Source organism: Ranitomeya variabilis, chromosome 4, assembly GCF_051348905.1.
Source record: "Ranitomeya variabilis isolate aRanVar5 chromosome 4, aRanVar5.hap1, whole genome shotgun sequence".
Lineage (NCBI taxonomy): Eukaryota > Metazoa > Chordata > Amphibia > Anura > Dendrobatidae > Ranitomeya > Ranitomeya variabilis.
This window is the reverse complement of record NC_135235.1, coordinates 412,508,185-412,580,273: the sequence shown is the minus strand read 5'-3', so window position 1 is coordinate 412,580,273 and position 72,089 is coordinate 412,508,185. Positions and strand designations below refer to the sequence as shown.

Sequence of the window (72,089 nt, the reverse complement as noted above, 5' to 3'; positions counted from 1 at the left end):
CATCACGGGTGCGCCGATGGCCGGAAGTAAAGACAGGCACTCGTCGGTGCAAGTTAAATGCCGCTGTCAGATAACAGCGGCATTTAACAGGTTAAGAAATGTGGGCGGAGCTCTGCTCCACCCGTTATGGTTAGCAGCAGGTCCTGGCTGTAATACTCAATCATCGCCTGCCTAGTGTGGGGTGGGCTCACTGCGTGAACCCACTCCATACACCCGCTTCCGACTTGCTTTGTGTATATATATGTGTGTATATATATATATATATATATCATATGTCATGAAAGGGTTAAGTGCAATTATCAAGTGCAGTTATGTGCATGGAATGTGTGGAGACAGATTAATAAGAGGGAGCAGATTCTGAATAATATTTAGGAGGGAGTAGGGAAGAGTTATGTTAGTGAGTTGAGGTGATAGGCTTGTTTAAAGAAATATGTTTTTAAAGAAATGTGTTATTAAAGCACACTTAAAAACTGGGAGGCTAGGTATCGGTCGGATTTCCTCCAGTAGTGCATTCCAGAGAACTGGCGCATCACAGGAGAAGTTAGTCTTGGAGACAGAGGTGCGAGGTTCGGTTTTAGAGGATGTTAGTCTTAGGTCAGTTTCAGAATGAAGGGAACGTGTAGGGCGATACACAGATCAGGGAGGAGATATAGGGTGCTGCAAAACTGTGGAGGGCTTTATGGGTGAGACATATGAGTTTATATTGTATTCTGTAGCGAATAGGCAACCAGTGTAATGACTGGCATAAAGTGGAGGTATCTGTGAAGCAGCTGGACAGAAATAAGACCCCGGCTGCTGCATTCAGAATGGATTGGAGAGGAGAAGGTTTAGTTAGAAGGAGACCGATCAGGTGAGAGTTGCAGTAGTCCAGACGAAAATGAATAAGACCGACAGTAAGAGTTGCTTAGACTTGGTAATTTTGGGAGTTACCGTACAATTCGAAAACCTGCAGTTAGTTTCTATTGAAAAACAAAATATTCTTCATGTGCTTATTATAGAGCACATATTGAAATTAAATGGTTATTCACCAAAAAGACAAGTTATCCTTTATCCATAGGGTAAAGGATAACTTACTGATTTCTGGAGGTCCATCCACTGGGACCCCCTGCCATCTCAAGATTGGGGACCCTGCAGACCTGTTTTGAATGGAGCAGTGGTGCCTCCAGTACATTTATTGTCTATGGAACTGCTGAGTGAAGGCCTCACCTGTTGCCATAGCTGTCAAACATCCAGCAATCAACAAGTTATCACCTATACTGTAGATAGGGAATTAATTTACTTTTTTGGGGGGAATGGAATCACATGGATGACATGTATGAAATTAGTCCTCTGGAGTGAACAAGCTACTGAGTGTGAAAATCTTTCCTTGTGACAATACTGAGCCTTGATACAAAAACAAAAAGTAGTATGCTAAAGGGATCACCTATAAATAATTTTATTAAAAATTTAAGTTAAAATTGTGAAAACAAATAAAAAGCCCCAAGGCTTTAACAATCAATGTATTGCACATAAGACAAAGACATACCCAAATATATCAAAGAAATAAAATGGCATATGATAAGGAACAGCTCCACATGACAATTCTGTACAGCCATATATAAATAGTTCCCAAACGTAATCTATTGTAGGCATATGTCGCATTTATGAGACCTGTGATCGAGTAACTCAAAATCAGACTGTTAGCAATACAAAGTGGTTTAATTTTTTTCCAATACTAAATGTGTTAGAAAATAAAAGGAAGACTTTGTGATTGGTTGCTAAAAGGTCAATTTACTCCTACAATTATTTATTAGTCTGCCTAAATACAAGAAGAGGAAATGTTACAGGCAAAAGAATTGTTCATATAGTCACCAGAAGCATGAAACTTATCACATTTTTAAAAGTTATTGAGGAAGTTAATCTTTTGGTATTTCTCCTTTAGTATATAGACTTATCATTGGTTAACACTGACTACAAGTAGAAGTGTTCCAATAAGGCTAGGTTCCCATTAATACAGCGCTCTCAGCTGAGCACAATGTTAAGGCCTTTTTGATCCACCTAAAAACTGTATTCTGATGGGAAACTAGAATGAGTATGGCAAAACACATTTCCAGAATGTCTCCCCTGAAAGGACGCTGCACACGAGAGGTTAAAATGTCCTTTTCACTTCCACCCTCCGGTGTTTTTCCTGTCCCTACTGAGGAGAGTCACATGAGAGGTTCTCTTAGTTTTAGAAAACTTCCCCTTTCCTAATGGACTCAGGTGGTCGAGTGTTTTCTTTCCCTTCCTCCTTGAAATAGTCCAAGAGAGATATCAAGAGGTCGAGGTCCCTCAGCCACAACAACCAGTGGAGGCCAGAATCAAATTTTTCTCCCAGGGTATCCACTTCCACCTGAGAGGGGCTCTCGACTCCTTACTCACTAGATCTGCTCCAGACTGCCTTCCCTGTGGGAGTGTGCCATGTTTCCTGTCTGGATTGGGTTCCAGAACGGGGCACACCCCCATTTCCAGTTCTGAGGAAGAGAATCCTCTAGTGCCAAGGAGTGAACACTAATTGGTCTGTAAAGCGGTATTAAGGTTGTATGTGAACCTTAGCAGGACTCCACAAGGTGGATTTATGGATGGCACAGGAAGTAGGTGCGTTAGGGAAGTATTGGCATTAACAATTGGACATAGTCTAATTTAGGAATACCTATTCCATTTTCCCATTTGCTGTTCCATTGCTTGTTAAGTTCGGTGGTGAACCATTTTGGATGGCAAAAATCTAGGCTGCTCAGAGCTTCCCATGGAGGTTATCTCAGGTCAAGTGAGTGTTCTGCAGGGGTTTTCTAATCACGTTCAACTGCTATAGTTGTCTATTTCTTTTAAGGAAATAAAGATTCTGCCCAGATGATGTCTTCCACTATTAAAGAGAAAGTTAATAAATGTGCCATCTGTAATAGTAAGCTCTCAGTCTTACAAGAAGCTGCTATGTTCATACTGTAGTACCTGGCTAATTAAAAAACAGTTTTTATCACGGCAGAAATGAGGACAATCATTAGAGAAATTAGAGAAATACACTGGTGCTAATCTTATTCCTCCACAAACTTTGTCTTCTACTTCCCATCACTAGAAGGGAGTTAGACTCCAGTTGAGCGGGAAAAAAAATCTTATACTACGCTGATGAAGACTTGGAGGGAGAAGAAATAGTAACACCCTCAGTTGCAAAAGAAATGTTTTTTTTTTATCATAGAGAATAGAGATGAGCTTTTGCAGGCTGTAAGAAGTACCTTGATTATTGAAGAAATTCGGGAACTTTGCTCCGTTGAGGATGAAATGTTTGCTGGTCTGAGAAGTAAAAAATAATCTTTCCAATAAACAAGAATATTAAAGAGATGATCCTGGAGGAGTGGGAGGATGCAGAGAATAATAGTTGCAATAAATTTCAAGAATCACCAGCCATTTGACCAGTAGAAAGTCAAGATTTGGGAAGATGTTCCCAACATGGATGTCCTGGTCGTCAAATTAGCCTAAAATATTTCCATCCCCTTCAAGGAGTCTATAAACCTCAAAGATCAGATGGACAGTAAAGCAGATGGATTATGTAAATGGGTTGTGCACTACTAGGATAACCCTTTAAACAAAATGTTCGACTTCAATAAAATAAAGCTTATTCTCAGCTCCCGTTCCGGCTGCCTTCCAGCGGTGTCGGCACTCACACTGGGCCTGTGATGTTGTGGAATGACACGTAACTGTCTACACCTTCGGACAAACTGAACATGAATAGGAAGTCTGGGATGAGCTGTAGCCCTGGCGTTACATGTCACAACACTGCATAACAGCCCGGGGAGAGCGAGTGCAGACACCGTGGGAACAGCGCCGGCACGGGAGGTGAGTATAGGCTTTATTATTTTATCGGGGCCGAACGTTTAGTTTAAGAAGGGGTTGTTCTAGTAGTGGACAACTCCTATAGGAAAACTTGGATGACCCTCAGATGTTATCAAGGTCTATGCATCTTTGGATCGATCAATTAGAAAATCATCTAAAAATGAAGACATCCTGAGAAGAAAGATTGGAATTTCTGCCTTTATTTAAACTGGCATTACTGACTTCATGTCAGATGCATTTTCTCAGTATTTTTTCTTGCAGCTAGAAATGGAACCTTTCATAGAGCAATATGACAGACAATTGGGTTAATCCCTGGTCTGGGGACACCCATTCATAAAACAAGATTTTTTCCATTCCCTTTTCAGGTCTTCAGGTATTCGAGGCAGTGTAAAATGACAAACTGGAAGAAGTTTGACAAAAAGAAGGGAATTCCTGAAGGTAAAATTTAAATATCCTCCTTTTGTAGATCTCATTCTCAACTCCGGAAGAAGTATAAGGGGAAAGGAAAGACTGGAAGATGGAACTATCACAAGGAATGGATGACGCCAGAAGAGTAAGTGATAGACATCTTTTTAGCACGTGTGGGAAGAGGTAACGCAATTTGTGGGTTTATCAGACTATGAAAGACAACAAAATATAATTTTCCTATAATATTCCCTGCTTCCTTCACCTAAAACTTCTGGAAGATGTTGGAAGACTAATACAGCTAGAAGCATTCATTCCATTCTCACAGTCTCATCAGTACAAGGGCCATTATTCCCGGTTATTTCTTATAAAGAAATCCAACTGACCTTTCGTTCAATTATAATCTTAGAAAAGTTCAAAAGTCAATCAGAACAACAGTTCCTTTGATAAAAAATGTTGTAATGTGCACATTAGACAAACGCATACGATCATGTTCCTGTTCACTTGTCCTATCAGAAATATCAATAACAAGCAACTCCAAGACCAGTGATTTCCACTTTCATTGCTTTCGCTTTGGTTTGCTTTTCAAATCCTTACCAAGATCATTGCGAAAATCATGGCATTCCTAAGAAATAAAAACATCCTGATACTGCTGTACCTTGACAAATTTTAATTGCACGCTTACTCTACCCAAGAATTCCGCTCTCATCTGTCCATGACTTTCCGCTGGCTGGACGGCTTAGGATGGATAGTAAATTGGGAGAAATCAAATCTTGTGTGGGAGTTCTTCCACCACAGAAACAAATAGCGATCATAGACAAAATAAATTTATTTTGAAGGAATAAAGAATGTACACTAAAAGCCATGAAGATTTTAGATCCAATGACTTCTTATATTGAGTGTGCACAGGAGTCAGTGTTACACAAATTGTACAGCATCTAATCCTTTCCTCTTTGGAAAAAGTACCAAAATTCCACTTCCACACTTGGTGAAGAAATATCTAAACTGGTGGATATCACCAACACACTTACAGAATGTAAGACATTGGAGTTGCTCTCTGTACATCACAATGACTACAGATGCCAGTCTTAAAGGCTGGGAGTTGGGATGCATAGATATAAGGACGATACCTCCATTGAATTTGGTCAGCATCAATAAAGCGAATGTCCTCAAATTACAGGGAACTGAGGACAGTATGGGAGACACTGCAGAGAAGTCGCATTTATCTTCAAATTCAACATGTATGAGTTCTATCAGAAAATAAAACCGCAAAATCATTTCCCCAACATCAGGGGTGATCAAGATATCATCCGCTGGGCAGTCTTTTCTATTTCAACCAAACACCCGAAAGGATCAGAAAATCGCACTGCAGATTTCCTCAGCCGGAAAATATTAAATCCAGCACAATGGTCATTAAAGACCGAGGTAATTTACCAGTAAAGTCAGCATTTGGACCTCAGACCATTTTGCTTCCAGGGATAACGCAAGGGTGTAAATGTTTTTTCTTAGAGCCAGCAGACAATACTACCGCTACATACCTCCTTTCTTAAAAGTCGGACATTGTCTTAACATACATCTTTTCAAAATTTTCTTCAATCTCAGCCATTCTAAGGAAGATGCAGGGAAGGTCAGCAAAAGTTATCAGGGTTGTCCTTTACTGGTGGAAAATGAGCTAGTTTTCTTTTTTAAGACTACTGATTTTGGAGGACTGATTTTCTTGAGGAACTCTAACCAAGAATCACTTTAACACAAGAATCTAGGAAATCTCAACTTGTTAGCTTTGCTCCTGAAATGGAAATTTTGAGGTCTCATGACCAGTAGCTTTTGATATTCAAATGATTAGAAAAGATTTTACTTCAGCTACACACAAGAAGTTCTATAGGAAGTTTTGCTTATGGTGCAGAGAGAATGTTCCTAATTCCTTCCAAACCATCTGGAAACTTTAGGTTTTCTTCAGGAAGGTTTAACATGGTTCCTAGACCTAGTCCTTGAATATCTGCTTTGAGTTCCTTATTTGACCACTCCTCACCAAAACACACCTGGGTAATAAGGTTCCTAAAAGCTACTAGCAGGCTTAGGTCTACTTTTGAAGATCTTGATCCTTTTTGTGTTTTTTAAGTTGGTCCTAAATAATCTATGTCAGTTCCAATTCAAACCACTGGATTCTACAGTACTAAAGTTTCTATATTTCAAACCAGCCATCCTAATGGCTATAAGAATTGGAGACGAATTGGAGAAATACATGCCTTCTCCATCAGAGACCCTTAAAATAAAATTTAAGAAAGATAAAATTGTTCTGAAATTGGATTCTTCCTTCCTGCCAGAGGTGGCAATAAAATTTCATAGGTATCAAGAGGTCATTCTACCTACCTGGTGTCAGAATCCTAAAAACAGTCAAGAAGCATATTGTTATTCTCTGTAGAAAAGAAGAGCAGTTCTTCAGTACAAAATCCTGGCACCTGGATTCTAACCTGTTCATCCAGCTACATGGGTAAAAAAGCTTCCAAATCTTCCTTGAAAAGATGGTTAAAATCTACAATCCATAAATCTTACACCATGGAGGGGAATGATCTGCCTTTAAACATCAAGGTCCATTCAACGAGGGCGGTCTTCTCCTAATAGTTTCTCATTTGGTATTGCTCCTGTCAGGAGGGATGTCCTGGAAAATGGAAATTAGTCCTATATCCCCTCCCATGTTTTTTCCTGCTGTGTGAATATAACATATTGAAATTTGTCAATAAATATGTTACATCCATCCTGGTGTACTTGGAAACGCACTGCAGAGTGGAGGGGAAAGTTAACCTCCCGTGTGTTCCTTTCCCTACTGAGCTAGAGAAGGATATCTTCCTGGTATGTGGTCATGATGAACTCCTGGATATAAAATTACTGGTATTACTAATTCTGGCTTTTTGTACATGTCTGTAAAAGAATGGCTGGACAATGTGCAGAGTGACCCCATCTGGCTCATTCAAGTTAAAGAAGCCCTCCTCTCATCAAAATTTGTATCCTCTTAATATATTAGTCATTATATTATATAGCACTGTGTACTTACAATTGCTCATTTTGCCCTTCTACCAAGTTAATTCTTTTCCATTAAGACTATGACATCACTAACGCTGGTGGGTGTGTTGCCCAATTAAGCCACAGGGCGGGCTTACCCTGGAGAGTCGTGACAGTGTTTACCGGGTCTTCACTGGAGCCCCTGATGAAGAGAATAAGCTAGGCAGCCGACAGACAAGGTACCACTCCAGGGCAGTCCCTAGGACTGCAGCAGCTGACCCACAGGTCAGAGCAGGTGTGCAGGTACAAAGGGGTGAAACAGAAGTGTGGTCAAGTTGTCCGATGTTGGGGCAGCCAGCACAGGTTCAGGATATGTAGCCGAGGCCAGGAGCAGAGAGAACAGACAGGACGAGAAGACAAGCCGGGTCAGTAACGGGAGGCATAAACAACAAAACACCTTGCCAGTAACTAGATGCTAACAGCAACTGGAACCTGAACTCAGGCAAAGGTGTGGAGGGCGGCGGTGCTTGATATAGCATCTGCTGGTTGGTGATTGGCTAGGGAATCCAAACCCTGCAGGACACAACAGGGTTAAATTTTTGCAGAATCTGGCTACACCCTCCTTTATAGCCATGTGGAAACAGCATACAAATTGAGGAGTGCTGAGACAAACTCAGCAAGTCAGCCAGACAGAGAAGCAGCGCTGTGACCGTGATCAGTAAAGCTGCGCCGAGGAGGCATGCGAGTTACCACCGTGACATTCGCGTGAGTGAAAACAGACCAGGTGAACCTTTCTAAGGTAAGTAGAAACGGGAAGTCTCTTCTTCCTGCATGACTCATTACTGCAAACATCCCTGGCAAGGGGAGGTGCGGAATAATTGAGTCAGGATTGAAGAGGGAGATGACTCATGCAGGGAAAAGAATCTTCCTATTTATAGATAGAGAAAAGAGAAGAATTGACTGGGGAGAAAGGCAAAATGAGCAATTGTAAGTACACAGTGCTGTATAATATGATGACTGCAATATATTAAGAGGATAAATACTTTGATGGGAGTGATTCTTTAATGGCTCCATTGTGGGTCTGTCAGGGTTCTCATTGGAATACCATTTTTAGGAATTCCAACAGAAAATCCCAATGTAGTGCTTGATGGAAAGAACTGTATTACTGTGAACCTAAACGAATACAAATGCAGATTTTTTTCAGAGTTGACTTCAAGGCAGCAATTTGATGCTTGTAGTCAATTAAAGGGGTTGTATGGGACTTTAAAAAAAAAAAATATATAGCATGTAGTTGCTGACAGAGGCAACTACCTGTCTGTTGTACCCGATGCCGGTCATTGATCACTTTTGTTAGAGATTCAGATACTCCCTGTCAACAGAGCGACAGTTTCTCTTCCTGTTGACAGAGTGGGACTACGGACTTCATGCTGATTGGCAGCCAGCTTCCCCCAATTAGGCATCAGGGAGACGGCTGTCAATCAGTATGACACCAGTAGTACTGCCCTGTTAAGGAATGGAATCTGCTGCTCTGTTAACAGGGAGTATCTGAATCTCTGGCAGGAGCGGCCAGTGACCTGCACTGGCTACAACAGACAGGTAGTTGCGCCTCTTAGCAATTACGGTACATGCTTTTTTTTTTTTTTTTTTTTAAGGTCCTGGATATCCCCTTTAACTTAAAGCTACGAGTAGTTATATGTATTGCTAATGTGTGCCACTAGGTTCATGTCTTCTTAAATGAATACTAATACATAGATGAGTTAGTTTTTAATACATTATACTGTATAAGATGGTAAACATTCAGCTATACGTTTACTATCCAGGGTAAGAAAAAAACCTAACTAGGAATCTGAATGTATATATTTTTTTATTGTCTTCCTATTCTCAGTACATTATGGCAGGGTTGTATGAAAGTACGGTGATTGGAGTACCTGGACTTGCCCAAGTCTCAGGATAACCAGGAGCAGTCTGTTGTGGCACCTAACTTTTTCGATTCTACTGATGCCTGGAGACGTGCTTTAGTACAGATTTTTAGAAAAATCTAATGGACTTTTGCCACAATCCAGAAGATTTTTAGAGTCTTCATTAATTTGCCCCTCCTACATTACTGGACATAAAGAGCAACCACTAGACTTAATATGAAAGTGTGAACCCAGCCTTAAATATTGTGTATCACTTCATTTTTAAAAATGATTGTTTACAGAAATATATTTTTGTAATAAATGTTTTTTTCTGTGTTGTACGTTTCTTAAACTTTAAATAAAGTAGTTTTTTTTAATTGTAGACCAAATAATCAAACAGCATAAGAAAACATATAGCAGTAAATGTAAAAAAGACATACAGCTTTACAAATTGGTGTTCCATGTAATGTATTATAGCTTAATCAGAAATGTCAAAAGAAGGGTGTTAGCACACACAGAAATAGTATGCGGTTTTATTCAAGGGCGAGACAAAAAATGTCCACATTCCAGTTATTAAAACTTCTGGTGCCAATATTTATCGAATACTTTGAGTGTGGAGAAAGTGTTTTGTTGTGAAGAAGTGTATATGAATAGAAAGAAAAATGAAGGAAGGGTGCACATGAACCGATTCTGTTCAGTTGGACTATCACCCATTTGGTCCCCTGAAAAAAGCCCCACGAGGCTGAAAATGTGTGTCTGATAAAGACCGTGGTGCATTTGTGGCTCGCAGCACAGCTTGAAATATTTTTTAATCAGAAAATATGAAAGCTTGTTGACCCATGTAGGTTTCTAATAGCGCTAAAAAATTGCAGGTTTCTACTCATCAGAAGAATCTCTTTCAAGTGTGTAAGCAGGGTAGACTGTCGAAAAATGATATATTTGTCTTTTCTCGAAAGCTGATTAAAAAAAATTCTACAGCCAAAGTACAATTAATTTTTGACTCACCCTTGTATATATAGTAAATTTAATTTTTATCTGTAGTGTTTATCGCCTTTTCTCCTGTGGCTGAAATCTTCATTACCTTCAGTGGTGGACAGGAGTTGGAGTCATGGAAATTGAGGAGTTGGTGGTTTGGCTTACTGACTCCACAGCCCTGGTGGTGGATGCACATGCTCAGTAATTTTTCTGCTCTACACCTCCTGTTCCAACATTCAAATATAAACTGTAATAAAAACTACGCATAGATACCCTGCAGTAAGTAAATACTACAAGTAAAAGACATAGGGTATTTTTTTACCAAAAAAGCGTAACAGCCATCCCACCACGACAGGGTGCACCCAACTAGGATGGTCCCACCATCTCTAACATCTCACCCCGCTATGTGCCAGCAGGCCTCAAAATTGACAGGACCAGAGCAGAACCTGTCCTGACTATGGAAATCTGAATATATAAAGCTGCAGCACACATTTTAAGGCCAGCGACACAACAGTGCTGCTGCTGATAATGCTGGGACACCACTATTCACACCCAATAAATTTGGGTGTGAATAGTGGTGTCTGAAAATCACTGAAAATCTATTTCATTCATCTTAATAGAGTTGCTTGATGGAAGCATGTGGATGTTTGCGAGCTTCCTTTGTCATGTGTTAATATAACACAATAAAGTAGTTCCTGCTCTGATCAACTGTACACTTCATCTCTGTTTAAAGGGGTTGTGTAGGTTTTGCACTAAAGTCTGCAGTCACTCTATATGACTGCAGACTTGTGAATCCTCACAGTGTGCACTGTCAGGATTCTCCTAGGCCGGATGGTCATGTGATTGCAAGTGTGCAATATGCGTACTTCCAGCTACACTCCAACTAGATTGTCTCATCAGAATGTGGCCGGGGCATGCACTGTGAGGATTCACAAGTTTGCAGTGGCAAAATTACTGCATGCTTTCGTGCCAAAGCTGGACAACCCTTTAAGAAGATACAATGGTTAAAACCGTCTAATGCTCCCATTGCCCTAACTCAGATACAGATTTGACTTAACTAGTGATGAGCGAATATACTCGTTGCCCGGGTTTTCCCGAGCATGCTCGGGTGATCTCCCGAGTATTTTGTAGTGCTCGGAGATTTAGTTTTTGTCAACCGACTGCAGCTGCATGACTTATGGCTGATTGACAGCATGAATACATGAGGGGACTCCCTAGCAACCAGGCAACCCCCACATGTACTCAGGCTGGCTAATAGCTGTAAATCATGCAGCTGAGTCGACAAAAACTAAATCTCAGAGCACTAAAATACTCGGAGACCACCCGAGCGTGCTCAGGAAAACCTGAGCAATGAGTATACTCGCTCATCACTTCTGTTAACTCATTCTTCACATTCTTGACCATACATGTGCAGCGCTCCTTCAAAGCAGTGCTGTAAAAACGGGCAGCATTGCATCACCATGAGATCAACTATCAAGATAGCCGATACTCCTGGGTATCCGACAAAGATTCAGTTGGAACGGTCCCTTGGCTGTTCTGATTGGTGATTGAAATAAATTGAGAAAAAGACCAGCACATCCAAGCTAGTGTGAATAGGTGCCAACCAAAAAAAGCATATAAACTGATAAACGTTGCACCATGATTTTAACCTGAATTACTCTAGAACATTGAAACTCCATTGCTACCATAGAAAATGGGAATTACTTTGAAAAATATCAATTTTTGCAGATGAATATTTCATATATACATTATATAGCTTTTTCCCCCCTGTTTTCTACAGCAGTAATGCAGTTTCAATGTTCTAGAGCAGTATTTCCCAAACTCCAGTCCTCACGGACCCCACAGGTCAGGTTTTCAGGATTTACATAGTGTTGCACAGGTGAGACAATTCCTGATGCCTTGATGATACTTCTACTACTTGCTTAATACTAAGGAAATCCTGAAAACACGACCCGTGGGGTCCGTGAGGACTGGAGTTTGGGAAACACTATTCTAGAGTACGGTAATCATTCTTAGTAAAATCATGGTGCGACCGTTGTTTTTTAACTGATTGATTAACGTGACACTAGCAAGTTTGGTCAAGGATGCAGTTTGTTAAAAAATAAAACCACGCACCAATCTTTCACTCCTCCACTTACATAATTAGCTGATAGATTTGAGTTTGGCTACGCTTTGATTACCTATTCCCTTGCCTCTATAACCTTCTATAAACGGTTTGCTTTTTATCAAGGTCATAGATATATCTTATTATTGCACTGTTTGTTTCTGATTTGTATACTATAGTTGTTGAACATAATGTTTTTCAAGGGCTGTGTCCCTTGCTTTATTCAGGCCAAACTATTGCCAGTTTGTAATTTTATGTTTTGTTTTGTTATGTTTGCTTTCCTCGCCTATCCAGTTTCCCCTTGGCCCATTCCACATTTCCTTCCCCTCCCCTCCATTATTACCCGCCCTCCCTCCCTCTTTACCCTTGTTAAAAACAAATAAAAATATTGGAAAAGAAAAAATAAAACCACACTGCATTCCCACTCTCCGGGTCCACTGACGAGTCTCCATTGTTGCTCTTGGTGTCTGGCATTGGCTGTGGCACTGACAGCACTGCTGTATGTATAAGCGCATTTGGTTTATTGCTAGGTATTTCTGGCAAGAATTTAGCACTTGGCACTTTCTCTTGGCGTAGTTATCTGTCCTCCGGAGTACAGAGAATGAACTTCAATCCAATATTGCGGCCAGCATGCAGCCAGCGGGTAAGGAAAGGGTGAATCAAACACCCGAAAACCCCGCCCATATGACCCAAAACTGGTCCCGCCAAATTCAGGTGACAGGTTCCCTTTAAAAGCCCTCCCTTCATAGTCACCTGGGTTTCCCTAGGCGGAATCTTTATATCCATGACTGTGCGCATGCGCCAGCTCCCCGCCCTGCTCAGTTCCGGATGCGCTCTGACTTGGACCGCTTGCGTACCAGCATGCGTTCCAATGAGCGCAGGTCCGGAAGTGACCTGTATTCCAGGAAGCGGGTAGCGGTACATGCGCCGCACTAGTCAGGCAATAACTCTGCATCACTCTCGGTCACATGATTTTGTTTATTTATTTCATTGGCGCCTGGTTATGATAAAAAACTCCGCACTAACCCACCCCAGACACGCCCCCGGAAGAAGCTTATTGCGAAACGCGCGTTGGGGTGAGGTGGAACGCTGTGCTGACTGCAGGTAGATATGGTTTAGATGTCTGGATGTATATGTATTTGGATTCCCTTTGAATTTGGTAGCATGCTGAGGCAGCTAGAGGTACATCGGGCAGCATGAGGTTATATAATCACTACTTTGCATTTCTCAGTGTTTAATGACGTTCAATACTCAGCTTTCCATCTTATCTTATGGTGCTAGAGCATTTATGCATTTTTTATAATTATTTCCAATAAAAGCCTTAAAATCATTTATTCTGGATCTCTTCGCTGTGGCTACCTATAAGGTGTGACCGCCCTCCCTTTTGTTATTTGATATGTATTTAGAAGTGCCAGCTTGATAATCTGGACATTTGTGGTTAGAATAAAATCATGTAGCATTCTAATAGAATTTTACATGATTTTATCATCTGGACTAATTTTTTTTTAAAGAATGAAATAAAGAAGAATTTTTTTTATTGAAATTCAGTTTGCTGATCCAATTTTCTTTCCTAACTTATCCAATGGTCACACGGAATCTGGATCCTGACTGCAGTATCAGAGGCTATCTACCATATAATACACGGTGAGGCACCATACCCCTTTTTTGTTTTTTCTCTTTAAGGCTGCTTTCACACTAGCGTCGGTACGGAGACTTGTAGGATACAGAGAAAATTGTTATGCACATGGGTAGAGTTGTTTAGTGATTCTCTACTGTATATAGTGTGTACTTGATTGGTATAGTCAGAGTGCTAGTAAATATTGGTGAGCAGGACACTGTTGTAATGCCTGTGGTGCAATGTCTGCCACTCGGATTCTTTTCAGAAGCCTGATTAATCTGGACAGTTTAGAGCTCATTCCTTGGCACCCCTTCTTGCTGGCACTTGCAGGTAAGTCCCCGGAAATGTCAGAATGGAGCTATTGGGTGAGTGTTTAACCCATTACCACTGAAGATTGTTTTGACCTCCCGGTTCAGAACCAGTTTTTCATATCTCACCTGTCACTAATAACTCTGGAATGTTTCCACACATCTCAGTGATTCTTAGACTGTTTTTCATAGTACATTATTCAGTATGATTTGCGTTTATCAAAATATCTAAAATATGACAAACCTTTACAGATATCCATACCATACAAAATAGTTAATCAGTTACCACATCTACTTTTCATTAGCATCATTACTGAAATAACTTCAAGGGTTAAACTTTTAGCAGCAATTTTCTATGTTTTTCAATTAAATTTACAAAACCTATATTTTTAGTGACCATTTCACTTTTGAAGTGATTTTGATGGGTTGATATGTCAGAACCAAGATCCCATTTAAAATCTGTACCCCTCGACATTTAGAATCACATTCAGAAAGTGTGTTAACCCTTCAAATCCTTCACAGGAGATAACGCAACCTGGAAGAAAAATGTATTTATTTTTTTTTACAAAAATGTTGCTTTAGCTCCAATTTTTTCATTTTCCACAAGAGTAAAAGGAAAAAATGGACCCACAATTTGTTGTGCAATTTCTACCAAGTATACCAATACCTCATATTTGGTCGGAAACTACTGTTTGGAAACACGGCAAGGCTTGGAAGGGAGAGGACACAATTTGATTTTTTGGTGCGTAAATTACCGTAGGATAGATTAGATTGCGGATGCCATGTAGCGTTTGCAGATCCCCCAAGAATAAAAATATAAAAATAAACATTTACCGTACTTCTCTTTCACAAAAATTTTCCTTTAGACCTAATTTTTTTTACTTTTGCAAGGGTAACAGGAGAAAATGGACCATACATTTTGTTGTGCAATTTTTCCTGAGCATGCCGATACCCAGTATGTGGGGAAAATGTACTGTCTGGGCACATGGCAGGGCTTGGAAAGGAATTAGCGCCATTTCACTTTTTGAATGTAACATATGCTGGAATAATTAGCGGACGCCATGTCATGTTTGGAGAGCCCCTGATGTGCTTAAACAGTGGAAACCCCCAACAAGTGACACTATTTTGGAAACTAGACCCCTTATAATGGTAAACTGTGATTAAAAAAAATATATAACATTTTTCCCAGATAAAATCTTTTTTAGCTCCAAATTTTGCATTTTCATAAGGGTAACAAGCTGCATACAATTTGTTGTAAAATTTTTCCTGAGTGCGCAGTTGCCCAATATGTGGCGGAAAACAACTGTTTGGCACACGGCAGGGCTCGGAAGGGAAGGCGCGCCATTTCACTTTCAATGTAAAATTTGCTGGCATAATTAGTAGTGATGAGCGAATATACTCGTTACACGAGATTTCTTGAACACGCTCAGGGGCCCTCAGTATTTTTTAGTGCTCGGAGATTTAGTTTTTTCTTGCCGCAGCTGAATGATTTACATCTGTTAGCCAGCTTGATTACATGTGGGGGTTCCTTAGCAACAAGGCAACCCCCACATGTACTTATGCTAGCGGTGATCACAGCACAAGCAGGGGAGAATGATGAGAGCTGTCTTCAGCGCCCGATGTGATCAGTGTGCGCAACATTTTGTGGCCCATACTTCTGTTAAGTAAACGGACATGTCAGCATGTTTAGCCCACAGAAATCATGTAAATAAACCCAAAAAAACCTTTATTGTTAAAAAGAAAGACAACCCATGCCAACACAAAAAGTGACCAAAAAACAAAATGTGTGTAACCCTAGTTAAAATCTATGGGAAAAAGCTAGCCATCCCTAGATAACACACCTAGATATCACCTGCCTGGCAGCGGAGGTTGACACCCTAGGGGGGAGCGTATTGGCGCCCTACATACATAACATAATTGATGGGACCCAGGAGACAATACTGATTGGCCTCTAACAAAATGGAGCCATTTTTTCTTGGGACACAGTTATATCAATATATCGAGCCTCCTGATGAGCCTAGGCAGGCGAAACGCGTTGAGGCGTTAACTTATAAGGACAGACGGTGTAGGAAGCATGGCAGCACACAGATGAGTATCGTTATCTATGTGGTGGCTTCTCTACACCAATATAGTGTGTATCAACATCAGGTCTACTGTTAGAGGCCAATCAGTATTGTCTCCTGGGTCCCATCAATTATGTTATGTATGGCATCGGGACTGGGTAGTTACAGGCATGTGTTATCTCTGTTGCACCTATATGTCACATAGATACCAGTGATACTGGCCTGCGAGACACAGGACTTGAGTGGTGGTAGAGTATATATCAATTAGCCACCAAAAGTAGTTTTCTATCACTGCCGTTTACTTCCATTGCATACACCGGTCTGATCCTGGTGTGCTCATATTGTTTTTAATTCTTTGGGTGCTAGCTCTCCCTAGGACAGTAACCGCCTGTATAGATTTAGTGGCCCCTTAGCATTTGGGTAGGGGGGCTCACTAGTGGATGTAGGTTTCAATAGGGCCCCTAGGGTCAGCCATCGTTGGAGCGGGGGCGCCAATACGCTCCCCCCTAGGGTGTCAACCTCCGCTGCCAGGCAGGTGATATCTAGGTGTGTTATCTAGGGATGGCTAGCTTTTTCCCATAGATTTTAACTAGGGTTACACACATTTTGTTTTTTGGTCACTTTTTGTGTTGGCATGGGTTGTCTTTCTTTTTAACAATAAAGGTTTTTTGGGGTTTATTTACATGATTTTTGCGTAGTATAACCTTATAATTTATCAGATAAGTGAGATGTTTAGCCCACAGACACACGGTCTGTGGAAACACACTGATATGTGCACACTGATGTCTGATAGAGCCCTTAGGGCTTGTTTCCACTTGCGAGAAACATGTCCGTGTCTCGCATGTGGAAACCAAGCTCTGGCGCCGGCACTCCAGAGCGGAGCGTGCGGCCGCATAGGAACACATGGAGCTGCACGCTCCGCTCCAAAGTGCCGGCACCAGAGCTTGGTTTCCACATGCGAGACACGGACGTGTTTCTCGCAAGTGGAAACAAGCCCTTAGACAGATTCTAGTACTCTACTAAGCTTCAAGTCTGGAAAAGATGAAACATGGCTGAAAAGTTGAAAATGAGGAGGGAAAAGGAGTATATTGGGTATCAAAATTTATTAAATATGCAATGTATAAATACGATCATCAATTTCATAAATACAAAACATCAATAGAAAACTACATGTAAAATACATACAGGATGAGGACAGAACATCCCACTGGTGAATGGGGCCCAAATGGTCAAACAGTCTGCACTAGACCGCAGACTAATAATAAATATAACCGCAGGGTGCCATATGGCTGATAAGTGCAATACAGTGACCAAGATCACTACTAATAGGCACCGCCAAACATGCTTACCGCTAAGTACGGTGGGCTCACCAGAACACCAGACTGGGACCGGGAAGAAGAAAGACCCCCGACGCGCGTTTCGCTTACGCGGTAAACTGCTTTCTCAAGGGGATAGACTGGAGGGGCCGAGAAGGACCTTAAAAGGGGCCGGACCCCGAACATGTGACGTCTCACATGTCCAGAAGCGGCCAATGACAAGCGGCGATACTGGCGCATGCGCAGATCGGGTCACAGGTCCTGAAATCAGCAGCGGCGTCCAGCGTCACCACGTGTGCACGGGGGAGGGTATACCCCGGTCACACCTGGGAGGCATGGATGACGCCGCCCTGAAACAGGAGCCGGTGAGTCAGATCGGCGCACGCGCACTGCCACCAATGTGAAAGCAAAATATAACAGATAAACAAACCATCAATCAAAACAAATGAAAAACAGCGGGGAATAGGCCATACATAGGAGGAAGAGATATATGGATAAATATACAACGAATTCACCCAAAAGACAATAATAGTTAAGGCCAATCCATGATATCACATATAAGGCATTAAGTATAGTCTGTTCAACATTCTCCGGGAGTAGTCTTGGAATATGTCTCCTTCCTCCAGAGGTTTTTTAAAAGGCCAAATCCACCGCATACGAAGAGTAAATTGAGAGCAAAAGAAGCTTATTCGTTAGATGGAATCTCTTAATCAGATAGATGGATCTCGGCACACCAGAACGAATAAGAAAACTATAAGAAAAATAAGAAACATAAATCAAATAACACCATAAAAAAGTAAAAATAAAAACAAATCCCAGCTTCAGGAACGGCCTGTGCCAATAGAATAGAGGTCGGGACATGATAGGAAATCAAAAACAAAGGGAGGAGAAGGGATACATAAACACCATATTAAAGAATATATATAATGTAGGACCGATCTGCGCACAATTAGAGCATTATAAAAATGAAACAAAGCTAAGCGATTCATTTAGACCTTTAGGAGCGACTGTGTTCAGCCTAACAATCCAGCCCGCTTCACGTTGTGCCAGTGCCTTCTTGTAATCACCCCCGCGCGCGCCCAAATGGATGCAGTCGATGCCTCTAACCTGAAGCAACCCCGCGTCACAATCATGAAATAATTTGAAGTGGCGCGGGATTGTCTTCAGGAGAGAGGCATCGACCACAGTCCTGGCAGCCTGGATGTCCCGCACATGTTCTCTAGTGCGTGTGCGGAGCTCCCTTGACGTGAGACCCACATAAATTAGAGGGCAACTACACGTAGCGTAGTACACCACGTTTTTCGTACTACACGATATGTGGTGTCTGATGGAATATGTCCTATTACCGTCGGAAGATGTAAAAGAAGTGGTCCAGACGATATTGGCGCAAGCCAAACAATGGCCGCACTGAAAGCAGCCAAGGACTGGACCCCTTGAACCAAAGGGGTTACTAGCAGGGGGCACATAATGGCTTCGAACGAGCATACTGCTAAGGTTAGGGTACCTCCTTGCTGTCATCGACGGGAAGTCACCGAGAACGGAGCCCAGGGACGATTCAGTACCCAGGATGGGCCAATGACGGGCCAAAATCTCCCTCATATTAACCCATTCATGGTTGTATGTAGTAATGAATCTTATTTTTGAATCCCCCGGCCTGCCCTTAGTTCTATGACCCACATTGTAGAGAAGATCTCTACGGGGAGTCCTCCTGGCTCTATCATAGCCATGCCTGATGCACCTGCGGCTATAGCCGCGTGCCTCAAAGCGGGCTTTAAGAGACACGGCCTGGGCCTGGAATGTGTCCTCTGTGGAACAAATCCGCCTCATCCTCAAGAACTGTCCGACCGGGACGGCCCTAACTGTTGCTGGGTTGTGTGCTGAATCAGCCCGTAACAAAGCATTGACGGCCGTCGGCTTCCTAAAGACATCAGTCTGGATGCGACGTGTACTGTCAATCTCCAGACTGACGTCAAGGAAGTAGACACGCTTCGCATCATATTGATACGTCAACGTGATATTAAACGGGTTGTCGTTCAGTTGACTCATGAAATCCTCGAGCTGCCGCGCGGTGCCCCCCCACAAAAACAAAATATCGTCTATATACCTGAGCCAGCACAGCACATGGTCAGTGGCCCGGATCCCCCCGTCGCCAAACAAGGATCTCTCCCAGTGACCCAGGAAGAGATTGGCGTACGAGCGGGCACAGGCCGCACCCATGGCTGTGCCACGCTTCTGTAGGTAGTAAAAATCTTTGAAGACAAAAAAATTATGTGTGAGGACAAAGCGCAGCAACTCGAGGATGAAATCACATAGAGGGCCGTCCAGGTCGGAGGCTCCGAGGAAGAGGCGGGCGGCATCCAGTTCATGCTCATGGTCAGTGCAGGTGTACAAAGTTTGCACATCCGCAGTAACCAGGAGGACATCTGGTCGAGACCCTTCTGTCATATGTTAAGGACACGACGGACGTCCTTACTAGGGTGGACGGCGTTCTTGTGGACCCAGATGTCCTCCTAGTTACTGCGGATGTGCAAACTTTGTACACCTGCATTCCACAATGTGGGTTCATAGAACTTAGGGCAGGCCGGGGGATTAAAAAATAAGATTCATTACTACATACAACCATGAATGGGTTAATATGAGGGAGATTTTGGCCCGTCATTGGCCCATCCTGGGTACTGAATCGTCCCTGGGCTCCGTACTCGGTGACTTCCCGTCAATGACAGCAAGGAGGTCCCCTAACCTTAGCAGTATGCTCGTTCGAAGCCATTATGTGCCCCCTGCTAGCAACCCCTTTGGTTCAAGGGGTCCAGTCCTTGGCTGCTTTCAGTGGGGCCATTGTTTGGCTTGCGCCAATATCGTCCGGACCACTTTTACATCTTCCGACGGTAATAGGACATATTCCATCAGACACCACATATCGTGTAGTACGAAAAACGTGGTGTACTACACTACGTGTAGTTGCCCTCTAATTTATGTGGGTCTCACGTCAAGGGAGCTCCGCACACGCACTAGAGAACATGTGCAGGACATCCAGGCTGCCAGGACTGTGGTCGATGCCTCTCTCCTGAAGACAATCCCGCGCCACTTCAAATTATTTCATGATTGTGACGCGGGGCTGCTTCGGGTTAGAGGCATCGACTGCGTCCATTTGGGCGCGCGCGGGGGTGATTACAAGAAGGCACTGGCACAACGTGAAGTGGGCTGGATTGTTAGGCTGAACACAGTCGCTCCTAAAGGTCTAAATGAATCGCTTAGCTGTGTTTCATTTTTATAATGCTCTAATTGTGCGCAGATCGGTCCTACATTATATATATATTCTTTAATATGGTTTTTCTGTATCCCTTCTCCTCCCTTTGTTTTTGATTTCCTATCATGTCCCGACCTCTATTCTATTGGCACAGGCCGTTCCTGAAGCTGGGATTTGTTTTTATTTTTGTTTTTACTTTTTTATGGTGTTATTTGATTTGTTATGTTTCTTATTTTTCTTATAGTTTTCTTATTCGTTCTGGTGTGCCGAGATCCATCTATCTGATTAAGAGATTCCATCTAACGAATAAGCTTCTTTTGCTCTCAATTTACTCTTCGTATGCGGTGGATTTGGCCTTTTAAAAAACCTCTGGAGGAAGGAGACATATTCCAAGACTACACCCGGAGAATGTTGAACAGACTATACTTAATGCCTTATATGTGATATCATGGATTGGCCTTAACTATTATTGTCTTTTGGGTGAATTCGTTGTATATTTATCCATATATCTCTTCCTCCTATGTATGGCCTATTCCCCGCTGTTTTTCATTTGTTTTGATTGATGGTTTGTTTATCTGTTATATTTTGCTTTCACATTGGTGGCAGTGCGTGTGCGCCGATCTGACTCACCGGCTCCTGTTTCAGGGCGGCGTCATCCATGCCTCCCAGGTGTGACCGGGGTATACCCTCCCCCGTGCACACGTGGTGACGCTGGACGCCGCTGCTGATTTCAGGACCTGTGACCCGATCTGCGCATGCGCCGGTATCGCCGCTTGTCATTGGCCGCTTCTGGACATGCGAGACGTCACATGTTCGGGGTCCGGCCCCTTTTAAGGTCCTTCTCGGCCCCTCCAGTCTATCCCCTTGAGAAAGCAGTTTACCGCGTAAGCGAAACGCGTGTCGGGGGTCTTTCTTCTTCCCGGTCCCAGTCTGGTGTTCTGGTGAGCCCACCGTACTTAGCGGTAAGCATGTTTGGCGGTGCCTATTAGTAGTGATCTCGGTCACTGTATTGCACTTATCAGCCATATGGCACCCTGCGGTTATATTTATTATTAGTCTGCGGTCTAGTGCAGACTGTTTGACGATTTGGGCCCCGTTCACCAGTGGGATGTTCTGTCCTCATCCTGTATGTATTTTACATGTAGTTTTCTATTGATGTTTTGTATTTATGAAATTGATGATCGTATTTATACATTGCATATTTAATAAATTTTGATACCCAATATACTCCTTTTCCCTCCTCATTTTCAGCAGTTATATGGAGTGGGTGGCCTTTTGAGTAGGCCTGGGGCTGTTTTGCATCATTATGTGTTAATTCGCCCCTCCCCTTGCCGTTTTTTTCAGTAATATGTTTTCTGGTTGTATTATAATCGCTGTATCTGTGTTTATCACAGTCTTTTCCAGATTCATCATGGATTTTAGAGCCCGCGATTCCACCTGGCGGGCACAAATAGACGATGCATTTAAGGATGGTTTGGATGGGGGTCCGGACGGACTGGGAGGGGATTTACAGGACACTATAGCTAAGTTTAAGGAGCTCCTCCGCAAAAGAACCAGAGTATGGTGGAATCATGCATATTTTGAGAAGTATCTAGAAGGGAAATTAATTCCCCGTGGATTAAGAATACATGTGTTCCCGTCTTTTCCCATCCCAGAAGGGGATTTTAAGGACAAGTGGGAGGAGCTCTCCAACACATGTTCTCTGGGCTATATTGCGCTCCTTAGGGATATGGATCTGCGCACACTGAACAGCATTGAAACTGAAATCGATTCTATTCAACTAAATTTAAAAAGGGAGTTGTCCGTTGAGGCACTCAAGAAACTGAATGATACTATCGATGTGGATCTTCAGAAGTGGGCCACTGATATTCAGACTAATAAAGCGAGGAAGTTTAGACGTGATGTGCGGGACAAACAGACTGCGAACGTCTATAAATGGCGGGGCCAGGGAGAACGCTCCCGCCCCCGTTTTAGAGATCTGTCAAGTTCAAGATCAAGGTCACGATCTGTGGCGTCCAATATCTCTCGAGATGCGTCACAGTCCCAGATATCTGAAAATCAACCTGAACCCACAACCTCGCAGCACAATAGAGTCATCACTAGACAGACTGCCAAGAATAAAAACTCAGTTGGCAGATATCAAGGGACGGGTGCCCAGGGGGGTCTCCAGGTATTGAACCTTTCCACAAGAACGTTTACCCCCACACAAATTGAGGTGTTAAGTAGGGGCCTGACTTTCTCCCACCCACCCCTTTGATTTTTTGACAGCGCTAAAGGACCTCCATCTTTTTTCAAGGAAATTGATCCTGCGCAAATTACATCATAAGAGTCAGGATCCGACTGACCCTCTAACTGAGACGGAGAAGGAAACATTACGGATTTTGGAGGAATTGCTGGATGAACAATCCTCGACACCTCAAGGTAGGTTTCCACCTGCCATCATGCCCAGATCAGCGAAGTTTCCCCCCTTGTCACTCTGCCCAGCGGTGGATCTATTCACCAAGATGGTTAGTGCTGACTTCAAAAAACTTTCGTCTAAGCGTCGTTTTGACAATCTAACACATAGTCAGCGTTCTGCCATCACTGAATTACAATCTTACACCGATGTGGTATATAAAATAGCTGACAAGGGGGGAAACAGTGCAGACTGTTTGACCATTTGGGCCCCGTTCACCAGTGGGATGTTCTGTCCTCAACCTGTATGTATTTTACATGTAGTTTTCTATTGATGTTTTGTATTTATGAAATTGATGATCGTATTTATACATTGCATATTTAATAAATTTTGATACCCAATATACTCCTTTTCCCTCCTCATTTTCAGCAGTTATATGGAGTGGGTGGCCTTTTGAGTAGGCCTGGGGCTGTTTTGCATCATTATGTGTTAATTCGCCCCTCCCCTTGCCGTTTTTTTCGGTAATATGTTTTCTGGTTGTATTATAATGGCTGAAAAGTTGTAGCAGCTGCTGCTGGGTGAAAGAGATGAACCTGATGGACATTTAACCCCTTTATGACACAGTCAGTTTGCATTTTTTACTTTTAAGTTTTTTCCTCCCATAGACAATTTTTTTTTTATGGCCACAGGCATATGATGGCTAGATTTTTGCTGTATGAGTTGTACTTTTGATTTAAAACATTAATTTTACCACATGGGGTACTGAAACCCGGCAACATTTCAAATGGGGAGAAATTGTTATTAAAAATGCAATTCTGACATTTTTTGGGAATTTGTTTTTACGGTGTAAATCGTGGGGTAAAAATGACCTCAATATGATTCTGGTCATGATTACGATTACAGCAATACCAAACATGTCCAGTTTGTTTCATCTTTATAGGTTAAAAAAGAATCAGAGGTTTGCCAAAAAACTATTTTGAATGGTATAGCTATTTTCCGACACTACCAGGAAACGCACAGGATGTGGGAAGCTATACCATGAAGGGGCTCACGATGGGGAACATTTTGTCAGAAAGCTGCACAGGATGGCGGAAAGTATACTATGAAGGTGCCCAGGATGAGGGAAACTACAAATTACACAAGGATGGGGAATACTATACCATGAAGGGGCCTAGAATGGTGGACATACCATGAAAGGGCTCAGGAAGGATGATACTATACCATGTAGGTGCTCAGGAAGGAGGATATTATACCATGAAGAGGCCCATGTTGGATGAAATTATATTAACAAGTAGCCCAGGATGGGAAACATTATACTAGGAACTGGGGAAACAGGAAAGGGAAACATGATATGTGGGCAACATACCACGAAGGAGCCCAGGGTTTAGGACAGGTTGTCAGGAAGGAGCAGGGCATGGGGGAAATTATACCATGAAAGAGCCCAGGAAGAGTGACATTATACAATGTAAGTGCCCAGGATACAGTGGTATCTCCAGTATTATGTATATAGACTGCTGTATGTACCAACTCTAAGTCCCACAAAATGTATTTATAATCTTCTTACAAATCTAAAAAGGCAAGGGAGGCTCGGTAAGGGGTGGAAACAGTTCTGCCTACCTCCCCAGTTAGATCGTTCCAAGCTGAAGACGTGCTGCTGTAGTAGACAATGTCCTCCTGATGAAACGAAGAAGTCCAAAAAAGGTGGCTGCTCCGGCCGGTAGCAACCACCTGCAGTAACTAACCTCCGGGTAGGGTCAGGATCCTATGGACGGACGCCGCGTGCGAAAAAGCGGTGAGTCCGTACTGTGAAAGGACCTGCGCTACGTCACAGGTCACGTGACCGCCCGAAAGTGAGATGAGTACGGAGTGCAGTGAGGATCATACAACCTACGCGTTTCGGAGACGCCTGTCTCCTTCCTCAGGGATCTCCGAAACACGTAGGTTGTATGATCCTCACTGCACTCCGTACTCATCTCACTTTCGGGCGGTCACGTGACCTGTGACATAGCGCAGGTCCTTTCACAGTACGGACTCACCGCTTTTTCGCTCGCGGCGTCCGTCCATAGGATCCTGACCCTACCCGGAGGTTAGTTACTGCAGGTGGTTGCTACCGGCCGGAGCAGCCACCTTTTTTGGACTTCTTCGTTTCATCAGGAGGACATTGTCTACTACAGCAGTACGTCTTCAGCTTGGAACGATCTAACTGGGGAGGTAGGCAGAACTGTTTCCACCCCTTACCGAGCCTCCCTTGCCTTTTTAGATTTGTAAGAAGATTATAAATACATTTTGTGGGACTTAGAGTTGCTTTTATCGTAGCGGTTATTTTATTATTACCCCTACTCTTATATTATAACCCAGCGCGCACCAGTATACGTATCAGTGTACACTATTTTTACATCTAAGTTTTTGAAGTTGCTGGTGCCTCCAATGTCCCCTGGACAACAAGATGCAGGGTCCTTCAGAGGTGTGTAATCCATCCTGCCGAACAACTCTATCCACTGCACACAAGCAGAAACTGCTCCAGTGGGCCAAATGATACATGAAGACTGACTTCCAAACTGTTTTGATCACCGATAAGTGCCATGCAACGCTCTATGGTCCAGATGGATGGAGTGGAGGATGGCTGGTTGATGGACACCCCATGAAAACACAGCTAAGGCGCCAACAAGGAGGAGGTGGAGTAATGTTTTGGGCTGGAATCATGGGGAGAGAGATTGTCGGTCCCTTTATGATCCCTGAAGGGGTAAAGATGAACTCCATAATCTATGTGGAGTTTCTAAAACAACACTTCCTGCCATGGTTCAAGAGGAAGAACCGTGCTTTCTGCAGCAAGATCATTTTCATGCATGATTATGCACCATCTCATGCTGCAAAAAACACATCTGCATCTCTGGCTGCTATGGGCATAAAAGAGGACAAACTTATGGTGTGGCCACCATCTTCCCCTGACCTCAACGCCATTGAGAACCTCTGGAGCATCATCAAAAGGAGTGTCTATGATGGAGGGAGGCAGTTCACATCTAAGCAACAGCTCTGGGAGGGTATTCTGTCCACATGCAAATCAATTGAAGCAGAAACCATCCAAAAACTGACAAATTCAATGGACGAGAGAGTTCAGAAGCTTCTTTCGAACAAGGAGTCCTATGTGCAAATGTAACATCACCTAGAATAAAGTTTTCACTTGAAAACTGTTTGATTTCATTTTGTAATAAGCTGATAATGCTTATAACTTCACAATTCACCATTTTTTTGTTCAAAATAAAAAAAAAAGGTTGAAAACTCTGCTGTGCATAATAATTTGGAACATGCATTTTGAGTTTTTTTTTTATAAAAAGATACTGTTTTCATAGGCAGTTTGTTCCAAAACATTGCAATTATACTAGAATAGTAGATGACTGGAAAATAACAATTACTGCAATTCAGATAGGTAATTTAGAGAAAATATGAGGAAATATTATTTGCATAATAATTTGGAACACAGTGTATACTGTGACCGCTGTGTATAGCCCATATAGGCCATATATACACACACACACACACACACACACTGCGTCTGGCCTACATGGGCTATACACAGTAGTCGCAGTACATATACACACAGTGGTATCACCTATATAGCGTACATACAGCAGACAGTTCACCTATAGAGAGTGTGTGTGTGTATGTGTGTGTAAGCACTGATTAAGGCCGGGGTCACACTTGCGAGTGTAATGCAAGAAACTCGCATCAATACCCCGCACTGCCGCAGGCACTTGGGACCGGAGTGTGCGGCTACATGCATTTCTGTGCAGCCACACGCTCCAGTCCTGAGTGCCGGCGGCAGTTCCTGGTGTTGATACGAGTGTCTCGCATCACACTCACAAGTGTGACCCCGGCCTAATTGTGATAAAAGTGGCGGACTCTTTATTGGCCCATGTGGCAACGTTTCGGATCAATAACAGAACATTTTTCTCTGATATAAAACAAATGTTGTCACATGGGCTAATAAAGAGTCCACTGCTTAAAGGGATTGTTTCCCACTACGACATCCTCGTCTTAAACTAAATGTTCAGCCCCACTAAAATAAAGCCTATACTCAGCTCCCGTGCCGGCGCCGTCCCCACAGTGTCTGTGATGACTCCCCGGGGCTGTGATGCTGTGTTGTGACACGTGATGCCCGGTGCCAATCACAGTTTGCCGTCACTGTCTCTGCCTTTGGACAAACTGAACATTAAGCTGCTTGATCCCAGACTTCTTCACGTTCAGTTTGTCCGTAAATGGAGACAGTGACAGCATCATTGATTGGCATTGGGCATCACGTGTCACAACACCACATCACAGCCCCGGGGAGTCATCACAGCCACTGTGGGAACGGTGCCAGCAAGGGAGCTGAGTATAGGTTTTATTATTTTATCGGTTCCGAACATTTAAGGAGTTGTCCCAGTAGTGTACAACCTCTTAAAAATTTGGTGCTGCTCAGTTATATCTATACTGTATTTTGCAGATTATAAGATGCACCCCAAATTTTGAGGGGTGCGGTGTTCAGTGCTGTGGGGGCTCTGCCGACATTTTGTGAAAGGCCAGAGCCCCCGCAGATGCATGGTTTCCTATGGGGTGGATTCCGGGAAAATGGCTGCCAGGGGCAGCGCATGCGCAGATGGGAGATCTCAGCACCAGGATCTCGGGAGATTTCAGTACTGAGCTGAAATGCGGGGGCTCTGGCCTTTCGCAAAATGTCAGCAGAGCCCCCGCAGCAGTAGCGGAGACTCCCGCGTGGCAGAGGACACCCACAGCGGCACGCTGCACATCGGAACACCCCCTCATCCCAGCCTGTGGCCTGCAGTGACCCTGGGACCCTGCTCCACTGCAGTCAGTAAATAAAACCTAAAAATGATCATCGTAAATCACAACTAATATCCCATGGAGGTCTGGAGTTGGAAAGATGCTCAAAATCAAAGTGGAAAATGACGTTACAGGCTGATCCAACTTCAGTGGAAATGCCTCAAGACAAGGAAATGATGCTCAGTAGTGTGTGTGGCCTCCACGTTCCTGTATGACCTCCTTACAACGCCTGGGCATGCTCCTGATGAGGCAGCGGATGGTCTGAGGGATCTCCTCCCAGACCGGACTAAAGCATCCGCCAACTCCTGAACAGTCTGTGGTGCAACATGGTGCCCCAGATGTGTTCAATCGGATTCAGGTATGGGGAACGGGTAGGCCAGTCCATAGCTTCAATGCCTTCATATTGCAGGAACTGCTGACACTCCAGCCAAATGAGGTCTGACATTGTCCTGCATTAGGAGGAACCCAGGGCCAACCGCACCAGCATATGGTCTCACAAGGGGTCTGAGGATCTCATCTCGGTACCTAATGACAGTCAGGCTACCTCTGGTGAGCACATGGAGGGCGGTGTGGCCCTCCAAAGAAATGCCACCCCACACCAATACTGACCCACTGCCAAACCGGTCCTGCTGAAGGATGTTGCAGGCAGCAGATCACTCTCCACGGCGTCTCCAGACTGTCATGTCTGTCACGTGCTCAGTGTGAACCTGCTTTCATCTGTGATGAGCACAGGGCACAGGACCCATTCTATCTTTTAAACTGTGGTGTCTGTTCACATGGGATGCATTTGGATAGCGCTGGACAGTCCACCTGATCTAATAGAAGGGTGTCTCTTACTAGGCTGTTAACCTGGATGCTGTGCATCTCCATTGTGTGAACAGCGCCACATAAGTCTTATGTGCAGTAATATGCCAAGCAGCCACCCCATCCATTTGTTTGGTAGGTTGTGAGTGGCTGCCTCATCTGTATTTCTGCAACTGTGTTGCCGCCATCTTAACCGCATGGGTCCACTGCATCCTGATAGTGCATTTGTTTAGAGGCCTAGCCAGGTAAGCATCTCTGCCGTATTGCAGTTTTCTGAATTTTTGGAGGATCTCCGAATCCTTTTTTTGTGCTATATTTGTGTAGCATTAGGGCTTTGGCAGTGCTCCTCCTGTTACTCCTTGCACAAAGGCTGAGGTAGCGGTCCTGCTGCTGGGTTGTTGCCCTCCTACTGCCCCCTACATGTCTCCTGGTGTACTGGCCTGTCTCCTGATAGTGCCTCCAGCCTCTGGACACTACGCTGACAGACAGAAAACCTTGCCACAGCTCATATTGATGTGCCATCCTGGATGAGCTGCACTACCTGAGCCACTTGTGTGAGTTGTAGAGTCCGTCTCATGCTACCATGAGAGTGAAAGCACAACCTACATTCAAAAGTGACCAAAACATCAGCCAGAAAGCATTGGTACTGAGATGTGGTCTGTGGTCCCCATCTGTAGAACCACTCCTTTATTGTGTCTTGATAATTGCCAATAATTTTTATCTGTTGTCTATTCCATTTTCACAACAGCATGTGAAATTGTCAAACAGTATTGCTTCCTAAGTTGACAGTTTGATTTCACAGAAGTTTGATTTACTTGGAGTTATATTCTGTTTAAGTGTTCCCTTTATTTTTTGAGCAGTGTATATACAATGCACGGTACCTCTTCTCCTGTCCTGTATATATACACTGCAAAGTATCACTCCTCCTGTCCTGTATATATACACTGCACAGTACCACTTCTCCTGTCCTGTATATATACACTGCACAGTACCACTCCTCCTGTCCTGTATATATACACTGCACAGTACCTCTTCTCCTGTCCTGTATATGTACACTGCACAGTACCACTCCTCCTGTCCTGTATATATACACTGCACAGTATCACTCCTTCTGTCCTGTATATATACACTGCACAGTATCACTCCTTTCCTGTATATATAAACTGCACAGTACCACTCCTGTCCTGTATATGTACACTGCACAGTAACTTCTCCGGTCCTGTATATATTCACTGCACAGTACACTTCTCATGTCTTGTATATTTACACTGCACAGTACTACCACTCATGTCCTGTATATATACACTGCACAGCATCACTCCTGTCCTGTATATATACACTGCACAGTATCACTCATCCTGTCCTGTATATGTACACTGCACAGTATCACTCCTTCTGTCCTGCATATATACACTGCACAGTACCACTCCTCCTGTCCTGAATATACACTGCACAGTAACACTTCTCCGGTCTTGTATATTTACACTGCACAGTACACTTCTCATGTCTTGTATATTTACACTGCACAGTACTACCACTCATGTCCTGTATATATACACTGCACAGTATCACTCCTGTCCTGTATATATACACTGCAATATGCACTTCTCTTAAGTATTAGCACACGTGACCGCTGGCAGCAGCAGGAAGGCTCCGGCTGAGACTATGCGTGCTACTGAAGAGCAATGAATACTCACTGCTCTCTGCGATGAACAGTCCCGGCATGCAGAGAGCACTGAGTATTCCGGCAGCTGCCCTTCGGCTTGCAAGCAGCGCATGACGTCCCTGCCATGAGCTGCTTACAAGCATAAAGCAGCTGCTGGCTTCGGAACAAGATGCTGCAAGGGAGCGCCGGGAAGGTAAGTGTAAAGTTGTTATTTTATCTTTTCTGATGGGGCCATGCATACCAGGATAAGGAAAGGATGGGACCGATCATACCGGGTAAAGGATGGAGCCTGGCATACCAGGATAGAGATGGGGCCATGCATACTTGGATAAGATGGGGACCCTGCATACCAGTATAGGGATGAGGGTGATCATTCCTTCCAGGCCAGGGATGAGGAGGCTATGGATACCAGGATAGGGATGAGGAGGCCATGCATACCAGGATAGGGGATATTAAGTACAGAGTTGACCACATTTTTGGCTTCAATTTTTTTTCCTCTAATTTCATCCTCTAAAACCTAGGTGCATCTTATAGTCCGAAAAATATGGTATATTTTGGAAAACCCATTTAAATGGATTATGCCAAGTAATCCGCTATCCCAAGACCTATGTAGTCACTCTGATCCAACCGCTGAGACCCCCATGATCCCGAGAACTGGCACTCTAAATAAGCGGTCGATCATGGGCACTGCAGCAGAATTCACACTTGACTCTTAAAAATGCCTTTGAGGAGTGTTGAAGGGCACGAAAAAGTATAGCAAAGTCCACTGATCGGGTGTGGGGGGAGTGTTATAGTATGTGGGCTGATGGGGTTTGTGTGGCAGGGCTGCTTTTTTTGTCCCAGTCTGGCCCTGGGGGCATTACACAGGCCAAGGAGAGCCTGGTGGGGCGTAACTAAGCCGTTAGCACCATGCCGGCTTCCTGTTGTCCGTCACTCACCCGCACTGCAGTTGGTTCCTCTTCCTCATGCTCCCATCAGCATTTCCAACCAGGCCTCTGGCTATGTTGTAAAAGCATGCACATGGGCGTGTCTGCCCTCTTAAAGGGCTAGGGCGTGCACTTGCTATTTCCTTCCCCAGCCAATGGTTTTAAAGCATTATGTATATATTGCTTCCTCCTCAGTGGGGCAGGTGCGTGAGCAACAGTCCTTTTTCAGTCATTGTTGTGTAAGGTTGCATACCAGTGCAGGTCCTGCCTGCTGCACTTGGAAGCAAATCCTGCTTGCTGCACTCAGAAGCTAACTCTGTCTCTGATACAATCTCTGCCTGCTGCTGCTCCATTTAGTCTGTCCACTGGGTCCAGCTGCTGCGTGACTGTTGGTCTGTCCTGGAGTGGCACCTGGTGTTCATCGGGAGCCAAGTCTAACCTCACCATCAGAGGCTCTAGTGCATAGTCAGGTGACTGCTTAGTCATGCCCCTCCAGGCTCTCTGTGGCCTGTGGCACTGGTTCCACCATAAGTGTGACATAAGTGACCACTTGGTTCTTCACCAGAGCCCTTGACCGTGTGATTAGACGTGAGACACCGGTGGATGCCAGGTGCCAATACAGAGCCCAGAGTCACATCAGCTGACTTCATAGTAGCAGGGATGGACTCAGAGATATGATGGCCAGGAACTGGTTAACATGAGGCATGGATGCTGTACTGATGGTTAGACAGGCAGAGCAGATTTTAATAGAACTGCGTGGACAGTAGATGGATTGGACACTGGAATACATAGGATGGACTCGGGTGCAGGATCACTGGTGCAGATTCAGACTGAACAGGTGAGAGTAGAGGTACAGGTGTGGACTAGGCAGATCTGGATCAGGACTAGGTACAGGTTCAGAACTAGTTTCTCCTATGCTTCCCATACATTGTGCCCCCTACAGTGTAGTACCCCATATATTGTAGCACCCCATACATTGTGCCCAGCTTGTGCTTTCGGAGTCACACATAATTTGTTAATTGGACTTTCCTCACTACAATATTGACAAGCGTGTGGCTGCTTACTGCTGTTTGGGCACAGTGCGGTTCAGAAAGAGCGCAGATTTCACTGCATTTTATTTAAGGGAGTGGACGCTGTCACTTTTCCAGGGCCTTTGTTTGTGGGAACACCTATATTTCCAGTGACAGATGCCGGACCTGAGTGGGGCTCGTTTTGTGCTGGATAAGTTAGTTTTTTTTTTTTATTGGTAACGTCTTAGAGTATATAACATTTTTTGATTGTTTTAAGAACTAGTTTCTCCTATGCTTCCCATACATTGTGCCCCCTACAGTGTAGTACCCCATATATTGTAGCACCCCATACATTGTGCCCAGCTTGTGCTTTCGGAGTCACACATAATTTGTTAATTGGACTTTCCTCACTACAATATTGACAAGCGTGTGGCTGCTTACTGCTGTTTGGGCACAGTGCGGTTCAGAAAGAGCGCAGATTTCACTGCATTTTATTTAAGGGAGTGGACGCTGTCACTTTTCCAGGGCCTTTGTTTGTGGGAACACCTATATTTCCAGTGACAGATGCCGGACCTGAGTGGGGCTCGTTTTGTGCTGGATAAGTTAGTTTTTTTTTTTTATTGGTAACGTCTTAGAGTATATAACATTTTTTGATTGTTTTAAGTATAAGGCTGGAATCACATTCTTATGTTCTACACTGAGTGCTCACGTCAGAGTTTCCATGTAAATCTCACAAAAATTAGACTCAGATGATCACCCCCCATGGAACCACCCATCATAATGAGGCAGATGGAAACACTTCGGAGTCCGATTGGCATATGTTCTGGTGGTATCCATATTTTCAGATGCCTAAAATGATGGGCTACCACCAGAGCAGAGACCACACAAAGTCCAGTGTCTCCATCTGCCTCATAAGTGAGTGGTTCCGTCAGGAGTTTTGTTTGAATTGCATTTTTGGGGTTTTACACGGAAACCCTGATGTAAGAGCTCAGCAGAGAGCGTAGGATAAATGTGACCTGAGCCTTATTCCGATTTTTGGGAGGTACAATGAACAAATAAACCGTGCAGAAAGTTATTTTTTTTTTTTGCGTGGTTCACCATTTGGTATAAGTGATACCAAATGGTAATGGAGAACAAGACCAGCACATCCAAGCTAGTGTGAATAGACGCAAACAAAACATATAAGTTGAAAAACGATGAAGGATGTACCATTATTTACCAAGAATGATTACTCTAGAACATTGAAAATGCATTACTGCCATAGAAAATAGGAAAAAAGCACTATATAATGTACACAACTGGTATAAGTGATTAGACAACTTTATTCTTCTGGTCAATATGATTACAGCGGTACCATATTTATATTGTTTTTTTATATACAGTATATATTTGCTGCTATTGCTCTGTAAAAATGCTTTTTTTAAAACCATAAAATAATTTTTTTAATCACCATATTTTGAGTTGTAGCTTTTCATATTTTTTGGCTACCAGAGCTGTATGAAAGCTTATTTTGTGTGCAACAAGTTAAACATATTTTTGGTACCTTTTGGGGCACATAACTTTTTTAAATCGCTTTTGAATCAGAATTTTCTAATGCAGAATGACCAAAAACTAGCAAATCGGTTACTGTTTTTAGTTTTGAACGGGTTCACTGTGCAGTAAAAGTGATGAGACTGATTTGTTCGTCGGGTCGGTACAATTATAGCGATACCAGATTTATATTGTATTTTTTAATGCTTTGCTTTTTTTTTACACACTAAAAACAATATTTTACAAAAATGAATTTGTTTTTGCATCATATTCTGAGAGCTGTAACTTTTTTATTTGACAAATGAGCCATATTAGAACAATTTTCTTTTATATATGACTTTTTAATCCCTTTTTATTCAATTACTTGTGTGAATGAGACATTTTTTGGCGTGTTTTTATTGTTTTTTTTTTTCATTTTCACCAAATGAAATAATGTTCCAGTTTTATAGATCAGGTCGTTTTGGACTTGGCGATACCAATTATGTATACTTTTTGTTTATTTTTGTTTTAACACCAACTCTGCGTTTTTAGTAGCGAAACGACTTTTCTTGATTTGTGTGCTTTTTGTACATATTTTATTTTACTTTTTTCCCCAGTTAGTCCCACTGTGGGACATGTATATATTTTATTTTGATTGCTGGTCTCATACATTGCACAGCTCGTGCACAGCAGTGCCTGAGACCTGTCAGTGACACAGCCTGTAAGACCAGGCTTACAGCAGGATCTCACAGGCCGCCGTACCCTGGGGTCATCAGATGACCTTCGGGTACCATGTCAACAATCAGGGACCGCGATTACGATTGCAGGGAATCGATCCTGCCAAAGGTGGTCTTGTAACCATTTTTTAAACACTTAGAGGTATTTAAGGGGTTAATTGGCCCAAATCGGTAAGAAAACTGTCCATGGCGGATACTACATAGTGTAAGCTGTCATATACAGCTGTCACCTGCGGAAATTGCACTAGCAGGGTGGTGCTTTTCACTTATTCCTCAGCGCCGTTACAAATCGCTGAGGAATAAATTTTAGGCGGTCCGCCACTGGGAAATGTTCCCCTTTCATGGTGTCTCATGGATAGTTTTGGACATTTGGCCAGTATATATATGTCTATAGGGGGCCATGCCACAATGATTAGGGTGATAGACCTCCAAGGTGGCTTATACTGCTGTTTCCATAAACAAGTAACGTAGTGTACTTTTTTGTGGACTCAAACTTCAGAAAATGAATGCTGCCTTTGAGAAAGAGGCACACCCTACTCAACAACTAATAACAACAAAACAAGGTTGAAATGACCAAAACAAAATGGACTCCACTGCTCAAAAGCGCTACGAAAAGATGGTCTCTGCGTTCCATAGTGTGTATGTTATTTGAACGTGTGTACATAATCGGCCATATTAGATTCTGGCACTGCCCGTATTCCTTCCTACAGGGCAGAGCTGAGAGCCAATCATTGTCGGCTACGAAGTCACGTGTGATGTATGAGGCAGGCGAGCCGGAAGTGTTTGCGGTGGGAGCCCGGATTACTTCCAGGCCAGAGCACGGGCTGCTGATATAAGGAGAGGGCTCTGGCTGGCGGCTGTGGGTTTGTACGTTGTCGTCTTGTCGCTGTGTACCGTGTGTGGCTCTGGGGGCAGAGGCGTATGCGTTACATATAGGGTGGTGACTGCGAGGGCTCCATTACTGGGGTCCCCCGGGGGAGGGGCTTCTTTGTATGGTTCTTGTTTATGACCCTGAGGTTATAAGGCAAATCTATAGTGATTTCTAACATTTCTTTTATTGTTGTCTCGAAATATAGTTATAAAACTGCATTGTTTATATGTTTTAGGCAAGTGCTTGTAAAGAATGAGCCCCATGCATTATTTATTTGGGAAACCAAACCTTCCAGAACTGTCCTAGTCACTTTAAAGGGGGTTGTCCCCCTAGTCACATTAAAGGGGTTGTCCCCCTAACCCCAGCTTAAAGGGGTTGTCTGACCTAATAAAAGCCTGTAGTCCCGCTATGTGAGCGCAGGCTTTATGAATCCTGACAGTGTGCTGTGCGCACACTGTCAGGATGCACCGGTATTGCAAGCGTGAGCTGGATGAGCGCAGTGTATACAAAGATTGAGAAGGTAAATATGATCGTAAACCATATTTATTTTCTCTGTGGGAAATGTTGCTGTGTCTGATGGTGGGATTCGCACCCCCACTGTTGTGCAAGCTGATTATTCTGCGTGGAGGTTGTAGAATATCAGGGCAGAGTAATATGTGGACCACCCGGATGTTTAAAGTCTATGGGCTGAATCAGGACCCCAAAGAAAAGTAGAATCAGTGTATACTCTCTTCATTCAGCGCCGTTCCCGGAGGCTGACATGGCTTCTTCTGTCAGGTTCTGGCTGCAGCCATTGAGCGGACGACCTGATGGAATAGCTATGAGCTGCAACCAGTCACTGCTCTTCGGCAGCAGCTGGCACATGACACAAGTCATCTGAGCCTCTGGGAACAGCGGTGTCAACATCACTGGAATGGTGCTGGAGGAGATAAGTTTTCACTTTTTTAATTGGGATCTTGAATTGATTATGGAGGAGTTGTCCAGTAGTAAACAGCTCCTTTTAAAAGGAAGCACTGTTCGAAAAAGTTCTCTGTCACCCGTTACAGAATTCCGTGTCCGGTTTCTGCCTCTAAAACTGGGGCCATTGCATAGCAGCATAATATAAAATAAACCCGGCACTCAGCTTAAAGTGGATCTCTTTTCTATTTTATTTCAAAAGAGAGAAAATACAAAAGAGATCCACTTTAAGTTGAGTGCCGGGTTTATTTTATATTAGCACATGGTATGGGACCCTACCCTGGCACCCTCACGGAGTAGTGCATACGGTTCAAATCCTTACACCATTGCATAGCAGCAGTCTGAACTAGGCCACACTTGATCCTATAAGAAACTTGCAGAGTTTCCAACGATCTCAGATTAGCTAGCGTTGTCCCCACAGATATATATTTTTTTTTTTGCATATAAATCGCACAGAAAAAAATGTTCAAAAGATGCAAAAATAACTTAAAAGGGTATTCCCATCGCCATATGTAGCAGGTGTAATAATTATATTAGCACATACCTCCAATTGGAAATGTAGTAGTTATTCTGATTCTCTTTCTTTCCTCATGTGCAGACATTGCAGGACCTTATGTATCTTGGATAGAATCTTGGAGGTGGGAGAATATCCCTTTAATATTCAGACTTTTCAGTGTTTTGAATTTTTTATTTAAATGTATTATTTATTGATTAGAATAGGGGGCAGATGTGCAGTACCTGGCTGCAGCTACTATACAGTTGACGGAGTTGTGCTGTCTAGCTCTGCAAGTGAACACTTCTGGCTGGCACTGGGAACAGCCCATTGGCAAGTGTGGTGCAACTTCACATCAGATATTGATGGCCTAAGGATAGGCCATCAATGTAAAAGTCCCGAACACCCCTTTAACCTTTTCCTGACATCCGCCGTACAGCCAGGAGCATGTTGAGCGAGGCCGTGCACATCTAGTCGGCACGTGACTGCATAAGAGCTATTTGCGTGTTTGCTTTAACTTCCTTTCCAGCTGCTGGCATTAGAGAATCCTGACTGTTTGCAATGTGTGTTTTTTTTTTTTGTTTTTTTTGTTTTTTTTTTCCCCCCCCCCCCATGGGAGATGGCAGCACTCTTTCTCCTGAATGATTACCCACCACTGTGGGATTCCTTTTTCTTTTTTTTTCTATTTAGACACTTAATAAGTACTAAGGCACATTTTTGCTCTATGGAATAGTGAGCAATGTGTGCCTCATGGTCTTTACCTTGTCCCTTTCCCCTAACAAGCACACTCCCCTGATGACGTCGCTATTGAGAAAAGAAACGCTTCAGGAGAAATTTTGTTCTGGGGTATCTGTTTTGAGAGCTACACTTGGGTATTGACCTTGTTAGGGCGGTAGTACATGCAGAGGGCACAATAGGGCGGAGAGTTTGGATCAGCTGTACAAGACTATTGAGGAATGCCTGCTGGATGTGACATCACTTTAGCTCAGAATGGGTGAGATCGACACTATTTGCACTCGTTTATGCACTTGTGACGCTTTACGTTTGGTTATCATCCTACTAAGTTTGGTATATTTAAGATAGCTTTCGTCTGTCCCGGTCTTACTAGGGTAATGGTGCCTATATTGGACTATGAACTCCTATTGATTGCTATTTAGGCTTATATTGGTCTTACTGTGGGCCTGGAGCCCCTTTTATATTCCCAGGGTCTTGGGGTCTTTTGTTTATTTTACAGGGTGGGCCATTTTAATGGATAAACCTGGGTGGGCCATTTATATGGATAAACCTAAATAAAATGGGAATGGTTGGTGATATCATTGTCCTGTTTGTGGCACATTAGTATATGGGAGGAGGAAAACATTTCATGATGGGTGGTGATCATGGTGGCCATTTTGGATCCAACTTTATAAATGGCTCACCAGGTGTATCCATATAAATGGCCCATCCTGTAGCTTATCATTAAAGGCTATATTTTAAAGGAATCTTTCAGTACTTTAACCCTGAAAAAACCTACCTAACAATAGTAGGTGACTAGACTACATTGTGCGTTGTGAGCATGTGCATCAGCACTGCTATGTATAGCCAACATCACGGTCTCCTAAGAACAACAGATAAACGCTGGCTTTTCACAGGCGTATTGTAATGATAGGCATGGGGGTCTTCATCACGTCTCTGGCGCACCGATGGACTCATAGAATGGTGCACTGTCTGCTGACTTGTGTTCAATGTTTCTGTCTGAGATTGACTGCAGCATTTAACAGGTTAACAGCTGAGAAAGGAGCTGTGCTCCACCCGAGGATGTTAAAGGGACTCTGTCACCCCCTCCAGCCGTTATAAACTAAAAGAGCCACCTTGTGCAGCAGTAATGCTGCATTCTGACAAGGTGGCTCTTTTAGTTATTGGTGCAGTCAAAGCAGAAATAAAGCGTTTTATAATTTCGCAAAAATACCTGTCTTTAGCCCTGGAGGCAGGCCTTTCCCCCCCTGCTGCACACGCCACACTGCCGTCACTCAAGGCTTCTTCGGCGCCGGGCGCCGCCCCCTCCGCGCTGTTTTCAAATCAAATCCGGCGCCTGCGCTGTTTTGTTCTGCCTGGGGCAGGTGCAGTGAGTGATGCCCGTCTGACCTCAGATGCAGTCTCGCAGACTGCGCCTGTGCGGCCACCCGGCTTGTGAATCCCAGCCCCGCAGTGTGTTATGCATTATGCACAGTAGGCAGGCGCCGGATTTGATTTGAAAACAGTGCGGAGGGGGCGGTGCCCGGCGCCGAAGAAGCCTTGAGTGACGGCAGTGTGGCGTGTGCAGCAGGGGGTTAAGACCTGCCTCCAGGGCTAAAGACAGGTATTTTTGAGAAATTATTAAACGCTTTATTTCTGCTTTGACTGCACCAATAACTAAGTCTACGTTCACATTTGCGGTCTGCGCCGCAGCGTCGGGCGCCGCAGCGTCGCCGCATGCGTCATGCGCCCCTATATTTAACATGGGGGCGCATGGACATGCGTTGCACTTGCGTTTCGCGACGCATGCATCACTGCGGCGCACGCGTCCGGGCGCAGAGGACGCAGCAAGTTGCATTTTTGCTGCGTCCAAAATCAACCAAAAAAAGGACGCATGCGTCGCAAAACGCAGCGTTGTGCATGCGTTTTGCTGCGTTTTTGTTTGCGTTGTGCGTTGCGTCGCCGACGCTGCGGCGCACAACGCAAATGTGAACGTAGCCTTAAAGAGCCACCTTGTCAGAATGCAGCATTACTGCTGCACAAGGTGGCTCTTTTAGTTTATAACGGCTGGAAGGGATGACAGAGTCCCTTTAAAGGCAGATGATGGCTCGGCTTGTGAGCCCACCTCAAAGGCAGGGATATGACGTACGTTTACATATGTCATGAAGGGGTTAAAAGGTCGAAACATTTCTGAAATTATTCTGCTTGGTATGACCTTTATTTTACATGTGAAAAACCTGACATTTTAACAGGGGTGTGTAGTCTGTAGGTATAGTTAGCATACGCTGTGGTGCTTGATGCATGAAGACGAACATTCATGAAGTGAAACATTGGATATAAAAAAACAATCGTCATCGAATATGTGGTAACAACGTTTATCGTGTCTTGTCCTCATCCCAATGCTCAATCTACAGACAAAAGCATTACACAAGCATCGGAAGTCGCAGATTAGTCAGAGGGTCGCTCATCCCACCCAGCAATCTAGCAGTGCAAGTAATTGGGGAACGGTGTGCTTCTCAAAAGGCAACTTTAGAAAACCCCTTTAAGAGCTAAATCAATCTTACAAAAATGACTTTTTTGTTGTTGTGCCGAGTGATGATTCACAATAGACTAATACTTTTATTTTTTTACAGAGAATTCTGTTCCTTTTTTTAAAACCTTTCTGCGTGGTAAAACAAACCCTACAACTTCTCAGATGTCCACTCTTTGCCTCCTTTCCAATACTGCATCCTCCTGGTCACAACTGTAGCAAGACAATGGTTCTTTCCCCAAGTGACTCGAGAATGGATAAGGACAAAAACGGCGAGATATTGAACCTCACCCTGGAGATAATCTACCTTCTGACGGGAGAGGTGAGGGATTCTGACATGTAAGTCACATGAAATACTTTAAAAGCATAGAAATAACCGGAGATGTGGGAGGCTTGCATTGTCACGCACAATCATAAAGTGAATGCTATTGGCATGGCAACATTTAGTAAGATACTTTAATGTCACTCTTCCAACATAGGATTGCACAGTAGTAAAAAAGGCATCTGGAGAAAGTGAGGCTCCCATTAGCCACACTATCAAGTCAGAAGACTACGGCAGGATTCAGATTCCCATAAAGGTGTCACCTTCTCACTTGATATTTTGTGGAAAAGACAATGAGCAAAAAATCCTGGAACTCGCCAATAAGATCATTGAGCTACTGACGGGAGAGGTGAGTGGATCCAGGGAAATAAGTAACACTGAGGGTGGTGTCTGGAAGATGACTGGTCCATTGGGTATGTCAGGTCTCCTATAAGAGAGCACTGTCTTTTAAAGGGAACCTGTCAGCAGTTTTGGCCGATTATAAGATACGGCCACTGCCTTTCAGGGCTTAGGCTGCTTTCACACTAGCGTCGGTACGGGGCTGTCGCGCTGCGTTGGCCCGATGTACCGACGCTGTCCCATTGCAAGGTCCGGGGAGGAGGGGGCGGAGTTTCGTCCGCGCATGCGCGGTTGAAAATGGCGGTCTCGACGCACAAAAAAGTTACATGTAACTTTTGTGGCGGCAGCCCGCCAAAACACGACGCAACCGTCGCACGACGGTTGCGACGTGTGGCACTGCGTCGCAATGCGTCGCTAATAAAAGTCTATGGAGAAAAAACGCATCCTACGGGCAACTTTGCAGGATGCGTTTTTTCTCCACAACGACGCATTGCGACGTGCAGTGCCTGACGCTAGTGTGAAAGTAGCCTTATCTACAGTATTCTATAAGACTTATTTTTCTTATCTTGCAGATCAGACAAGACATTATAGAATGCTGTAGATAAGCCCTGAAAGACAGTGGCCGTATCTTATATCAGCTAAACCTGGTGACAGGTTCCCTTTAAGGTTCACAATTAAAGAGCACCTGTCACCAAATGTTCCATGTTGAACTGGACACAAGATGTAATAGTGTTTTTGTTTTTTTTATTCCCCTCTCCATTGCAGAGATATTGGCAATCAAAGTATTTGGTACATGAGTTAACTTTTTTATAATTTTAAGTTCAGGTGGAGCTTGCATATGTTGTGTATCTGTTTAACCCCTTCACCCCCAAGGGTGGTTTGCACGTTAATGACCAGGCCAATTTTTACAATTCTGACCACTGTCCCTTTATGAGGTTATAACTCTGGAACGCTTCAACGGATCCCGGTGATTCTGACATTGTTTTCTCGTGACATATTGTACTTCATGATAGTGGTAAAATTTATTTGATATTACCTGCTATTATTATTATTTGTGAAAAAAATGGAAATTTGGCGAAAATTTAGAAAATTTCGCAATTTTCCAACTTTGAATTTTTATGCAATTAAATCACAGTGATATGTCACACAAAATACTTAATAAGTAACATTTCCCACATGTCTACTTTACATCAGCACAATTTTGGAACCAACATTTTTTTTTTGTTAGGGAGTTATAAGGGTTAAAAGTTGACCAGCAATTTCTCATTTTTACAACACTATTTTTTTTTTGGGGACCACATCTCATTTGAAGTCATTTTGAGGGGTCTATATGATAGAAAATACCCAAGTGTGACACCATTCTAAAAACTAAAAACAGTTTATTAACCCTTCAGGTGTTTCACAGGAATTTTTGGAATGTTTAAATAAAAATGAACATTTAACTTTTTTTCACACAAAATTTACTTCAGCTCCAATTTGTTTTATTTTACCAAGGGTAACAGGAGAAAATGGACCCCAAAAGTTGTTGTACAATTTGTCCTGAGTATGCTGATACCCCATATGTGGGGGTAAACCACTGTTTGGGCGCATTACAGAGCTCGGAAGCGAAGGAGCGCCGTTTGACTTTTCAATGCAAAATTGACTGGAATTGAGATGGGACGCCATGTTGCGTTTGGAGAGCCCCTGATGTGCTAAACATTGAAACCCCCCACAAGTGACACCATTTTGGAAAGTAGACCCCCTAAGGAACTTATCTAGAGGTGTGGTGAGCACTTTGACCCACCAAGTGCTTCACAGAAGTTTATAATGCAGAGCCGTAAAAATAAAACAAAATTTTTTTCCCACAAAAATAATTTTTTAGCCCCCAGTTTTGTATTTTCCTGAGGGTAACGGGAGAAATTGGACCCCAAAAGTTGTTGTCCAATTTGTCCTGAGTACGCTGATACCCCATATGTGGGGGGGGAACCACTGTTTGGGCGCATGGGAGGGCTCGGAAGGGATGGAGCGCCATTTGGAATGCAGACTTAGATGGAATGGTCTGCAGGCGTCACATTGCGTTTGCAGAGGCCCTAATGTACCTAAACAGTAAAAAAACCCCACAAGTGACACCATTTTGGAAAGTAGACCCCCTAAGGAACTCATCTAGATGTGTTGTGAGAGCTTTGAACCCTCAAGTGTTTCACTACAGTTTATAACGCAGAGCCGTGAAAATAAAAAAAATAAAAAATTTTCCCCCAAAAATTATTTTTTAGCCCCCAGTTTTGTATTTTCCCAAGGGTAACAGGAGAAATTGGACCCCAAAAGTTGTTCTCCAATGTGTTCCGAGTACGCTGATACCCCATATGTTGGGGTAAACCCCTGTTTGGGCGCACGGGAGAGCTCGGAAGGGAAGGAGCACTGTTTTACTTTTTCAACGCAGAATTGGCTGAAATTGAGATCGGACGCCATGTCGCATTTGGAGAGCCCCTGATGTGCCTAAACAGTGGAAACCCCCCAATTATAACTGAAACCCTAATCCAAACACACCCCTAACCCTAATCCCAACGGTAACCCTAACCACACCTCTAACCCAGACACACCCCTAACCCTAATCCCAACCCTATTCCCAACCGTAAATGTAATCCAAACCCTAACTTTAGCCCTAGCCCTAACCCTAGCCCTAGCCCTAACCCTAATGGGGAAATGGAAATAAATACATTTTTAAATTTTTTTAATTTTTCCCTAATTAAGCGGGTGATGAAGGGGGGTTTGATTTACTTTTATAATGGGTTTTTTAGCGGATTTTTATGATTGGCAGCCGTCACACACTGAAAGACGCTTTTTATTGCAAAAAATATTTTTTGCGTTACCACATTTTGAGAGCTAAAATTTTTCCATATTTGAGTCCACAGAGTCATGTGAGGTCTTGTTTTTTGCGGGACGAGTTGACGTTTTTATTGGTAACATTTTCGGGCACGTGACATTTTTTGATCGCTTTTTATTCAGATTTTTGTGAGGCAGAATGACCAAAAACCAGCTATTCATGAATTTCTTTTGGGGGAGGCGTTTATACCGTTCCGCGTTTGGTAAAATTGATAAAGCAGTTTTATTCTTCGGGTCAGTACGATTACAGCGATACCTCATTTATATCATTTTTTTATGTTTTGGCGCTTTTATACGATAAAAACTATTTTATAGAAAAAATAATTATTTTGGCATCGCTTTATTCTGAGGACTATAACTTTTTTATTTTTTTGCTGATGCTGTATGGCGGCTCGTTTTTTGCGGGACAAGATGACGTTTGCAGCGGTACCATGGTTATTTATCTCCATCTTTTTGATCGCGTGTTATTCCACTTTTTGTTTGGCGGTATGAGAATAAAGCGTTGTTTTTTGCCTCGTGTTTTTTTTTTTTTTTTTTTTTTACGGTGTTCACTGAAGGGGTTAACTAGTGATATAGTTTTATAGGTGGGGTCGTTACGGACGCGGCGATACTAAATATGTGTACTTTTATTGTGTGATTATTTTTTTATTTAGATAAAGAAATGTGTTTATGGGAATAATATATATATTTCTTTATTTAGGATTTTTTTTTTAATTTTTTTACACATTTGGGATTTTTTTTTTTAACTTTTTTACTTTGTCCCAGGGGGGGACATCACAGATCGCTGATCTGACAGTTTGCACAGCACTCTGTCAGATCACCGATGCAGGCTTACCAGAGCCTGGTCTGCACCCGGAAGTAATCCCTGCAGGACCCGGATGCAGCCCCGCGGCCATTTTGGATCCTGGGCCTGCATGGATAGGAGGTAAGAGACCCTCGCAGTAACGCGATCACATCGCGTTGCTCCGGGGGTCTCAGGGAAGCCTGCAGGGAGCCCCCTCCCTGCGTGATGCTTCCCTGTACCGCCGGCACACCGCGATCATGTTTGATCGCGGTGTGCTGGGGGTTAATGTGTCGGGGGCGGTCCGTGACCGCTCCTGGCACATAGTGCCGGATGTCAGCTGCGATAGGCCGTGAGCGCGGCTGATCGTGCTGGACGTACTATTCCGTCCTTGGGAATTAGGGCCCACCCTACATGGATGGAATAGTACGTCCAATGGCAGAAAGGGGTTAATGGTCAGTGTGAACATGCTCCTATTTTGCGTGCATATCAACCTATACCCCAGTTATTTTTTTTTTTTTCAGTTCTGTTTCAGGTTTCTGCATTTAGTGCAGGTAACGGTGTGGCCCCCCTTTATTTGAGCTGGATATTACATGTATAATACTGCCCATTTGCTGGGTATACATATTGGGGACCTGGACATGTTCTGCCCTTATTTGCATTGATGTCACTTTGCTAATGTTTTAATACTAGATGTTAAGATCATCCTGATTAGGGGACACCTTGACACTGGTGGGATGGCTTTTACTTTTTTTTTCTTTTAATAAAAAATGGTGTTTACCAAGTACCCTGTGTTTTTTATATGCAATATTGTATTTACTTACAGCAGGGTATCTGTTCATTGTGTTTCTATCTTAGGTTTTACAGCATCTTATAATAGCTCTGCAGTGCATGCAAAATAAGCTACTCCTCTGTGAGATGTAATGACAGCCTGATCTGCTCTCACTGCAGAATGATTGCAAGTTGCTCTGAGCACAACAGCCATAGTGTGGCTTATCCCTGGACACAGCTATTCTCAGCTGCACTTTCTTATCATTCAGGAGATTAGACTAGAAGATCAGAGCTTTGTCATTACATCTCACAAACTGAGGAAGCAGAGCTATGATTGCTCAACTGGTACAAGGTCTGGAGTGATAACTTTCCTTAAATTCAAGTGAATGTTAACTCATTAGGTGCCAAATACCTTGATTGCTAATATCACCTCAACAATGAGGTGGTGTCAAGAAATGACGCCGAAGCGACTACGCAGATGCCACCAATTTTCAAAGATCACAGCCTGGAAGGTTGTGCAGATCCACCCGCTGTTATCTTTTTGTCACTAATGGCTCTTTGCTGCCCCCTATTGTCCAGACAATTACTCGACTGACCGGTTAACAGAGGAGGTTGCAAGCTGTTTCCAATAATAGGCTGGTTATTGGAGGGCTAACAGTGAGCATATGGTTTATACTCTCCAATTCCAACTTGTGGAATATATCAATAACCCTGTACGGTCACTGGTAACTCCACAATAACCCAAGAGCTACTCGCTGCTACCACCAATCATTTATACAGGCCGATTGGACGCCTGATAGGTAGCATATAACTTTGGGGTGTGGTTTAAAGAGCAAAAGGAACAGAAATATTAAATGTTATATTTAATCAAGAGCAATAGGCAGTATTTTTAAACAATAAACAAAAGATTTTTACAAAGGGGTCAAAACACAGCATGTACAGTTAAATAAACTAATGTATTAACAGAAAAACTTATTACGCTGGTTACAGAGGTGGCTCAGCAAGTGGATGGAAGCAATCTGATTGAAACTGTCTGGTTAACATGGATCAAGCCTACTCTGAGATGTATCTCCCTTGGCATTGAACACCGATCATAGTTCGCCTTGGTCTTTTATCAGCATCTAAGTTACACCCTCCTTAATGAACTCAAGTGGGCCAGGTTGTGAGTTATCAGCCCTTCAGGATTTTATGAAATTCCCAACATTAATAATATTTTCACTTTTGACAATTGCAGAAATTCGAGATCGCCGCCATATTGTTTATTGGGATTTTACCTTTCCATAGATGATCAACATTATATGGCTGTTGTCAGCGTTCTGACCACTATTGAATTGGGGCTTATAGCCAGGGATAACAGTTATGAAAAAATATGCATATTCTTCCCCAATTAGTATCTTAATTGGTTCCCTCAACCTCTAACTTTACGGATTTTCCCCACTTCACTACGTACATTGTGCAATTCTAAATCCAAGAGGTATAGAATGTAAGCTCTTTTTCCTACTGGAAAATTCTGTGTGAGGGGAGCTGTTGGGGGGAGAATCTCCCCTCCCTAGAGTGGCTTCATGGATTTTAATTTTTTGTGTGACGAGGTGAAATAAAAAATAAAAATTTTACTCCACTCTGCAGCTGATATTACGGGGTGTCTAATTCAACATGAAAATTTGGGGAAAAGGTCCTCTTTAAAGCGGATCTGTCACCAGATTTCATGCATTTCAAATTGCAGCCTGTCCTGGTCATGTGATAGGTTTTGGTAGCAGTGTTTCTTCAGATTGCGGACCTCCTATCTCTCAACTGACAGAAGAGCTATATCATAAGCACACATCTCTATGAGCCAAGGAGACTGGCTTTGATCTCTGAAGAAATAATCTTCTCTGCTGACAGAGCACAAAGGATTTTTTTTTTGTCTAGCCTCAATCCTCCATGGGTAGTCAAGAGAAGATTTATTTATCTTCCGGCAGCTCACATGTATGTGTGCTTTTAATACAGCTCCTCTGTTAATTGAGACACAAGTCTCTGGAGCAGTGTTTCTTGAGACTGAAGCCCGTCCTGACATGTAACTAGGAAGGGCTGCAGTTAGAAAATAATTGGCAGAGGCCATTTTATCACATTCTTGAAGACCCCCAGTTAATGTTTGCAGTTTGTGCTATGAAATCTGGTGACAATAACTTTAAATTTTTATGCAGGGAGGAGGACATAAGGACATCAAAATGGAGGAGGAGGAGGAGAAAAAGCCCTACACATCATTAGGTACAAGAAGCTCTTAATATGAATTTGCAGGTCACCTAGTTCATAACATTACACATGTACAGTGACTGATGACATTGATTATTTCTTGCAGATGCATCCAGTAATAAATATGTACCAGAGAGCTTTCCGATTCCTCATTCCCAGGATTATCCAGTAAAAACTGAACCAGATGATAACCAAGAAGTTGAGGTCTCCAAATGACACTAATCTACTCAATATGTTATTAAAATATTCTGTCTAGTTTTTGTAAACTAATTTACAAATTGCAAAAACATCAAATATTTATTTTTTTCAGGTTGGGAACATCTTTATTATCAAAGTTAAGGAAGTTAAGGATGAAGAGATGTATGTTGTGAATGATTATCAGGAGCAGACGAAAGTAGAGAATCCTTTGCTTGCCATAGCAGGTAAGATGTTGATGGATAGTATAGAGCTCCTGGGTGTGAACTGCAAATGCTACTCTGATGGCATTACTTTTCTGTTTATGCATATTATGTGAGCAGCATGGTCAATTTCAGAATACTCCATCTTGTCTTCATTTTTGTAATTTGCTACTAAAATGTCATGGTGGCTTCAGTACTTCCCCTACTTGCTCCTTTTGGGCTTCACATAACTCAGATGTTGAGGAGAAGATGGGGGTAGCTTCATCCTCTGTTTTTGTAACAAACTTCATTACAGGGAATTTGTCACCAGGTTTTTGCTACCCCATCTGACAGTAGCATGATACAGGGTCAGAGACCCTGGTTGCAGCAATGTGTCACCTACTGGTCTGCATGATGTCATTTTGATAAGTCACTGTTTTTTCTGTCACACATGACAGCACCACAAGAGAGGAGAGCTGCCCTTCAAGGACAGAAAACCTTCAAGATAAAAAGGGTGCCACCTCTCCCTGCATCAGTTGGTTTCCTGTCCTTGACTTGGGAGCCTTGTTATTAAGGCGGCAGATGAAAGAAGATTCCCAGACCTGGGTTAGTTGGTTTCTGTCAGGGCACAGTCTTTGCTGTGGCCAGCGCCGGGGACCTGAAAGTGCCGTGGAGAGCCCAAGGCAGTTAAGTGCATGTGGCTGCACAATTACTTTATGGTTGTCCGGCACATGACGTGATCCAGAAGGCGCACACTTGAGACATTTCACCCAGAGAGTACTTCAGGGAGTGGGTACCGGAAGCTCAAGGAACGCGCTGACTGGCAGATCCACTTTTCTTTATATAAGAGTTGAAGGCCGCCCAGGCCAGACACCTGTGCTCTAGCATGGATACATGGCAGCCAGAACAGCATAATTCGGTGCAGCAGCACCACTTGGAGATTAAGCATCAGCCGCAGCATCTACAGCCACCGCGACAGAAGCAGCCCCAGTGACAGAAGAAGCAGGTACACCAGCAACCACATTCAGAATGACGGGGCAGCAGTGGGGGTCGCACGGGCATAGTACGCGAGACCAGAAATTCCAGATGAAGTCGGCACACCTCCAGCAGAATGGAGGAATTCACTGGGGAGACTTATTGGATGTGATTCTGCCTCCTGATCCAGTACCCTTGATATCTTCTGAGTGATCTTCGTGAAGCTTCAGCCTGCTAATAATTTTTTTTTTCTTTTCTATTTCTCTACCCTTTCTGTCAGTCACCAGGAAGTGCCTAAAAAATGTACATCACAAAATCCAATCACAGAGAATGTGCTCTCTGTGGACAGGGATTGGGTAGTCCTTGGCCTCAAAAAATTGGCAGTCCTGCATTGATAAAATGATTTCTGAGGAGTCCCGTCCCAAAATTTTACCTCTAATTTAAGATCCCTTATCAGACCTGAGGTGGTGAACTCCTTAAGGTACCGTCACATTAAGCGACGCTGCAGCGATAGCGACAGCGATGCCGATCGCTGCAGCGTCGCTGTTTGGTCGCTGGAGAGCTGTCACACAGACCGCTCTCCAGCGCCCAACGATGCCGAGGTCCCCGGGTAACCAGGGTAAGCATCGGGTTGCTAAGCGCAGGGCCGCGCTTAGTAACCCGATGTTTACCCTGGTTACCAGCGTAAAAGTTAAAAAAACAAACAGCACATACTCACCAGCGCGTCCCCCAGCCTCTGCTTCCTGACACTGACTGAGCTCCGGCCCTAACAGCACAGCGGTGACGTCACCGCTGTGCTTTCACTTTCAGTTTAGGGCCGGCGCTCAGTCAGTGTCAGGAAGCAGAGGCTGGGGGACGCGCTGGTGAGTATGTGCTGTTTGTTTTTTTTAACTTTTACGCTGGTAACCAGGGTAAACATCGGGTTACTAAGCGCGGCCCTGCGCTTAGTAACCCGATGTTTACCCTGGTTACCAGTGTAAAATATCGCTGGTATCCTTGCTTTTGCTGTCAAACACGGCGATACACGGCGACCTAGCGACCAAATAATGTGCAGACCTTCTAGCAGCGACCAGCAATTTCACAGCGGGATCCAGATCGCTGCTGCGTGTCAAATACAGCGATATCGCTATCCAGGTCGCTGCAACGTCACGGATCGCTGGCGATATCGCCTAGTGTGACGGTACCTTTAGTCACTATCCCACTCACACATAGTAAGATCTAAAAGTATGTAAAAAGCCAGGAGATCTCCCAGATTGTCTGATAATTCTACTGAGTCAGAACGAAAGGTTCAGTATGAGTCTTCATCAAGTTCCACTTCATGTGAGAAGGACATTGTTAGTGAACATTGTTTTCTGCTAGAAGAAGCGAATAATTTAGTGAAGGCAGTGAGATCAATAATGGGGTTAGTGGACCCCCCCCCCAAAAAAAAACAAAAAAACAAAAACAGGAAATCTGTCCAGGACCTAATGTTCGGGGGCCTGGAACAGAAAAAAACGGAAAAACCTTCCCCAATAATGAGAAAATCCAGGGCATTATTGATGGAGAATAGAGAAGAGGCCTCTTCCCTTCATCTTTCAAAAGGAAATGTCCCTTTGCTGAAGAGGCTACAATATCCTGGGACAAATCTCCCAAACTAGACATAACAATTTCAAAGGCCTCAAAGTCTTTACTTGCCTTTGAAGATATGGGGCTATTAAGAGACCCCTTTAGATGCAAAAGCTGATAGTTTCCTTAAGGAACCATGGGAGTCTTCAGCGGAGCCTTTAAACAGCCATAGCAGGGAAATGTACAGCTAGGCACCTTAAGGGCATGTGCACACGTTGCGATTTTTGATGGGTTTCCGTGGCGTTTTTGGACACGCGGAATTGCCTCAAATGCGCAGTGCGTTGGGCACACAATGTTAATCAATGGGAAATTAAAAAACGCTGTGCGTATGCTGCGGAAAAAAACTTGTGGATTCGCAGCGTTTTTTTTCCGCAGCATGTCAATTCTTTATGCGGAACTGCAGGGTTTCTGCACCCATTGACTTCCATTGTGTCAGGCCAATCCGCAACGGATGTGAGTGCGAGAAACGCTGCGGCCCGGGAGGAGGGAAGTGTGTGGGCGGTTTCTGTGTGCGTGTCTGTGTGTGCGGGCGGGGTCTGTATTTCTGTGTGCGGGGTCTACCGTGGCTGTATAGGGGTCTGCTGGGGCTTTATCAGAGTGTGTGTGTGTGTGGGGGGGGGGCATCGTCCGATTAGACTACAAGTCCCATCCGGCTATGTCTGCTACAGTGACAGTGATTGACACTTTAGCCAATGATGGGACAGTAGTAGTCCCATCATCCAGCTAATGTGTTGAATATGTAAAAAAAAAAAAAAAAAAAAAAAACATACAGTACATATATAGTTCATACTCACCATCTACACCTAATCTCCGAAGCCCTCACTCACCTGAAAAAAAATTAAAATAATTAACCAACAATATACTCCCTGTGTCCGACGTAATCCAGTTAATACGATTGTCCCACGACGATCTCCCGTGGAGAACTGTCACATCAGCTGATGCGACCACTCTCCAGGGGCCTGCGGTGATACAATGATGGAGGTAATCCTCTACATTGTATCACTCCGCCGCCGACAGGTCACCTGAGTTCACCTGTCAGTTTGCGGCACTACATTCTTCGAATGGATATAGGCGTGCAATAAAAATTATGAAAAACTGTCGTTTTATTTCATTAAAATTTATTCTTATGTGTGGTTTTTTTTTTAACTCTTTCTTACTATAAGATTAATAGTGGATAGACCTCTTATTGACGCCTCTCCATTATTAACTGGGCTTAATGTCACCTTACAATAGCAAGGTGACATTAACTCCCTATTACCCCATATTCCACCGCTACACGTCAGTGGGAAGAAAAAGGCTGTGTGCCAGAATTGGCGCATTGTACAGATGCGCCATTTCTGGGCGGCTGCGGGCTGATGTTTGTAGCGGGGGGGGGGGGTTGGGCATGGCCCCTTCCTAGGCTATGAATATCAGCCCGCAGCTGTCTGCATAGCCTTTCTGGTTACAAAATATAGGGGGACCTCACGTCATTTTTTTGTTTGGGGGGTCCCCCTATTTTAATAGCCAGTGAAGGCTATACAGACAGCCGCGGGCTGATATTCATAGCCTGGGAAGGGGCCATGGGTATTACTCCCTTCCCTGGCTACAAATATTGGCCCCCGGGCCGTCGGCTTTCCCACTCTAGCGCAGAAAATTGCCCATGCCATTTTCTTTTTTTCCCCCTTTTTTTTTTTTTTTTTTTTTTTTAAATTAATCATAGTTCATTAATAAACAACGGCCTTGCTGTTATATATCTATGGATATATCTATAGATGGATAGATCTATAGATATATGGATATATCCATCTATAGTTATATCTTTAGACATAACTATGGATATATCTATAGAGATAGATAAGGATATATCTATAGATCTATTTATAGATAGATTTTATAGATAGATTTATCTATAGATACATAGATATATCTATCTCATTCCTTCTATCTATCTAACGATAGATTGATAGAAGGAATGAGAGATCTATACATAGATCAATAGATATTTTTTATAGATCAATCTATCTACCTATATCTGTGTGTAATGGAGTGTGGGTTGGACAAATGTAAAAGAGCAGGTTGGACAAGAAATGACATCACATCTTTTTTTTTTTTTTTTTTTTTTTATTCAATACTAGATCTTTATTTAGCTTTCAAAAACGCGCAGATTTTTACCTGCGTTTTCTGCCAAGAGATGCGGATTCAGTGCGGAAAAATCCGCAGACTAATCCGCAACTTGTGCACATACCCTTATGGTCTGGTAAGCGATCTGCGGGACCAACTAAATAGCAAAGTGTCAAGAGATTCCATTTTGGCTGCACTCCCAGTAATAAAAGGGCAGCTGCCTTCCTTTCAGATGCCTTGGCGGACACTGCAAGGCTAGCGGCCAGGTCAGCGCCAATAACCAACGCAGGCCGCAGAGCCGTCTGGTTGAAATGTTGCCATGGGGATGTGCAATCGAAACTGAAGCTGTTCTTTCTTCCATGCAAGGGTGAATATTTATTCTGTACAGTCCTGGATGATATCCTTGAAAAAGCAGGCAAAAGCAAAAAAATGTTTCAAAAATCTCCCTTTTCATCCTTTTTAAATGCCCTTTCGGATTTAGCAGTTTAGCCGGAAGAGAAAATCCAGAGACCAGGACAGATGGGAGGATCGTACCAAGAGAAGTAGAGGATTCCTCCTGCGGTCCCTCACAGAAGGGCAGAAAGCCCTCCCTATGACTGTTCCCCAGATGGGAGGGGGGCTCTGTCTTCCTCACGGCCTGGGAAAAGATTTCCTCCAGAGTCTGGATCCTCAGTCTAATAAGGTCAGGCTGGAGTGTCACAAGTATTCAGAGAGATTTATCATGTCCCCACGGGCATCCCCGCTGGAACAACCAGCACTACAGGCAGAAGTTTGATGCCTAATGGCAAAACACGTCTTATTAGAAATCCCACCAGAGGAAAAGGTGTTCTACTTCCCTTTATTTCTGACAAGCTGAAGAGCCCGGCGTTGCCCGGGCATAGTAACTAACTGTGGTTAGTTATAACAAATTATAATGATTATATTGCACATAAAAACATGTCACATCATATATTCATCACTACAGACTTGCAACACAAATTAACTAAATGATTACCCAAGTATTGATAGTATTTTATTTGGTTTTTCCTACCGGTGCAAAGATGAACAGATTTTTGGCAGTTCCAACTCTTGAACAGGCCACGTAAAGTTGACCATGAGAATGAAGCAAAAGTATTTTTTTAACACAATATTAACCCCTTAACGACTGCCAATATGACTTTTAAGGGCGGCAGTTAAGGGGCCTTAATCCTTGCACCTCCTGCTCTTTCTTTTTACACAACCTCCTCCTGCACATCACGCTCCTACTTTATACACAGCATTTTTCTGCAGCACAGCTTTTCTCCTTTATAGCCGCCTCCTCCGGCCGCACCTCACACTCCTCTTCCATATACAATTGGAAACACTTGATCCCAAGAGAAATTGCACTAATTGCAATATGGCATATCATATACACAGCCTACTTCTTCTGCAGCACCACACTTTTCTCCTTTAGACCTCGTTAGGGCATGTTGTGATTGGCCAGTGTTCCCCAACTCTGGTCCTCAAGAGCCACCAACAGGTCATGTTTTCAGGATTTCCTTAGTATTGCCCAGGTGATAATTGCATCACCTGTGAAATACTAAGGAAATCCTGAAAACATGACCTGTTGGTGGCTCTTGAGGACTGGAGTTGGGGAACACTGGGTTAGGCTATGGATTGAACTAGATGGACTTAGTCTTCCTTCAACCTTAATAACTATGTTACTATGTTATTTGGTCAGTATTTTTACCTCAGTATTTGTACTTTTTCAGAGGAAAAGTATATTAGAAACACGTCACCACTTCTGTATTTTTCTCCCACTTGTGGTTTTTGCTTATAAATACTGAGGTAAAATACTGAACAAATACTGAACTTGTGAATGTGGCCTTATACACAGCCTCCACCTGCAGCACCTCTCTTCTCTATACAGAGCCTCATACTGCAGCAGCACCTGACTTCTCTCCTTTTCCCTCTTACTCCTCTCATTCCCCCCCACACCTGTCATTTTCACCTCTCCTCTCATTTTCACCTCACTCCTCTCATTTTCACCTCACTCCTCTCATTTTCACCTCACTCCTCTCATTTTCACCTCACTCCTCTCATTTTCACCTCACTCCTCTCATTTTCACCTCACTCCTCTCATTTTCACCTCACTCCTCTCATTTTCACCTCACTCCTCTCATTTTCACCTCACTCCTCTCATTTTCACCTCACTCCTCTCATTTTCACCTCACTCCTCTCATTTTCACCTCACTCCTCTCATTTTCACCTCACTCCTCTCATTTTCACCTCACTCCTCTCATTTTCACCTCACTCCTCTCATTTTCACCTCACTCCTCTCATTTTCACCTCACTCCTCTCATTTTCACCTCACTCCTCTCATTTTCACCTCACTCCTCTCATTTTCACCTCACTCCTCTCATTTTCACCTCACTCCTCTCATTTTCACCTCACTCCTCTCATTTTCACCTCACTCCTCTCATTTTCACCTCACTCCTCTCATTTTCACCTCACTCCTCTCATTTTCACCTCACTCCTCTCATTTTCACCTCACTCCTCTCATTTTCACCTCACTCCTCTCATTTTCACCTCACTCCTCTCATTTTCACCTCACTCCTCTCATTTTCACCTCACTCCTCTCATTTTCACCTCACTCCTCTCATTTTCACCTCACTCCTCTCTTCTTCACCTCACTCCTCTCTTCTTCACCTCACTCCTCTCTTCTTCACCTCACTCCTCTCTTCTTCACCTCACTCCTCTCTTCTTCACCTCACTCCTCTCTTCTTCACCTCACTCCTCTCTTCTTCACCTCACTCCTCTCTTCTTCACCTCACTCCTCTCTTCTTCACCTCACTCCTCTCTTCTTCACCTCACTCCTCTCTTCTTCACCTCACTCCTCTCTTCTTCACCTCACTCCTCTCTTCTTCACCTCACTCCTCTCTTCTTCACCTCACTCCTCTCTTCTTCACCTCACTCCTCTTCTTCACCTCACTCCTCTCTTCTTCACCTCACTCCTCTCTTCTTCACCTCACTCCTCTCTTCTTCACCTCACTCCTCTCTTCTTCACCTCACTCCTCTCTTCTTCACCTCACTCGTACACAGCAACTTACTGTTAGAAGCACAGCTGTGTAGTCCATGAGTCTCCTCCCTTTCCCTGGACGTCATGCCTCGCAGGAGCAACTCCATTCTAGACACGACAGAGCTAGATGTGGCCTGTGCCTGTCGCGCACTGAGCCAATGTGCACACGTATGCAGATTGGCCGCTGTGGATTCACAGCTGTTTTCCATGCGTTGTACAGTACCATGTAAACGTATGGAAAATAAAATCCGCGGTGCATATGCTGCGGAAAAAAATGCGTGGAACCACAACGTTTATTCCGCAGCATGTCAATTCTTTGTGCGGATTCCGCAGCGGTTTACACCCTCAATAGGAATCCGCAGGTGTAACACCGCAGGGGAAATCCGCAAAAAAACGCGGTAAACCCGCATTAAATCCGCAGATAATCAGCAGTGCGGTTTACCTGCGGATTTTGCAAAGACAGTGCGGAAAAATCCGCACACCAATCCGCAATGTGGGCACATAGCCTGATACTCTGAAGGCTGCCACCGGTGAGTTTTGCAGGGTGTCATTCGAGGTGAATGTGTCTCCGCCCGTGTGTACTAACAACGTGGGCCATGTGGAGTGTGGCTGGGCGGGGCTATGTGGAGTGGACGTGGCCTAGTACACACACACACTCTCATACACACTCTCACACACACTCAGCTTTATATATAGATAGAGAAACCGGACAATACTTACAGGACAATAAACAATTTGAGTGCATTGAACAGATTCTGTAAAATTCCTACATTTTAAATGGAATCAATAAAATCAGCCTTAAAACTGCTTGTTCCAGGATGCTATATGGCAATCCTGGATCTAAAGGATGCCTGCTACTATATACCAATACATGTAGAATATCAGAGGTTCCTCAGGATGGCACTAAAAGTAAAAGGTGACCATTTTCAATACAGCACACTTCCCTTTGGTATATATATCCTACAACAAACTGGAGTATAAACAACCCATCGGTATAACATAAGTAATAAATTTTATTATAAATAGAACAATACAAATAGGTACACACTACAAAAACAGGGTATACGCAGAGCTAATGTACATAGGACGTGCAACACTGAGAGTCACACCATGGGTATGTAAGGCTGGCAGAAAAACATATCAGCTCTAGATACATATCAGGAGTGATTTGGTATATAATATAAAGTGCATAGTGCTTGATAGAGCAGTGCTCGTGTATGGTATAACTGCTCACCTAACCAAAAAACTGAGCTAAAGACCCTCTACTCATGCCTGTCTTACCCATACATTGGTGCCAGTGTCCGTCCAACAGCGTTTCGCGTTCAGCTTCCTCGGGGGGCGTCTCTGCTACATAAGAGTGATGCTCAGATCGCTCCTATATAGTAGAATTGCAGCATTGCTATGAGCGCCGACCACAGGGTGACGCTCACAGCAATCTGGCATCAACAACCATAGAGGTCTTTAGTAGACCTCTGGTTGTCATGCCGACGCACTGCTGACCCCCAGTCACGTGACGGGGGTCAGCAGTGTGCGTATTTACGGCCTAATGGCCGAAAGTACTTGTTAAACGCCACTGTCAGTTTGACTGCGGCATTTACCTGGTTAATAGGTGCGGGCAGATCGCGATTCCGTCCGGCCCTATTGCGGGCACATGTCAGCTGTTGAAAACAGCTGACATATCGCTTCCTTGAGGTGGACTCACCGCCGGAGCCCACCTCAAAGCAGGATGGTACTGACGTTGGACATACTATTCCGTCCAACGTCAGTAAGGGGTTAAATCCGGGAAAAATTAAAATTAGCGCTATTGAAAGCACAGATTTTCCTAGGTGTCATGATAAATAATAGACTTCAATCTTCAATAGTGCCACCTTCCAAGGGAAAAAATAGTGATAAAAAAAAATCCTGTCTTGTCCCTCAGGAGAGTGATGTTCCTGCTAGGTTCCCTTACTTCCTGTATTCCAGTGGTCAGAATGCCCAATTCCACAAGAGCGTTGCAGTGGACCGTCCTAGAGAAAGTACCTTCTTTTTCGGCGTATGAGACTGGGCGTATAAGACGACCCCCAACTTTTCGGGGGTCATCTTATACACCGGGTGTTGTCTTATACGGCGTGTGCAGGGAGCGGTCCCGGATGGTTCCCAGGGTCTGGAGGAGAGGAGACCCTCCTTCAGGCCCTGGGATCCATATTCGTGTAAAAAAAAAAAAAATGGATATACTTACCTTCTGATAGCCCCCGGGGTTCTCCCGGTTCTCAGCGGTGCATGCGGCGGCTTCCGTTCCCAGGGATGCATTGCATGGTTTTTTATTCTTTTTTTTTACACAAATATGGATCCCAGGGCCTGAAGGAGGGTCTCCCTCTCCTCCAGACCCTGGGAACCATTCGGGACCGCTCCCTGCACCATATGCGGTGACCTAAGAGTTCCACACATGCCGTACCCGGCGTATAAGACAACCCCCGACATTTGAGAAGATTTTCGGGGGCTAAAAAGTTGTCTTATACGCCGGAAAATACGGTAGCTTTGCAAGAACAGCAGCTAGAAGGCAAATTAACACTTTCACACGCAGTAATCCACACTCTCCTTTGGTAGTTAAGAATAGGGTAGTTTCCAAAGGTGGTACTCTGGGTATACAACATTTCCAGAGTTGTCACCACAGATTCCAGCCCCAGAGGATGGGGGCTTATCTGATCAGCCATCTAATCCAGGGACTTGGTCAGAGGGAGAGAAATTAGCCTTTTCAAATACAAGTGTTTCTCACTAAACTAGAATATCATCAAGTTATTTTATCAGTTATTTAATAAAAAAAATTGAAACTCGTATATTATGTAGGGTCATTACAAACAGAATGATCTATTTCTAGGGTTTACTTCTGTTAATGGTGAAGATTATGGCTTACAGCCAATGAAAACCTAAAAGTAGGGTGAGTGATATCCAGGCCTTGCCGACAGATCATCTCTTTACCCTGCTTCTGGAAGATACGTCGGGTCTGGTTTCAAAATTACCTTATCTCCCCAAGTAGTTTCTAAATTCCATAGGTCACAATGGATAGTTTTACCATCCATTTTTGTTCTGATCCTAAAAATCCTAAAGAGGAAAAGTGACATTCTTTAGATGTCAGAAAGCATCTATTACAGTATTTATTCAAATTGCCTCTTCTGAGAAAAAGAGGACTTATACTCTATAGCGCCACCTGTTGGAAGTAGCGATCAAACAATACCGGGTACGGCATATTACAATATTTGGCAGTCACAGAGCTGTGGAGAAAAGATGGGGCTCTCCTCGTCACCTTTCAGGGACCTAAAAAGGATTAAAAGTATCAAAAGGTACTTTAGCGAGGTGGATTAGAGAAGCCATTAAGATAGCCCTACCTGCTATAGGCTGTTTCAGGAGGGTTGAAGGCCCAATCCACAAGAGCAATGGCTGCATCCTGGGCAGAGAGGTTGGATGTCTCCATCAAACAGATCTGTAAGGTGGCAACATGGTCTTCCCTTTCTACCTTTTTACCTGGGCCGGTCTTCCTCTTCTGACCCCACATTTGGGAGAAGGTGTCTACAGGCTGTGGTTCCTCCCTAGAAGTAATTATTCTCTGTAATTCTCTCGTGATGCTGTCATGGGTGACAGAAAAATACAATGTTACTTACCAGTAATGTGTTTTTTTCGGAAGCCATGACCGCACCCTTATATTACCTCCTGTTGCCAAGTTGTTTTCACTTTTCTGGTTTGTGGCCTTCATTTAATGGGTGAAGATAGAGATTGTATACAATGTATGTAAAGTAACTATTGGAGGTCCTCTCATGCTCTGTAAACCAACTGATGTGGAGAGAGGAGCTGCCCTTTTAATCCTGAAGGTTTCCTGTCCTCGAAGAACGGATCACCTCTCTCCTGGTGCTGTCATGGGTTTTGAAAAAACACATTACTAGCAAGTAACTTCATATTTATCTGCTGCAGATCTATCAGTTCTCTGAAGGTTGAGCTGTGTATCATTCCACTTATACTAATGATTGGCAGCTTTCTGTGTACACTGTGCGTGGGCAGAAAGATGCCCATCAATGGTCGTGTGGGTATGGTTACATGGCAATAGGTTTACAAGTCCTGCAATTTCCTGCTGATAAAACATTGATTTTATCTAGCTAGCAGCCCAGTAAATGATACATCTCTGGTATCGGGGTTCATCTCAACATCATGCTGCTCTCAGATTCAGTGGCAAAAACCTGGTGCTAGATTCCCTTTTATTGGTGTTTAGTATGCTTCAGTGTTTTATACACTTACAATTTTCTTGTTCTCTGCATTTATTTACATTTTTTTTTCCTTCAGAACCAGAAAGGAGATATTCATGTGAGCTTTGCAGCAAATCTTTTACTCGGAAGTCGCACCTTGTTGAACATCACAAAACTCACACAGGGGAAAAGCCGTTTATATGTTCTGAATGTGGTGACTGTTTTACACTTAAAGGAAATCTTGAGAGACATAAGAGAATACACAGAGATGAAAGGCCATATCAGTGTCAGGAATGTGGGAAATCCTTTTTTCAGAAATCAGATCTCGTTGAACATCGGAGAATTCACACTGGAGAGAAACCTTATCCATGTTTGGAATGTGGGAAATGTTTTATAAAAAAATCAGCTCTTGTGAAACATCAGAAAACTCACACAGGAGAGAAGCCGTTTTCATGTGTTGAATGTGGGAAACGCTTTAGCCAGAATACAGGGCTTGTGGAACATCAAAAAATTCATAGAAATGAAAGACCATTTTCATGTACATACTGTAGTAAAAGTTTTACCCAGAAAGGAGGCCTTGCTGAACATCAGAGGATTCACACAGGCGAGAATCTTTTTACGTGCTCAGAATGTGGGAAGTCGTTCACTAAAAATTCAGCTCTAATTATTCATCAGAGATTTCATACAGGAGAGAAACCATTTATTTGTTCAGTTTGTGAGAAAGGCTTTACCCAGAAATCTGATCTTGTTAAACATCTTCGAATCCACTCTGGAGAAAAGCCTTATTCATGTTCAGTGTGTGGAAAGAGTTTTACCCAGAAACCAGACCTTATTGAACATGAGAGAATTCATACTGGCGAGAAACCATTCTCATGTTTGGAATGTGGAAGAAGTTTTACTCACAGATCAAACTTTGTAAAACATCAGTATATTCACACACATTGAAGTGTCCATCAAAAGCGCCAGTCTTGGGTAGAAAACCCTTGATCTCCCATGTCATGCTTCAATTCAACGAAAGATAAATCTGAAATGAAGGTTATTGACGTTGTGAAGTAGGGAGTTCGGTGGTCTTGTAAACGTGTTCTTGGTTTCACATCAGGACCTAATGAGTGCGTCAAACTCTTGTTTATGAACCCTGCAGAGCCCCAGACATTTTGACAACTGACATGAGGAGCTAAAACTAAAGAAAATACTCATTTTTATTTAGCAGAGGTGGTATGCTTTTACCACTACTTTTAGACAAAAAATATACCAGTATATCAATTGTACTTTTAAAAGATTCTTTTTTTCTGTAGGCATTGCTCATGCTTTTTCTTTCAGATTACCAGTTTTAGTCTATAATTAGAAACCTTTTTATATTTGCATCTAAATGCAAAAAATCTGTCATGATCCAATCCAGATAATTATGGCTCTTAACTCATTTTAGGGCTGGCTTCAAATAATTTCTTTAGCATATATTAGGCTATAAATGTAGGTCATGAGACCTGCAGCCAGTTCACAAATTGCAGTTTCTGCACAGAATGTAAAGTACATGTGTATAGCGGTCTTAAGAGGAAGATGTGCTACACTGATGAAAAATGCATCGTTTTCAGTTGAAAATTATTGAGTTTTCAGACTGAATGCTAATCTAAGAGTCCTGTCCCTAGTATTATACGCACCAGCCGTCGTCTTCAACCGTTTTCGGCTCTTGTAGGTCTCCAGCAAGTTATCTGCTCGATCGCTCCAGTGTTTGCTGGGTGATCCAGAAGTTAAAACTAAATTTAAGTCTGAGCGCCACAACGAGGGTCTCATTCATTTACATTGAGAGATTATGATGGGTACCTCTCACTTCTGGTCAGTCGGAAGATGCAGTCACAAGATGGTAGTGTGGAACCAGAGTGGCGCCAGGAAGAGCTGATAAGTATAATGCTGGGATCAGAGATCTTACATTAGTAGCACCACTGCAGCGCTGAAATAAAAAGAAAAAACTGTAGTCTTGCTTTTAAGCTACAATCTTTCCATTTACTGACTGCCTGTCCTTTAAAAGTATATTATCTCAATTCCTCTTTTCGCAGCTATGTATTAAATGTAGTACGTAGATATAGCTAGTTTTTCTTCCCACTAAAGCTTTTCTGTAAATGGCCGTTTTTTGTTGTTTTTTTTTAAGCAAAAATCACTTAAGAAAATCCTGTGACGTTTTCTATCTGCACACTGATGATCCCCATTGTAATTTACAGGACCAATACCAGGGATTTTAACATTTGTGTAGCATTGGTTTGTTTGCGCTTATGATTTGAGGATATAAAATGTCCCATTCATTTGCATTGGGGTGTGAAATGTCAGTGGATTCTGGCTCGGATTCATTAAGACTAGTGTTTTGTACCCCAGTCTTAGTGAGGGGCGTGTAAGAATAAAATGCACCAGATTAACTGAGCTGCACTTGCTAGAAATGTTATTTCACTCAGGGACTGGAGTAACCTTTCTGTCCTCAAAAATACAACCACACAACCACTTTACATTAATTTGGGTCGGTGTAGCCATGACTTTTTCATGATTACTTCATCTCGTTGCAGAAAATGCTCAAGGCACTATGTTGCCTTTCAGAGATTCCAACTGTGTACGTAACCCAAGCTGAGAAATCTTCTAACTCTCCCTGAGTGAACTCTTCACTACCTCCTTTCCTTTGACACAGTCTCTTTCCCTCAATTATTGGGTAGACACTTGAAGAAAATTTAATCTCAACAGTTAAGGATTACATATTTCTCCACATTACTCTCTTTACTAGAACAGACCACATATTTGTTCACCTATCTTTACTACCTAACATCCGCTATCTCTATCCTAACTACCCATTGGTCAGACCATTCCTCAATTCTAGAAAACTGCTCATTGCATACACACCCATATACTTTCAGCTGGACCCTCAATGATGCTTTGCTCTTTTACCTAGAAGTCTTTCAGAAACTGGGAAATCACTTAGAGGAATACTCTCTCTCTAAACCAACCTAGCGCGACTTTGCTGATTTGATTTTATTTTTCTCCCTTTGGGAGGCTCAAAAAGCAGTCCTGATAGGTGTTTGCATTCAGGAGCTAACCACAAAAAAAAAGTTGGCCAAGATGGTAAAATTGGAGGGTAAATTGTTGCTCCATGAATCCTAGTTGCAAAACTCCCACTCTCCTTTGCACTACCAAGATCTTACCCATTTGCAGACCACATTAAATTTATGCCTCACTGAAAATGCAGACCGTGCTCTACATTGGTCACAACAATGCTTTCATACCCTCAAAAATAAAAAAAATACTCCCATGTTGCTCGACGCTTGAATTGCTTACCCCTGCTCGACACTTGAATTGCCTACCCCTACCATGTGCATTTATATGTTAACACACAAACTGGTATTACAACTAACCAGAAACATGTAGTCCAGGAATTCCAAAGACACCTTGTAAAGCTATATGGTGATCTTTCCTCATGCAATGAACACACAATTAACTTTTTCCCTGGCACGTTAGAAATAAGCAATTACTTTTAGCATGAGCCTTTACCTTAACTAGTTATTTTAACTCCTTAAATGGATGTACACCTGTTGTAGCTGCCCTCATGGTTTCAATAACTGATACCTAACCCAAATTGAATTATTGACATAGGTCCAAAATAAGGTATAATCCAACCTCAAAAATCTGTATTCATACACAGAATCTCCAAGCACTGTTAGCGGAGAAATATAGAGGCTTAGACATAAATAAAATCCATTTTTTTTATTATTATTATTTTATATAGCACCATTGATTCCAAGGTGCTGTACATAAGGAGTTACATCAAAATACAAATATCACTTAAAGTAAACAAAACTAACAATGACAGACTGGAACAGAGGGAGGAGGACCCTGCCCTTGTGGGCTTACATTCTACAGGATAATGGGGAAGGAGACAGTAGGTCGGGGGTTGCAGTAGCTCCGATGGTGTTGAGGTGGCCGTGTGGTCATTACAGGTTGTAAGCTTTCTTGAAGAGGTGGGTTTTCAGGTTTCTTTTGAAGGATCCAAAAGTGGTGGATAACCGGACATGTTGGGGCACAGAATTCCATACCCATAGGATAGGGGATAACTTCCCAATCGCCAGGGGGTCCACTTGTTGGGGCCTCAAACAATCCCAATAAATGTAGTGCATGAATGGGGCAGTGGTCGATTGAACATGAGCACATTTGTTCCATTCATTCTTAATAGGACCACTGAGAAGGTAGCCGCGCACTTCGCTTGGTTGGTCTTTGGCACTCATATTCAGAATGAATTAAGGGAATTGATCACCATTCCATTCCAGTTCTCGTGATCACTAGGGGTCCCTTACAAATTGAAATTAAAAATATATCTAATGGATTTTGTAAATATCAAAATCTATCCATTTTACCTCCATTCTCTTGATACCCTTGACTCCTCTTCCTCCATAATAAGATGCATCCACAGTTGGCCACTTTTTCTTTGGTAGGCCATCCTCATCATCAGATTTCTGAATAAATTGTCATTATGTTAATAAAAGGGGGGTTGTGTATAAAATTCAAACATAGGGATTACAATGAGGTAGAACAGCACACAATATCTAATAAAACCGGGGGCTTAGCAGCACTGAGCAAACTAGGTTTCCAAAAAGTTAAAGTAAGAGCAATGTGCCTGGGTAACAGTATCCTTTATTAAATGTAGCCTGAAAGATGCAATGTGCTGTGCTATAAGCAAAGTTATAAAGGCAAGTGCCTATATATTTAAAAGAATGCTGCAAAGCAATCACATAGGTCTAAATGTACATACAACAGTGTGCACCCGGCTTATGGTACCGCAGTTACCACCCCGATTTTATTAAATATTTTGTACTGTTCTACCTCATTGTAATCCCTTTGTTTGAATACGCAACCCCCTTTTTTTAATGTAGTTGTTATTATTAAAATATTTGGATTTTATTTATGTCTGAGCCTCTATATTTCTCCAATAACAGTGTTTGGAGATATTGTGTATGAACTAAGACAAATTTAGACCAAATTTTATGGTTAAGCTATAGACCCTTATCATTGACCTTAAAAATTCTAGCTCAACACTGGTTTGGGTTACTTGATACATTGGGACCAGCTTGGCTTTGTACCGCATAGATAGGCCTGTTATACCATAAATCAGATTTTGCATCTGCTAAGTGCAAGCAACACGAACTCGATGCAATGTTTTTATCGCTTGATATAATAAAAAAAAAAGTATTTGACTCAGTCTTGGACCTGTTTGCGGTGCTGTGTAGATGGGGGTTTTCTGATCATTTCATGGCTTGGATTTATGCTGTAAACAGTCATCGAACGGCCAATGTATTCTAGAAGGGCATCTCCAACCACTTTTACTACTAAAAGAGACACCTGTCAAGGCTGCTTCCTTTCTCCATTGCCTTTTCTATTTGTTATTGAACCTCTAGCCATTGGCCTTCGTCTTGATCCAAGTGTGTGTGGTATTGAGGCAGTCTTTCACACAAACTATTTATGTTTGGGAACAATACCCCACTCTTCACCGCAAACTTCACTTACCACTCAGCTTTACATTTTATCCAAGTTTGAGTTAGCTTGCAGCCAAATCAATCTGTCAAAATCCCATGGCCTAACCATTTCCCTTTCTCTTGTAACAGAGTTGAAACCTCATTTCCCTTTCCAATGGACCTCCACTGCTTCTTTACCTAGACATCAAGTTGACTGCAAACCTTGAATCTCTCTATTTTACGAATTGCCTTCAAACACTACAGAAACTCCACTTTCTATTACTGCCTTAAAGGTGGCTTATATGTTCCTATCCTAGCTAAAAATAATTGAGTAGCTCAGCTGACCCTTGGATTTTACAAGTAAAAAATATTTTAAGCAGTGTGTTATCTGCCAACCCTCGAGTATTTGCATATGATTTTTCTGCACCAAAAATCAAACTTTTGCACATAACCTTAAGGTACCTTCACACTCAGCAACTTTACAACGAGAACGACAACGATCCGTGACGTTGCAGCGTCCTGGATAGCGATCTCGTTGTGTTTGACACGCAGCAGCTATCTGGATCCCGCTGTGATATTGCTGGTCGGAGCTAGAAGTCCAGAACTTTATTTGGTCGTCAGGTCGGCGTGTATCGTCATGTTTGACAGCAAAAGCAACGATGTCAGCAATGTTTTACATGGAGCTAACGACCTGTGAGAACGATAAGTGAGTCACCGTTATGTCACAGGATCGCTCCTGCATCGTTGTGGAGCTGCTGTGCTTGACGTCTCTACAGCGACCTAAACAGCGACGCTGCAGCGATCGGCTCGTTGTCTACATCGCTGCAGCGTCGCTGAGTGTGACGGTACCTTTAGTGTTGTAGCCGTCAGTGATCTGGATAGAGCTCATTGTACAGTATGGGAGGAGGTGATAAGCTTTGACCATCACCTATTGTGAATGACTGATGGGTGTTGTCAGTATATAGATGACACCTTTCACTGTAATACTGCCTGAAATAGGTGATTTTATCTCTACAGAACAGAAAGTGTCACTCTTATGAGGGCCAGGAGCTAAAGTGAAATCTACAAGATTTAATCTTTCCAAAATATAAATACTACAGTGGGGAAAAAAGTATTTAGTCAGCCACCAATTGTGCAAGTAATCCCACTTAAAAAGAAGAGAGGCCTGTTATTGACATCATAGGTAGACCACAACTGAGAGTCAAAATGAGAAAACAAATCCAGAAAATCACCTTGTCTAATTTGGCAAGCTTTATTTTGCAAATTATGGTGGAAAATAAGTATATGTCATTAACAAAAGTTCATCTCAATATTTTGTTATATATCCTTTGTTTGCAATGACAGTGGTTAAACATTTTCTGTAAGGGTACTGTCACACCGTGCAATTTTCGTCGCTACGACGGCACGATCCGTGACGTCGCAGCGTCGTATGAGTATCGCTCCAGCGTCGTAGACTGCGGTCACACTTTGCAATCACGGCGCTGGAGCGATGCCGAGGTTCACTGGTAACCAGGGTAAACATCGGGTTACTAAGCGCAGGGCCGTGCTTAGTAACCCGATGTTTACCGTGGTTACCAGCATAAAAGTAAAAAAAAACAAACCGTACATACTCACCATCTGATGTCTGTCAGGTCCCTTGCAGTCTGCTTCCCGCTCTGACTGAGTGCAGCCGTACAGTGAGAGCAGAGCGCAGCGGTGACGTCACCGCTGTGATCTGCTCTCACTTTCCGGCCGGCGCTCACAGTCAGAGCGGGAAGCAGACTGCAAGGGACCTGACAGACATCAGATGGTGAGTATGTACGGTTTTTTTTTTTTTTACTTTTACGCTGGTAACCACGGTAAACATCGGGTTACTAAGCGCGGCCCTGCGCTTAGTAACCCGATGTTTACCCTGGTTACCAGCGAACGGATTGCTGTCACACACAACGATCCAGCGATGACAGCGGGAGATCCAGCGACGAAAGAAAGTTTCAAACGATCTGCTACGACGTACGATTCTCAGCAGGGTCCCTGATCGCTGCTGCGTGTCAGACACTGCGATATCGTAACGATATCGCTAGAACGTCACGAATCGTACCGTCGTAGCGATCGTAATTGCACTGTGTGACAGTACCCTAAGTCTTCACAAGGTTTGCATACACTGTTGGTGGTATATTGGCCCATTCTTCCATGCAGATCTCCTCTAGAGCAGTGATGTTTGGGGTCTGTCGCTGGGCAACAAAGACTTTCAACTCCCTCCAAAGGTTTTCTATGGGGTTGAGATCTGGAGACTGGCTAGGCCACACCAGGATCTTCATATGCTTCTTACAAAGCCACTCCTTTGTTGCCCTGATGGTGTGCTTGGGATCATTATCGCGCCGAAAGACCCATGCACGTTTCATCTTCAATGCCCTTGCTGATGGAAGGAGGTTTGCAATCAAAATCTCACTATGCATGGCCTCATTCATTCTTTCATGTACACGGATCAGTCGTCCTGGTCCCTTTGCAGAGAAACTGCCCCAAAGCATGATGTTGCCACCCCCATGCTTCACAGTAGGTATAGTGTTCTTTGGATGCAACTCGGCATTCTGTCTCCTCCAAATATGACTAATTTTGTTTCTACCAAACAGTTCTACTTTGGTTTCACCTTACCATATGATATTCTCCCAGTACTGTTCTGGATAATCAAAATCCTCTCTAGCAACCTTCAGATGGGCCCAGACATGTACTGGCGTAAGCAGGGGGACGCGACTGGCACTGCAGGATCTCCGTTCCTGGCGGTGTAGTGTGTTACTGATAGTAGCCTTTATTACAGTGGTCCCAGCTCTATTCAGGTGAGTCACGAAGTCCCCCCATGTGGTTCTGGGATTTTTGCTCACCGATCTTGTGATCATTTTGACCCCACGAGGTGAGATCTTGCGTGGAACCCCAGATCGAGGGAGATTATCAGTGGTCTTGTATGTCTTCCATTTTCTTATTGTTGCTTCTGCAGTTGATTTCATCACACCAAGCGGTTTGCCTATTGCAGATTCAGTCTTCCCAGCCTGGTGCAGGTCTACAATTTTGTTTCTGGTGTCCTTCGATCGCTCTTTGGTCTTCACCATAGTGGACTTTGGAGTGTGACTGTTTGAGGTTATGGACAGGCTCTTAACCCCTTAATCCCATATGACGTACTATCCCGTCGAGGTGGGGTGGGCCTTAATTCCCACCGACGGGATAGTGCGTCATATGCGATCGGCCGCGCTCACGGGGGGAGCGTGGCCGATCGCGGCCCGTTGTCAGCTGACTATCACAGCTGACATCCGGCACTATGTGCAAGAGCGGTCACTGTGATCAAAGATGATCGCAGTGTTCCGGCGGTATAGGGAAGCATCGCGCAGGGAGGGGGCTCCCTGCGTGCTTCCGAGACTCTCGGAGCAACGCAATGTGATTCCTCCTATCCCTGCAGGCCCCGGATCCAAAATGGCCACGGAGCTGCATCTGGGTCCTGCAGGGATTACTTCCGGGTCCAGTGCAGGCGCTGATAAGCCTGCAGCGATGTAAGTCAGATCGCCGATCTGACAGTGCTGTGCAAACTGTCAGATCAGCAATCTGTGATGTCCCCCCTGGGACAAAGTAAAAAAAAAAAAATTCCACATGTGTAAAGAAAAAAAATATATATATATTATTCCCATAAATACATTTCTTTAAATAATAATAAAAAAAAAAAAAATACACATATTTAGTATCGCCGCGTCCGTAACGACCCAACCTATAAAACTGTCCTACTAGTTTACCCCTTCAGTGAACACCGTAAGAAAAAAAAAACGAGCCAAAAAACAACGCTTTATTATCATACCGCTGAACAAAAAGTGGAATAACACGCGATCAAAAAGATGGATATAAATAACCATGGTACCGCTGAAAACGTCATCTTGTCCCGCAAAAAAAAAGCCGCCATACAGCATCATAAGCAAAAAAATAAAAAAGTTATAGTCAGAATAAAGCGATGCCAAAATAATAATTTTTTCTATAAAATAGCTTTTATCGTATAAAAGCGCCAAAACATAAAAAAAATGATATAAATGAGAGATCGCTGTAATCGTACTGACCCGACGAATAAAACTGCTTTATCAATTTTACCAAACGTGGAACGGTACAAACGCCTCCCCGAAAAATTCATGAATAGCTGGTTTTTGGTCATTCTGCCTCACAAAAATCAGAATAAAAAGCGATCAAAAAATGTCATGTTCCCGAAAATGTTACCAATAAAAACGTCAACTCGTCCCGCAAAAAACAAGACCTCACATGACTCTGTGGACCAAAATATGGAAAAATTATAGGTCTCAAAATGTGGAGAATCAAAAACTTTTTTGCTATAAAAAGCGTCTTTTAGTGTGTGACAGCTGCCAATCATAAAAATCCGATATAAAAAAACGCTATAAAAGTAAATCAAACCCCCTTCATCACTCCCTTAGTTAGGGAAAAATAATAAAATTAAAAAAATGTATTTATTTCCATTTTCCCATTAGGATTAGGGCTAGGGTTGGGGTTAGTGTTGGGGCTAAAGTTAGGGTTAGGGTTTGGATTACATTTACGGTTGGGATTAGGGTTAGGGGTGTGGTTAGGGTTACCATTGGGATTAGGGTTAGGGGTGTGTTTGGATTAGGGTTTCGGGTAGAATTGGGGAGTTTCCACTGTTTAGGCACATCAGGGGCTCTCCAAACGCGACATGGCGTCCGATCTCAATTCCAGCCAATTCTGCGTTGAAAAAGTAAAACAGTGCTCCTTCCCTTCCGAGCTCTCCCGTGCGCCCAAACAGGGGTTTACCGTATCAGTGTACTCGGGACAAATTGGACAACAACTTTTGGGGTCCAAGTTCTCTTGTTATCCTTGGGAAAATAAAAATTTGGGGGTCTAAAAATCATTTTTGTGGGAAAAAAAAGATTTCTTATTTTCACGGCTCTGCGTTGTAAAATGCAGTGAAACACTTGGGGGTTCAAAGTTCTCACAACATATCTAGATAAGTTCCTTGGGAGGTGTAGTTTCCAATATGGGGTCACTTGTGGGGGGTTCTACTGTTTGGGTACATCAGGGGCTCTGCAAATGCAACGTGACGCCTGCAGACCAATCCATTTAAGTCTGCATTCCAAATGGCGCTCCTTCCCTTCCGAGCTCTGCCATGCACCCAAACAGTGGTTATCCCCCACATACGGGGTATCAGCGTACTCAGGACAAATTGGACAACAACTTTTGGTGTCCAATTTATCCTGTTACCCTTGTGAAAATACAAAACTGGGGGCTAAAAAATCATTTTTGTGAAAAAAAAAATAATTTTTATTTTCACGGCTCTGCGTTATAAACTGTAGTGAAACACTTGGGGGTTCAAAGCTCTCAAAACACATCTAGATAAGTTCCTTAGGGGGTCTACTTTCCAAAATGGTGTTACTTGTGGGGATTTTAATGTTTAGGCACATCAGGGGCTCTCCAAACGCGACATGGTGTCCCATCTCAATTCCAGTCAATTTTGCATTGAAAAGTCAAACGGCGCTCCTTCCCTTCCGAGCTCTGCCATGCGCCCAAACGGTGGTTTACCCCCACATATGGGGTATCGTCGTACTCAGGACAAATTGTACAACTTTTGGGGTCCATTTTCTCCTGTTACCCTTGGTAAAATAAAACAAATTGGAGCTGAAATAAATTTTGTGTGAAAAAAGTTAAATGTTCATTTTTATTTAAACATTCCAAAAATTCCTGTGAAACACCTGAAGGGTTAATAAACTTCTTGAATGTGGTTTTGAGCACCTTGAGGGGTGCAGTTTTTAGAATGGTGTCACACTTGGGTATTTTCTATCATATAGACCCCTCAAAATGACTTCAAATGAGATGTGGTCCCTAAAAAAAAAATGGTGTTGTAAAAATGAGAAATTGCTGGTCAACTTTTAACCCTTATAACTCCCTAACAAAAAAAAATTTTGGTTCCAAAATTGTGCTGATGTAAAGTAGACATGTGGGAAATGTTACTTAAGTATTTTGTGTGACATATCTCTGTGATTTAAGGGCATACAAATTCAAAGTTGGAAAATTGCAAAATTTTCTACATTTTCGCCAAATTTCCATTTTTTTCACAAATAAACGCAAGTTATATCGAATAAATTTTACCACTATCATGAAGTACAATATGTCACGAGAAAACAATGTCAGAATCGCCAAGATCCGTTGAAGCGTTCCAGAGTTATAACCTCATAAAGAGACTGGTCAGAATTGTAAAAATTGGCCCGGTCATTAACGTGCAAACCACCCACGGGGCTTAAGGGGTTAAAGAAGTTACAGGTTTGTGAGAGCCAGAAATCTTGCATGTTTTTAGGTGACCAAATACTTATTTTCCACCATAATTTGAAAAATAAATCTTGCTAAATCAGACAAGGTGATTTTTCTGGATTTGTTTTCTCATTTTGACTCTCATAGTTGTGGTCTACCTATGATGTCCGTTACAGGCCTCTCATCTTTTTAAGTGGGAGAACTTGCACAATTGGTGGCTGACTAAATACTTTTTTCCCCACTGCATATATTTAAGGAATGAAATATATTTTAACCCTTGCAAAATGGGACTAAAAAGTGGTATGTGAACAAACCCTAAAGTCTTACCTCCAATCTCCAGGTGGCTGCCATAAAGCATATTTCTGACTACTAATTGCAGACCTTCTGCTCCAGGAATACTCAAGTACAGAAAATAGAATGAGTATAAAAAGAGTGAGAATTAATAGTATCTGGTTTTACTTATTAAAACAAATAGGTAATTCAATTGTTAACTGAAGATAGA

General features: G+C 43.1%; 2 protein-coding genes across 6 annotated transcripts in view; both read left to right on the top strand.

Moving 5' to 3' along the window:
* The window catches only part of LOC143765014 (uncharacterized), a 12,945-nt gene extending 12,714 nt beyond the window's left edge, over positions 1-231 (top strand). For all 3 annotated transcript variants that reach the window (XM_077251231.1, XM_077251232.1, XM_077251230.1), the window contains one exon: positions 1-231. This exon is cut by the window's left edge and continues 2,763 nt beyond it. The gene's annotated coding sequence lies outside the window, so the exon portion shown is untranslated.
* A 35,153-nt stretch (positions 232-35,384) lies between these two features.
* Positions 35,385-61,832, top strand: LOC143765013 (uncharacterized). 3 transcript variants are annotated; one of them, XM_077251228.1, is made up of 7 exons: positions 35,385-35,515; positions 40,317-40,535; positions 40,693-40,884; positions 47,472-47,535; positions 47,627-47,724; positions 47,831-47,942; positions 59,926-61,832. In XM_077251228.1, exons 2-7 carry the CDS (start codon positions 40,440-40,442, stop codon positions 60,771-60,773), a joined length of 1,410 nt encoding a protein of 469 aa, XP_077107343.1. In that variant the 5' UTR covers positions 35,385-35,515; positions 40,317-40,439; the 3' UTR covers positions 60,774-61,832. The 3 variants fall into 3 exon arrangements, with proteins under 3 accessions (XP_077107343.1, XP_077107344.1, XP_077107342.1); XM_077251229.1 differs by having other exon boundaries at positions 35,445-35,511; XM_077251227.1 differs by having other exon boundaries at positions 35,508-36,039.
* Positions 61,833-72,089: the final 10,257 nt, after the last annotated feature.

What these genes read in the sequence shown, in the direction of transcription:
- LOC143765013 (XM_077251227.1), top strand. Translation starts at nt 36,010, where the DNA reads ATGAGCGCAGTGTATACAAAGATTGAGAAG. An exon ending in TTGAGCTACTGACGGGAGAG is followed by an intron (nt 40,885 to 47,471) that starts GTGAGTGGATCC and finishes ATTTTTATGCAG; the next exon opens with GGAGGAGGACATAAGGACAT. An exon ending in ATGATAACCAAGAAGTTGAG is followed by an intron (nt 47,725 to 47,830) that starts GTCTCCAAATGA and finishes TATTTTTTTCAG; the next exon opens with GTTGGGAACATCTTTATTAT.